Source organism: Typha latifolia, chromosome 3, assembly GCF_019914945.1.
Source record: "Typha latifolia isolate L0001 chromosome 3, TyphaL0001v2, whole genome shotgun sequence".
NCBI lineage: Eukaryota > Viridiplantae > Streptophyta > Magnoliopsida > Poales > Typhaceae > Typha > Typha latifolia.
Window position 1 is genome coordinate 12,635,145 of NC_133088.1, and position 60,948 is coordinate 12,696,092.

General features: G+C 36.6%; 3 protein-coding genes and 1 long non-coding RNA gene across 13 annotated transcripts; all 4 read right to left on the reverse strand.

Annotated features, from left to right (window-relative positions):
- Positions 1-6,232: 6,232 nt before the first annotated feature.
- On the reverse strand, positions 6,233-12,557 carry LOC140785207 (uncharacterized). Its single transcript, XM_073132982.1, has 4 exons — positions 11,959-12,557; positions 11,690-11,879; positions 8,411-11,327; positions 6,233-6,710 (listed from the first exon to the last, which is right to left on the reverse strand). Exons 2-4 carry the CDS (start codon positions 11,714-11,716, stop codon positions 6,331-6,333), a joined length of 3,324 nt encoding a protein of 1,107 aa, XP_072989083.1. The 5' UTR covers positions 11,717-11,879; positions 11,959-12,557; the 3' UTR covers positions 6,233-6,330.
- Positions 12,558-37,238: 24,681 nt separating this feature from the next.
- LOC140783357 (uncharacterized) lies at positions 37,239-39,182 on the reverse strand. The gene is made up of 2 exons (XR_012108134.1): positions 37,815-39,182; positions 37,239-37,559 (listed from the first exon to the last, which is right to left on the reverse strand). It is a non-coding gene; the product is annotated as an uncharacterized lncRNA (long non-coding RNA).
- Positions 39,183-39,321: 139 nt separating this feature from the next.
- LOC140783447 (uncharacterized) lies at positions 39,322-42,922 on the reverse strand. The gene is made up of 2 exons (XM_073130337.1): positions 40,093-42,922; positions 39,322-39,873 (listed from the first exon to the last, which is right to left on the reverse strand). Exons 1-2 carry the CDS (start codon positions 42,905-42,907, stop codon positions 39,560-39,562), a joined length of 3,129 nt encoding a protein of 1,042 aa, XP_072986438.1. The 5' UTR covers positions 42,908-42,922; the 3' UTR covers positions 39,322-39,559.
- Positions 42,923-51,394: 8,472 nt separating this feature from the next.
- LOC140784799 (uncharacterized) lies at positions 51,395-56,882 on the reverse strand. 10 transcript variants are annotated; one of them, XM_073132363.1, is made up of 7 exons: positions 56,670-56,882; positions 55,737-55,807; positions 55,492-55,569; positions 54,907-54,983; positions 52,971-54,821; positions 52,376-52,556; positions 51,395-52,294 (listed from the first exon to the last, which is right to left on the reverse strand). In XM_073132363.1, exons 3-7 carry the CDS (start codon positions 55,562-55,564, stop codon positions 51,615-51,617), a joined length of 2,862 nt encoding a protein of 953 aa, XP_072988464.1. In that variant the 5' UTR covers positions 55,565-55,569; positions 55,737-55,807; positions 56,670-56,882; the 3' UTR covers positions 51,395-51,614. The 10 variants fall into 10 exon arrangements, with proteins under 10 accessions (XP_072988464.1, XP_072988458.1, XP_072988462.1 ...); XM_073132357.1 differs by having other exon boundaries at positions 55,492-55,638; XM_073132361.1 differs by having other exon boundaries at positions 56,555-56,882.
- Between the last annotated feature and the right edge of the window lie 4,066 nt (positions 56,883-60,948).

The window sequence follows — 60,948 nt, forward strand, 5'->3', positions numbered from 1 at the left end:
GCCGGTCATTTTTCCTCTGCAAAACGTCGGACGAAATCGATGACGTGTCGATTGTCTGGATGCTGATGTGGAATCTCATACAGCTCACCGGAAGGCTGGCTTTTTTTTATTTATTCTTTAATTTACTCAAAATATTATACCTTTTTCTTATATTATTATTATTATTATTATTTATACCCTACTATCTATATCTATTATTTAACCCTGCATTTTGCCTAATGTATCTCAGAGTCATTAGCTTTGTTAACTGTCAGATAAGTTAATAATTATAAATATAAAATGACTGTAGTACTATTAAATAAATTTTTTAGGTTATAAAGTAAAAATAAATAGAGAACTAAATTTTAAGCTCAATTAAGGAATATTTTAAGTATTTTTATTTTTATTTTTAAAATAAGAATATTCTTTATTTCATTATCAGTTGTTAAGATAAAAATTAATCTAAGGTGATTAAAAGAAAAACTCTCCATAAGGTAGAGCTTAAACTATAATAATAATAATAATAAGCATAGTATTTTTGACAATTTTTTTTCTTTTTTAAAGAAAATGGCCAAGTAGTTAGAGCCCATCTAAGTATGGTGTTTAAAAACTCTAGGTTTTCCCTCTGACTGCTGTGAAGGAAGCTAATCTTCTCTGGAATGGGTTCTATAAGCTTAAAGTCCCCAGTTTCGAGCTCTTTTTTCTTCGTGAGGGGGGCATGGCAACACTATAGATTTCAACTCCAGTTTCGGGACGACCACGTACGTATCCTTCTGCTTCTAATCTCGTGGCTTGGGTTAGATGTCTTTGTTAAAGCTTCGGTTCAGAGAATCCATATGGTTTATTTATCTTTGCAGTCAACTGTAAGAATACATTTCATGGTGAGGCTTTTGGCTCTACTGCATGGTGGCCTCAAGGAGCTCATCAATATTACAAGCACTAGTCAAGCTTAGCTCCTTCTTTAGCAATTCGCTAACTCTTATGAAGTCGGTTGATGGGTTGATAGACTCGATGAAGTGGTCGATCTATTCTATCCCTAATCCAAGAGACAACTGACTTGTTATCACTCAACTCCCATATTCATGTTTGTTTCACCAGTAGAGACAGCAACTTGGCAGCTCACAATCTTGCTAAGTTTGCTCTCCGAAATTAAGTCAAACGAACAGTTGGTTTGGATCTCTTTTCGACAAAAAAAAAAAAAAAATTATATCTATGTAGCTAACTCTTCGATAAACGAACAAAAAAAATATATCCAATGATGCCAAATGCTCCATTCGTGATCACGTTCTACGCATCTTATACTTCCTACAAGTTCTGTATTTGAGTGTGTTTTGTTTACTATTCTAGTCAAAATATAATGTCGCTCTATATAGTTATCAAATTTAATTATTAAAGTGTTATAGTTTGTGCCAAATCATGTAGGTTTTCTTTAAGTAAATTACAGTCAGAGAGAAAGTGATTCACTCTCATTTAAGCTATATTAGTACGTAAATTATTGTCTCATTTGCTGGCAAGGTGCCTAATATGCCAGCAACTATAGTATTTAGATAATTACTTTCAATACTATAGTAAAATTAATAATAGTTTTTATTTAGGAGAGTAGACTGCTCAAAAACTTTAAAACGGCTGCTGAATTCGAGCATATATATCTCGAGATCAGCACATCCAAATTTTTTCTTTTCTAGGTTTTAATTTGAGTAGGGGGTCTAAGAAAAACATCAATGCTATTATGAGTTCTTATGACTCATAATTAACTAAGTTATCCTACGTACAAACTATCGTAATACAAAACTATGGCCATCAATGAAAATTATAATATATAGAAAGAGAGCAGGGATCAGTTTAAGTTATGTCTATAACTTTAATCTTACAAAGAACAAGCATTTCCTCCTTAATCTTATGAAAAATATTAACTTGGATCTCAAGCTTGTCCCTTGCTGCATCCCATATCGGTGATTTGGGTTAATCCTTAATTATTATGGCTAAGTCAAAAGTCAATATATAGAGACGCATGATGGTGTATGGGTGGGTGGATGGATGGAGGATTTGCGGCACTTGTTATGGTATGTATGGCTCCAATGAAGTTAGACTCATAGACGAAGAATTATTAGTAGTTTGGTGAGGAATACGATGATTAAAATGTCTTTTGCCTACAAGCCCAGTTGCATAAAATACCTGCCAAATTTGATAAATATTATGTCTTTTCCTTCATATATATTGTGGTTGGTTTAGTTTCTTAAACCAGAGGTGGGTATATGTTTGATAAATATCACTTTTACATGATGGTTAAATATCATAATAGTAGATATATTTTCTAAAATATCATAAATTTCATTGAAATCTTGTCTCTTTCAGAGAATTTATGTAAAATATTGTTCGTTCTTATTAGAGTTTTGGTGTAAAATAATTGTCACCTGTATTTTTCTTGTATAAAAAGATATTTTCATTCCTTATATATATATATTATATGGGGTAACATTAGATAGCTTTTGCACCAAAAAATGTATAGAATAATCTTAGTTCAATTTTAACTGCGATTAATTAGATTAAAATGACAGTCATATATTTAGAAAAGCTCAATAATATTGATGGTAATTATGATATTTTAAAAGTTTTTAGTGGAAATAAAACCATCTTGTGAGTGACTTAGTTGGTGGCAACAATCTATTCTTGTCTATAAATTTGTAGCAAAGGCCTGAAAAGTTATAGATCGTGGCATTTACAAATAAGATAATCACAAATTGAAATGTATATTTTGATGAGTGGCTCTGCTAACAAAAGAGATTAGAAAGAAGAGTAATAATTAAGAAGAATATAATGAATCTTAAGACTTTGAAGCTCACTAAGAATTATTTCTTTCAAGTGAATTATTTTTTTATCACACTCATGTAGATATTAGTAGGTACGATGAGGAAAATGACAATCAAGCAAATGATGATGAGAATAAAGGATCTAGCCAATCTACTCCACTTGTACGATATTTTTAAAATAAAAGCTCATGCTTCATAGTGGCATCAAGACTATATTGATTCTATTACTTTGCGTAATTTAGTTGTAAGAAATGAAAATCTAATATTACATATTGAAGCCACAAAGAGAGATTATTTAGTCATTAGAAAAAGTTTATAGAGAAGGAAATATTAGCACTTCATAATAGCAAGACTTTGGATTAGTTGAGTTGCCAAAAGGTAGAAAAATAATTAATTGTAAGTGGGGTTTCTCCATTCCAGTGTCTCCAACTAATTGCTTGGTATCCTGGTAGCCATTGCCCTTGTATCTGGTATCAAAGTCCTTTGCTACATTCACAAAGTATGAAGAATTACAGCCTTCACAAGACCTCTCTACACCTTCTTGAAGCCGTGACAGGAAGAACACGGAAGCATTGAAGATCGAACGTAACAGCATGGAAAATATTAAAGATCCATTGGCAATATCGCCGACTACTGAAGCAAGGAAAAAGAGGAAAGAGAAGAAGAAGTCGAAGAATGGAAGGAATCAGAAGCAGTAGAGCTCTTGTAGTCATATCCTTACTATGATTCTGGAACATCTGAACGTCATACATTCTTATGTCATTAAACTATGAAACACTAGCAATGCCATTGGATTAAGTATGACAGGAAATATTTGTAGCCATGTTGATACTTGCAAATTTGTTTGAACATTCTTCTAACTCGAAAGTCGATTAGTTTCTAATGCTTTTGTCTACTATTAATTATCATTGAAAGACAAGCTTTCATCTCTTTTTAACCAACATATAGGAAGATGTATGTGATTCATAATAATAATAGATGGATTTGAGTGCTTACTTCTCTCCCAACTTTTATTTCATTATCTACTTTCTACAAGGAACTTTAATAGAGAACTTTATTGTTCTAATGTAGGGTAAATATAATTAAGGTTTTATTAGAGAAGTGAAAGAGCATATATGCCTACAATTTCAAGATAACCATCTCCTTGCAATTAAAAATATAATTAAGATTTTATTAGAGAAACCCCAAATTGTTTTTAATTGTTTATAGTATTGTTATTTTGGATAAATTGCCCTGCACCTATCAAATATTACTCCTTTTAATATCAAAATCCATTTAGATTAGATAGTCAATATTATCTCAATTCTTGGTAGTTAGTTGACGAGGCTTGGAAGCGAGATTCAATTGAAGCCCCATCTACATAAATTATGTTGTGTTTTTAGTAACATGAGTAAATAAAATTGTCATTTTAATAGGACGTAATTGACCCCCTCAACTATCACCTGTATCCCTTACCTCCTAAAAAATGGACATATACTAATATACTCCCTTTGGGAATTATCTAATTGTATCGCAAAGCCTTCTACATTACAAAATTCTATTTAGAAACATATTATAAAATTGATTTAGATGGACAAAATTGCTCTTATGTTTTCTTTCCCTCTCATATTAAAAGTAAATTTTTAAATAAATTAGAGAAACTTAGAGAAGTTGCAAACCATCAATAAATGATGTAAGGATACATAAAGAAGATAGGCACATTTTTATCTATCTATTGAGTTGGTCAAATTTTTTAAGTTATTTTTATCAAAATTTCTAATGAAATATTAACAGAGGAGACAGTGTGATATATTTAGATAGTTTAAGAGGTGTATTTGTCTTCTTTTTTTTCTCGAGGGAATCTAAAAGGTACATACCATAAAAAAAATTTAGGATAATTTCATACACACCTCTTTAATGTAAATTATATATATCTATAACTTTACTCACATATTGTTGTTTGATCATAAAATATAATAATTACTTTAAATAAGTTTATACAAAAATTTATATTTGGTTACTAACTATGAATAAGTATATTAATTACACTAAAAATCTTGCTTAAAAAATGTACATATAACTTTATCGCACTTTTTATTTATAATAAAATTCCGTACATAACTTGTCACGCAACTTACCGTATATAAGATTTAAATAAATATTTCTTATGCACGAAACAAAGATCACCTAATATTAAGGACCAATTCAAATGTAGTCACAACATAGGAACACGAAGGTCTAATGCTTCAACCGCCATCACACAAAGAAACTCTATGCACCGTTCCATACTATAATGCAGAAGTTCTCATGAAGAAGGAATCAGATAGCATCACTCTTACTTTAGGAACTATCTCCTACATATTGTAACTGATCTCAGTGGACTTGTCTTCATTTGGAACTAAAATTCAAAACCATACACTTTCTTTCTTTCTGCCTATAAATATCTCACCAATTTAACCAACCAAAAGAAGCAGGCATTCTATGTAATTGCATTTGGCATTCTAATTCGAAATGAACATTGATTCAATTGAAAAACACAACAGAAGCCATGAAAAGAGAGTGCCTTCTTCACAAGGGAATTCCTCATGCTAACACAACAGCCAAATTATATCCCAAACTTCTAGTCCTCAGTATTAAGAAATTAATAATAGATCAACCTACGCATAGCCACAAGCGATTTGAACTGAAGATCAAACTTTATGCAAATCAAATCCTAACTGTAACGCGGTTAAATTTATCAGGTTGAGAAGGTTAAGAAAAAGGTCAGCAACCTATGTTCATAGAGAATATCAAACATAAAAACAATAGGTTGACGTATACACAATGAACTAGCAAATAAGGCATCACTAGTATAAAGTAAACCTACATATTCATATAGAGATTATTGCAATAAGAACATACAGGAACCATATACATGTGTATTCAGCTTGGTCAGCCTGGTATTAAGTTGAAGCAAAGTTAACGGTCGATTCGAGGACAGAATGAGTTTGTACTCACAACTCAACTAACCTTAGGTTAAGTTTGAGATTTCTCAACCTATGCTTCCTTGTCCAACCAAATCTGAAAAGTAAATACAACTGGACTAAAAATTGGAGTTGGTCATATTTGGATTTAGCCCAACCCCAAGCAGTAGTCCTACTGGATTGAACAACCGTGTACTGTACCAAGAATTCCAGAAAAGGAATAAAGGAAGATGAAACCACCAGGCAGAAAGTACATTACGACACTAAATGATTTATCAAGAAAAATTCATAGTGACACAATGTAGTATTTACAATATCAGACTTGCATTCTTTTGAACATCAAAACCAATGACATCTAGCAAAAAACAGGAAACCCCATCTGACAATTCTGTTTGTAAAATTGACTAAGTTCTTTCCTTGTTCTTATGCTTTTTGGAAAGATACTCATGATTCTTATAAAAAGTACCATAGAAGATGTTGAGATATATGTAACATCAAATATTATATAAAGAATGGGTATTATTAGAAACTATATCAAATTACAACGAAAAAAATCAGCAAAAGCAGAGGCTTCAGATCAAAACAAAAATATAAGTACATTATGAGTCATCCTCCTTTGGAGAAAGATCAGAAGCTGGTGAGGAAGCAAAGCTCCCAGCTCTCTCTTTAGACTCAACTAGCATAACTACAACTTGTCGCATCGGTGGCCTATCAAATGGAGACATATTTGTACATAGCAAAGCAATTTTTAATACTGTGATCATGTGATCAATAGCAACTTTCTCTTCTAGATCCAATCTACTATCAAGAATTCCCGGTGCCAAAGAATTATTCTTGATGTAAGTTCTTACCCATGTAACAAGGTCACCTCCCTGGTCCAATGGTTGCACAGGTGTTCTTCCAGTCAACAACTCCAATAGTACAACTCCATAACTATAGATATCACATTTTTCTGTGACCTTCATGGTATATGCATATTCTGAAGAAAAAGGACAAGGTCAGCAACAAAACATATACCACCTAAGTACAAGTACAAATTTCCAGGTTGATTGTGATATACTCTAGAAGAGGTATTCTACTGCAATTTAGTAGTAAAAGAAAACAGAAACAATAGTGATCCAGAGACTGTACCACTTGGATAGGAATATCCAAGCTAATAAAAGTAAGCATAGGTGTTGGACTATAAAAGAATAAAATTATTATTCTCTAAAAGTTTTAAGTTTTTAGAGTAATGGATAAGTTAACATAGTATTAGAACAAAAGGTTCTAAGTTCGAATCTCACCGGCCCTATCTATCAATTAATATATAAAACCCCCAACAATTTAATTCAAATCTACTTCTTGAGCCTCCTAAAATGGGAAAGAAGTAGCATACAATATGAACTTTTGAGTATCAAGTATGTGGACTTTGAAATCAAAATTAAACGATCCAATTAATGGCAGTTTGCTAGATGCAAGTTAAAATAAAAAAGGCAAGTAATGATCATCAAAACAAGAATTTATTCAAGATGAAAAGGGAACAGAGAAACCTTCTCTAGTACTTCTTTTGTCATAGATATGACCAAGCCATTTAAAAGGATAATCCTATCATGAGATTAATGATATATATTTTATGATCAGTTAAACAGCTTCTACTATTGGGTAGGTATTCCATTTAAATTCTTCAATGAATAATAAGGATATCAAAAAATTTAGTACACTAATGCTTAAGTATGGTAGCAAAAGCATAACAATAACAATTAACAGGAAAGAACAGTCTGCAACTAGCTGAGCACCAAATTATGACAATCTCCCAGGGCTAATAATATATAGCCAGCATAGGCACATGCGAAATACAACTAATATAGTCATCCAGTGAACAATTACACGTGAACTGTGTTTAAATTTTCACCAGAAACCAAAAAATTTTACTGAATCGTTTCACGTTTGGATCCTATTTTTCCCTGAGAATACCCTGGAAACCAGCATCCAACTGAGACAGCCATCATAACAATTTTTTCACATATCTTTCAGATTTCCAGATGGATTTGGTTGGAATCCAGCTTGTAGCTCGCCCAGTATCAACCAGTTGCCCACATGCTATGCAATCTAGCAACAATTTGAAAATAAGAGAAAAACAAGAAAATTTACACATTTTTGGCTGGATTTCGTATGAATTTTATTTATTCAATTCACTCCTCTTTTGTCTGAAAGGAAACATTCACACTTAAAGCCTTACAGGCTGGGAATAGGACCCACTGTCCTGTTTTCAACAAAAACTCAAATCACACAACTCTCTTTCCATCTTCACATTGTGATGATCAATAACATGTTCAAAAGTTTCATAATGTTATGTGAATCATTATATTCTTACTTCTACTATATTGATTTATAAATTCTACATTTCCTTCTATTGTGTAGATTTTCTTTTGAACTTTTATCTATTTAAAAAAAGGCTGAAAATGACTAATATTAGAGGAAAAATGGATGAAACTGACTAAAACATTAGTTTTTCAAGGAACTGAAACCAAAACAGCAATGAAGATGAAAACAATATTAGATAGTTCAGTATCAGAGCTAAACAATAGTACTGCAACATTAGCTGTTTTTGTAATTCTTCAAAACATGCAATTATGATAAAATCCTTACAAGGCACAGAAAACAAATAGTGTAATAAGAAAGTGTTATTTCAGGGCTCACCAGGTGCTATATACCCATAGGATCCAGCAACTGCAGACATCGACTTTGACTGTGGCATGTCAATAACTTTTGCCAATCCAAAGTCTCCAACATGAGCTTCAAAATTTTCATCCAGTAAAATGTTGTTGGATTTGATATCTCGGTGAATAATACGAGGCTTGCAATCATGATGCAAATATGAAAGCCCCTCAGCAGCTCCAAGGGCAATCATAAAGCGCGTCTCCCAATCAAGACAAGAAGAAGATTGACCATGGAGTAGCTCACCCAGACTGCCCCTTGACATGTATTCATAGAGAAGAAGGTTAGAACCTTGGTGATGACAGAAGCCATAGAGCTTCACAATATTCCGATGTCTTATTTTTCCAAGAGTCAAAATCTCTGCGCGAAAGCTGTTATCTGTATTGCTGCCCTCTCTATTTGATGCTAGCTTCTTTACAGCAATTGTCTGTCCAGATCCCATATTAGCCTTGTAAACTGTCCCACAAGCACCCCTTCCGATTACAAAACTCTCCTCGAAATTATTTGTAGCAGCAACCAGATCTTGGAATGTAAACCCTTCCTTTGGGGAAACATACATGCCCGACGCTGCAGAACAAAGTTGTTTATCTTGCAAAGGAGCAACAGTTTCAAGTGGTCTTCTCATATGATATACAATCACAACAATAAGAACAAGTGAAACTCCTCCAATAGCAGCAGCAATAATAGCAACAATCTTACCCAAGGGTTTCGAGCTTCTAAATGATGAGGGAGGGGCTAGAGATGAAGACCCACTACACTCACCAACAAGTCCACCACAGAGCCCTTTATTTCCTATAAAACTGCTAGCAGCCATGTTTTCAAACAGTGCTATAGGTGGAAGAGGACCAGTGAGATCATTGTATGAGACATTGAGCCCAAGTAAACTGGACAGATTTGCAAATGTCGCTGGGATTTCACCAGTTAAGTTATTGTTGTTGAGTAACAAATATTCCAATAAAGCAAGATTCCCAAGCTCATCTGGTATATTCCCAGAAAGTTTATTATGGCTAAGATTCATTGCAATCTGTAAGCTTGAGAGGCCACCCAATTCCTTTGGTATTCCACCTGAAAATTGATTACCACCCATCTGCAACTCTGTCAAATGAGTAAGCTCACCTAAGATGGTAGGTATCGCCCCTAATAACATATTATCAGAAAGAATAAGCAGTTCCAACTGCAGAAGAGCTCCAATTTCATTAGGTATTCCACCCTCAAAAAAGTTGAGGCTCAGATCTAGTCGTTGCAGCTTCGTACAATTGAAAATCTCCAATGGTATACTTCCACTCAGTCTATTAGATGAAATATTGAATACAACCAGCCGTGACAGATTACCAATCTCCCCTGGCAATTGCGACGTAAAATAATTGTTGGGAAGATTAAGCCTTTGCAAAGCTTTGCATTTTCCTATCTCTGGTGGAATAGGTCCACTGAACTTATTCTGGTCTATCTCAATGGTTGTCAAATTCACCAGATTGCAGAGATCAGAAGGAAAGCTGCCTGTCAGGCTATTCTCACCAAGGCGAAGCTGCACTAAAGACTTGCAGTTTGTCATCCCTCTTGGAATATTTCCATTCAACTTATTCGTCCATAGATTCAACAGAATGAGATTAGAATGTCTGCAAAGATGGGTTGGTATTTGCCCAGTAAGATTGTTGTTTGAGAAATCAACCACCCACAGTGGACTATAGACCCCAAGCCTCTGAGGAATGTCACCTGAAAGCATATTATTAAAAAGTTGTAATTGGATAAGCCCACTCAGATACTGCAACCCTACTGGGATGGTGCCAGTAAGGTAGTTGATTGAGAGATCAAGCTTTGTCAAGTTCTTCAATCCACAAAGTTCAATCGGAATAAAACCTGTAAGCTGATTCTGGAAGAGATAGAGCAGACGCAAGCCCTTCACATTGCCTAACTCCTTTGGTATTCCTCCTGTCAACATATTTTCTGAGAAGTCTATTTCGGTTGCTAAAGTCAGATTTCCAATTTCACTTGGAATTGTACCATTTAATCCATTTCTGTACAGGTATAGGTTTTGCAGATGCTTCAGGTTCCCCAATGTCACAGGTATATAACCCACTAGATTATTCTGGTAAAGGGCAATAATTTTGAGGTGCGTACAGTTACCAAGCTCTTTTGGGATGACTCCGGACAGTTGGTTACCCCAAAGAATTAATTCTCTCAGATAACTCAGCTTCCCGAGCTCTTTAGGGATCTCACCTCCCAGTTGGTTTTGGGCAAGACCAAGCACTTCCAAGTTCTGGCATTCACCTATCTCCGCAGGAATGCTTCCAGATATGAGGTTCTGTCCTGCTCGAAAAGTTACCAGGCTCTTGAGTTTACCGATAGAATGAGGTAATGAACCTGAGAGGTTATTTGTGTATGCCACTAACTCTGTGAGTGATGACATGCCCCCAATCTCCTCCGGTAGAGACCCAGAAAGCTTGTTATTACACACATTGCAAGTAATCAAGAAGGATAGTTTTCCCAGCTCAGGGGGGATTTCACCTTCAAAGTTATTGTCATGGAGGTAAAGGGCCTCTAACTTCGAACAGTTCCCAATTTCCCCAGGAATTTTGCCAGAGAACCCATTGAAGGAAAGATCAAGATAAGTCAAGTGAACCAATCCACCAATGCTCGATGAGATTGTTCCGGAAAGATTCATGGACTTAAGATCGAGAGAGAAAACTACTGGATCATAGTCCAATGTGCAATTCACACCCTTCCATCCACAAGGTGTTAGATCATCTGCGTTCCAATTACCAAGGTGGTGGAGATCATCACTGAAATTACTCTTAAGTTCCAAAAGATATTGACCTTCAAGGTTTACTCCCTCTGAACTATGAAAAAACAGAAAGGCTACCAGCACAGCTAACTGAATAACTCCAAAAGCAAAAGTCCCCTGCATTTCCAAAATAGCATGCATGTTCACCATCAGAGAAAATACAATTATAAGGTGATTCACAAATCCAAATCCAAATCGCATCCATTGTCTAAGTAATTATTGGCAAGAGGAGGAGCCCTAAAACCCTGATTCTAATCAATCAAGAATGAATTCCTCAGCTTATTGGTTTCCCAAATTGAATTGAAAAAAAAAAAAAATACAAAACATGCAGTTTAAAAAGTGGCATTTCAGTTCGGATATAATTGAAGAAAGAAACAAGAGGAAGTAACATAGCAATCAAAGAACATACATACATAGAGAAAACAACTTGTATGGCTAGAAAATACCGTAACAACAAAAGAAGGAAGAATTCAACAGACCTTTGACTCCATGATTCGTATCCCCATTTCAATGGCCTCAGCAACATAATACGTGAAGCTCCATGACTTTATGTAAACTCACAAATATAACCAAAAATTTCCACCACTTGGTAGCTGCTCCCGCTCCAAATTCAAAACCATTCGAGAATTTCCAGCACCTAACTTTGAAATCGCCTTCTTTTCACACTGCCTGGCTACCAAACACGTTCTATATTCTCACACAGACAAACCAATCATAGAAGTCTATACACAGAATCAAGAGAACCCACCTCAAACCAACTTCCACCTTTCTTTATCTCCTTCGAGTAAACTAGAAATCGAGCTCTACCCACTTCATCTCTTCCAGTTTCCGTCGCCTCGCCGGCATCAAAATCTTAACTTTCTTCTCATGGATCTCACCATTCACCAATAGAGAAGAAACCTAACAGGATCTTTCTCAAATCCACTCACAACGATCAAGAGCCCCAGAAACCACGAATCTTTGGAACCAGTAGGGAATACCAAGTTCGCTTTTTCCAGTCTAGATCTTAGGGAGAAAAAAAAAAGCGAGCTTTGCAGATTTTCCCGAGTGTGCGCAAAGCGACCACCTTTTCCTTTTCTCTCCTGGCCTTCTTGGAAGCAATGATTCACGGAATCTACCTCGTCTTCTCTCCTTTTTATTTTTTCCCCCCTTCCCTAGATTTCCCACCGACTCCTTACACTGGATTTAGCCTTCTTTGGCCTCATCCCAACCTCACCATAAATCGACAAAAAATTAAAAATAAATCATCAAGAAAGAGAAGAGAGAGAAGCTGTAATGGCCGGCAAGCACGCTTTCAAGTTTCAACTTTCCATCTCTTTCCCTCTGCCTGTCGTAATCCAAGGGACTCCCTTCCCACAACCCAACCTTTTTCCTTTATTTTCTCTAGAGACTTTTATTTGTTAATTTTATCATTGGTATTAATAAACTAGTGTGCTAAATCTAATATTAGTTATGGGTTTGAGAGCTTGAGCAGTAGAGAGGCTTTTGGGCTTTGTGCTAACTTTGAGGTGATTTGGTCAGACTAAAGATTTTGTGCTTCTATATGCGTGCAAGTCATTGAAATGAGAATTGCCCTTCCAATTAGGTCATCTTATTATCTGTCACATATATATATATATATATATATATATATAATATACACACCACTCTTATTTAAAATTGGATGATATAATTTTCTTTTGACATGCTACTCTAATTTTTTTTTTCTTTTTTATTTTCTAAGATAAGTGGGTAGAGCTTGCTCATTTAAAAAAAAAAAAAAAACTAGAAACTTATGACATAAAAATATAAACTATTAATTATAATTCCGGTGAAGAATATGATGTCTCCGGCCAATTAATGTGCTAGTGATGAGATTATTTTTTCCCTCTATTTCTCGATAAGTAAATATTTGTGGTGTCCCAAGGAAATCATAAGTTATCCTAAATCAAACCTCAAATATGAACGGAATGTTATAATCACTGTGTTGTTTGTTAGTGGGCATATTAATTATATTTATCTTTGGAATCACAAACCTAAGTTAGGTTCTTATTCCATGTGTGAGGTTCTTATTCCATATTAATTGTGTTCAGTGATGTAGGTTTTAGTCAAAATGATTTGGGAACCATCCACTTGGTTTGGTCAACAACTTTGTTTTCAAACCCTAAGCTTTGGCGTAGCTTCATTGGATAGAGCTTTTAAATTGTTTTGTACGAAACGCTATTCAAGTATCAAATCAATGCTTTGTCTTGCAAGGACACAAAATCTCAAGATTTTAATAGTGAAGAAGGAAAACTATTGATGCTTTCATTAAAGAATCTTTTGACTTTAATTTGTAGATCATTTCAAGCATGGGAAACTTATTACTTTATTCAAGTTAGGTAAAATGGCAAGATAAACAATAAACTTCGTTTACTTTGTATTAGAAATGAAGCATTTCTAAGGAACAAAAAATTTCTAAACCCAATCTTTTACAAAGGATCGAGAGTAATTTTTTTAACTAAGCAGCCAGAGTTCACAGTTATCCACCTTGAAATATTAATCCTTTAGATGGTCAATTATAAAGGAGAATAATGATAACTACGAAATTCTCGCAACAAATAAAGTTCTATATATTTATCTGTTAAAAATAAGGACAAGTACTACAACAAACAAATTTTAACAACTTTGATTGCTATTTAAGTGATAGCTAGAGTAACTCTCCAAAAAATAGTTCATCGAGAAGAACCTAAGGTTATTATACTATTATCCATTATTTTCACAAGGAAAAAAATGTAATGCCAATAGTGAGAAAATTAATATCCCACAAGTAGCAATATCATTACCTAATATTACAAGTTTTTAATAGTTTTTGGGTCCCTTAGGAGCAAATTCTTGTCCAGCATTGCTTGGAATCATGTTTTAGAACACGACAGAGAACTATGAACAGCACATACATAACAAAATCTACCATCAAATCATGTCACTCTCAGATAGGATACGATGTACAATGGGCACCAACGGCATACTGCTTTTTTAACCAAATTTGTTTGATCGTGTCCATTCCTTCTTTTCTCTCTGTTCTTGATCACGTTACAGTCACGAGAGAAATTTTTGCTCCTAAGTTTTTTGTACGAGTCTAGTGATTCTGCTTCTCCCATTAATCAAAAGATCATGTGAGAACAAAACAGTACGATGATTAAGTCATAAGAAAACAGTGTAAAACTCTGAATCTTTGAATTAAAAGTACTTATAAGATATAATGGAGTAGTAAAGCTTTCTTCTTCTTCTTCTTCCTTTTCTTTTTCTTTTTGTGGACTTTCAAGCCCTCAGTCAAGTTAATAAAGTTTATAAAGCAAGAAATTTATTACTTTCCCAATTGCTAAACCACAGTAGATTTTTCTATTTGTATAGTATTATTAGCATAGTAAGGTTATTGCGTCTTGTGACTTCATGTTTACCTCTCACCATATAACAATTAGCTAGCAATTTAAATCTAGAGTCGTCTTAAGAAAAGAATCACAGATCTTGACATTAAATAGATATTTTTTCTTTATATTGTTCATCCTCTTTCCTCCTCTAGATAACAGAGATTGTTTATTTAAGAGATAATATTGAGAAACTGTCGCAAATCGACACACGCGATTTCTCTTAATTTGTTAAAAGTACATAACATGTCCTGAACTACTGACACATAGTATAACGATTTCTTTAATTAAAGGCATTTTAAATTGGGAGTTTTCAATCTTCCTGAGTGGTTAGGGATATATTTTTCTAGAGTTCGATTACAATTATAGTGTGAGGTCATTGTCTGTTTTCTCTCGGCTAAACTTTAAAAGGTCCATCTTTATATTACTTTTAATTATATTCATGCAAATGTTAGAATGATCTGTACGTTAGTTCTATTTTAAAACTGCGTATAAGTATATGGTATATATAGTGTTTATAATTTATATATATGTATTGCTTATATAAATGTACACATTACATATGAACTGTGTGCGCTAGCTATAAAGCAGTAGCTCTTATTTATAAATAATATATATTTGGTCCATATCTGCTAATGTGATTTTTAAGCAGAATATATATCTTGCAAATCATTCACAAATGTTACTCAATATTATATTCAATACTCCCATCAAAATTTCTCAAAATTCTGAATTCCACCACTTCCTAGTTGACTATAATCCATAAGAAACCCCATTGAAAAATTGTGAATCTAAAGTATCAAGTCTGATGTCAATTGAAATTTCGTGAATCAAATATACTATACTTTGATATCAATTAAAATTATGGGGTTGGGAGGGAAAGAAAACATAGGTCCAAAAGATATAAAAAGTATACAAAAATATGACCACTGAGTTTAGTGTGGAAATTTTTTATTACACAAAGAGGAAATATCATAGATCTAATCACGCACAAACCAATTTATTTCACTTAAACCACAGAAACAATATTCATTTATAAGCCCTTGTAACACACCAATATCTAAGTGTTGAAGTTCGTCTCTTACTTGCAGTCCATTCTAATGAATTATTCTGTGAAATTTATCACCTTCATTTGATTGTTGCTCAACGTGAATCACTTATGTCTTTGTCCTGTGACATTGAAGATAATGCATAGTTTTAGATGGCTTAGCTCTTTCAAAATGCTTCTAGACATATGTAGAAGTAGGCAAGCACTCATCAATTAAATCCTCTCGTGGATTAGATAGATCAACTGGATGCCTTATGAATACCTTTGAATCTCTTATATAGATGTAAGGAACATCTTTGATTCCTATTAGGTAAACCTCCTAGAAAAATTTATATCTAAATCTGAAATCTTATTTCAAATTCTGTGTGCACAGTTCCAACACCATTAGTCAGTTCAAACCTTATTTATATTCCTTAAGTATTTCCTGCATGTTGGGAATCGAATCAATCAGGTCAGGTTCGAACTTGGTGTGAAATTGCATGCTGAATTTTACTTAATTTTCTTCGTTTTAAACTTTGATCTCTTTGCATATTTGGATCTTCCACATGATGTGTGTGTTAATCATATATATATATATATATATATATATAATTCTACAGATATATATATGTGTTTGTCTATGAATTTGATATTACAAAACACTAATTCTAAACAAATCGCTAAGCTTTACAAAATTCCTAGAGTCACAACAGCACACTTATTAATGAAAAATATAAGTTCCTATAAATGCTCAAACACTAGATACCTGCCAAAAACAAGTGAGGAAAGCAAACTATCAATTTGACCAATAATTTTTAAATCTAAACCCTAATTATATTTAGCATATTAAATTCAGTAACCATTAATTCATAATGCTTTCACAAAAAAAAAAATTCAATGGCCATCAGGTAAATATATGTTGAGATTTTTTTTTTCGAAATACTCAAGATATATTCAACTTCATAATTTGCAATAAACTCCAAGAATAATTTTAAAACCTCTCAAGCAACTCCAGAAGTCAAGTATCAACTCGTGATTTCCAATAAGTTCCGAAAACCGAAACATATGATCAAGTCAAGTCAAATAAGTAAGTCAAGCAAGTTAAGTTTAAAAAAATTTCAATAAAGTCTAACTTGACTTTATGCATTAAACAATATGTGAACATGTCAAATAACATGGTCAAGTCAAAACTCGCCCATACATCCTATGCATTCTATTTGCCAAGTTATATGCAATTCAAACCTATTGATTCATAAGTGATTCATAGCATGTAATTTCAGAATTGAATTCCAATTCCAAGTGCTTATAACATATATGCATGTAATCTCCTAGCACAACCATGTACGTCTAACCAATCAACCATTAAGTATGAAAGCACATATCACAAACAGAGAAATATTTAAATAGTCAATCAAAACCTATTCTCCCCCTAACGCTAATTCTTTCTCTTTTTGTCACAAATAAACAAGGTCAAGAAAAGATAATCATGAAACACTAAGACGAAGGGAGGAAATCTCACAAAAGAATAGAAACAAGATCATTTGAATAATTTTCAAATAGTTCAAAAGTTCATATTTAAAATAAATGATTCACCATAAAACTCTAAAAATGGTGCAACTCTTTTGAAGTCCTTCAAAACATATGAAAGTAGATAAATACACAATCAACTCCTCACACTTTTAAAGAGTGAGTTCCTTGATTGGATGGATCTATTGTATTCATTGTAAATAACTCTGGATTCTTTATATAGAAATGAAAATTGTCTGTGGTTTACATTAGCTAGGAGAATCTCCTAAGAAGAACTCCTGTCCAAATCTAAGAAAAAAAAAACTTTCTTGTTTCAATTTTGTGCATGCATTTAGAATCCTATAAGTCAGTTTCAAACTTTACTTACATTTCTTAAGTGTTCCTCGCACAAATTGTGCTATGTTTGAATCAGGTCTGAAATTGCATGCTGAATTTATTTTTTCTTCGTTTTGAATTTCAATCTCTTTGCCTATTTGAGTCTTCTATAAGATGTGAATCTTGACCATTTACATAACACTAATTAATACAACTCAAGTACGAGCGTTGTTGTCCATAAATTTATTATTTTAAAATAATTACACCAACCCTACCACCACAAACGAAAGAAAAAATAAAAAAGAAAGAAAAAAAGAAAGAAAAGCTACTGCCCGTGTCTACAATCCTTTCACAAATTTTAGGTCCCAAACATATAATCTCGTCTTCGTTTTCTATAGGTGCAATTATATCTCATTGGCCCCATGAATCCCACCAACTAAATGCTCCAAACCGAGCTGGCAAGCGGACCCACGGACCACAAATTTCGGGACAACCTTATCCAACAAAAAACAACTTCTTGGATATGCCGGCAGATTAATCGAAGAATAATCAGAGACAACGATAGAATAACAATAATAGGTGAATGCTGATCTATTCATACTCCATGGCATTGAATCGATCATATGTAATAAGAAAAAATTTATTCTAATATAAGTTTTGTTATACTAGTAGCATAACAAGTAAATAACTATTTCTCTTAATACTAACGTATTTTCTCGTCTATATAGAATACTTTAATTATTTATATAACAAGTAAATAACTAATTTTCTCAATACTAATATAATAAGTAAATAATTATTTATCTCAATACTAGTATTGTAATACTTACTTCTCTCCTTTTATTTTATATTATAATATTTTTATATTTATCAATTACTATTTTACCTTTAAAATATATCATTTTAATTACTATCTCTCTCTTTCTTCTTTCTCTTCTCCCGTATCTCCTCGTCCGCCGTTATATAGAGTATTTTAGTCGTATCTCCTTGTCCGCCGTTATATAGAGTATTTTAATCATTTGTAAAATTATGATTTTAACTTTATACACGTTTACAAAGAAACATGAGAATGATTATACTAAGATAAACTCTCAGATACTAACAGTAAAAATACTCGTGTAATTGTAAAAAATGTTATGATATAAAGAACTAAAACTACTGTTGTACTTACAATAGTTGATGAGCTAATACAATATTACATAATTATTATCTAGTATTGAGTTCTGATCTCGTCATTCCGCTTTTATTCAATCTATTTTTTTTATTCTCAAATCTCCGAAGCTAAAATGTTGCAGACGATACCGTCCGTATGCGACAGTCAGGTCTGTAAGCCGCGCGAACTTTAAAGCTTCCGCTGGAGGCGGGCTCTCTGAGAACGCGCCACGGCGTCAGCCTGCCACGTCGCGACACCGTCCCGTGAATTCCGCACGCCCTGCGATCCCCGCCGTCCAATTTTCCCGCTTGCCGTCTCCGTGACGCAAAATAGATCGGAATCTACTGAGAGATCCGCTTGCCCCCCCTCCCCCCCCATCTGGCGGGCCCCACTGAACCCTACGACAGACAGCTACACGGCGCGCACGCGCCTCCCAGCTACGAGTGGGGGTGAGGAGTGAAACGAAAAGAAAAAAATAATTAAAAAAAAAAAGGTTAAATAGCAGCCCACGAAAAAGGAAAAAAAAAGAAACAAAAAAAGACAAAAAAAAATTCGCCTCGCATGCCAGCAGCCAACTTGGCCACCATAATCCCACCTCTCGCTTTCTCCCTCCCCACTTTTTATCCATCTATCTAATCCCATTTCTTCACTACTTTAAGGAACTTTATCCCGAGTGCTCTCCCAATTGGCACGTGACATTAGATGGATAGGCGGGAGTTCGGTGGTGGTCCACGTGGCACCTAGGGTTGGAACCTCATGTGCTTTAGGTGATGACAAACTTGCTCGTGCTTTGAGGATCTGTTGCTTAATTAACCAAGATAACACTCGTTTAGGATATTATTACAACTTTATCGCGACTTGCCGTCCATGATGCTTTCCTCCTGACCCTCCGATGTGGATTAAGTTTAATTATATTTTAGAAACATTGATTAAAAATACTATGTGTTTTATTTTTATTATCATTATCGTTTACATCCTATCTTACCTAAATTATATTAAATATTAAGAATTAAGAATTAAAAAATTAAATATCTAAATTATTCATCTATCTCTCTTGGATATCTCTCATCTTTCAATCCTTTTCCTCCCTCATTGTGTTCTCTCTTCTCCGTCCCTCTCTCTTTCCTCACAGATCTCTCACCCCTTCTCTCCTCTTTCTTTTTTTATTCTTCTTCTCATTCTCTTTTTACCTCTTTTTTTTCCTTTCTCCTTGCCTCCTCTTCTTTCCTTCGCCGGAGGAGGAGGGAATCTCCCTCTCATTTTTGGTGATGGTGCAGCACCACCGAAGCCACCCCCTCCCTCCTCTTTTCTTTCTTCTTCTCTCTCATTTCCAGTCGACAATAGAAGAGCTTGAGTGCAACTTAGAGAGAGAACGAGAGAGGTAGAAGAGATAGCAAGGGCATTTTTATCATTTTATACCTATAGTTACTAAAGTTAACTAATGAATATAGTTATCTACATTTGTTAAAAAAAAAAAAACTAATATTAGGGTGTTGTTGAGGATTAAACCTAAAATGTAGAGTTAAATGATAAATACTCATAAGGTGAGGCGTAAACAATACTAGAAACAAAATGTAGGGTATTTTTAATCAATTTTCTTAAATTTTAATTAAGACTTGAGTGGCAGAGAAGAATATAGTTATCACATCAAAGGGAAATAAGGAGAACATGGTCTATTTTTATTGGCCTGGGTATATGGATCTGGATCTAATATTTTATTGGCCTGGGTATATCAGAAAAATGGCAAATCGAAGTATCGTGTAAGACTTAGTAATCTTGTACACTGTACTCGATGTCACCAACTATGAGTACCCTTGATAATACTAATAACCAGTACGGGAACTGCGTCGTTTTACTACTCAAGTGGTTAGGTTTTGAATATTAGCCGACTTTTCTTCCTTTGATTGGCTGTATGAAGATATATAACTTGCAATGATAAAAGATATTAGATCTAGGAGGACTTGATGACTTTCTTAGCATTTTCCTTGGGATCAAGAGGCCAAGACAACCTTGCTTGGAGTAGAGGCAACTGGTTGGATTATGCTAATTAGTTAATCCCTTTGGATTCTAAAAAGAACTAGTAATTATTGGATTTGGATGGAGACCCGAGTTCAAGAAACAATAAATTTTGTCGATCCAAAATTGGATCAATATCTTCAGCTCTAATTTAGACAGGCAAAGTTAGTATATCTAACTCATGGTTAATGGACTCAAAATTAACCTGGAAAGGTATAGTATTCATATGTTTGGTGTATTTCTATCCATTGCATAATAAGACCATGTCCGGTATCTCAATGTTATTTAACCAACTGGGCATTATCCCATTGGTCAAATTGAAGTAAATCATTGTAAATTATTATTTATGGTGATGAAATTAAAGGATCAAATAAATTATTGACAAAACAATTTTATTAAATGATAATCTACCCCTATAAGGGGAGTTCGGCTCCCTTTATTGCTTCTCTAATTATTTTCTTTATATGTACCAATTCCCAAAAATGTATAAATGGAATATGTTGCATTTGTTTTTTGTAATTAAATTACGTTGATACAATGTTATAGCATAAGAACCGCATGGCCTAGAACAAAAAAAAAAAATAGTACGTACAAGTTCCCTTTTCTTATGAAAATTTTCTGGATTGAATAAACTTGATTCACAAACAAATAATCCTAGTAGTCAATCAAATATGAAGATGGTAACCTCTGGCTGCATGCTAGAAGTTTGACAGACAGCTTTGATTACCTACACTCCTACAGCAGTTTGCAAGCTACTAGATGACAGTATGCATGTGACCAACTTGAGCTTAAAAGAGTACTAGAAAACATTGCCAATTCTGAGAGTTAAAACTTGGATTATAAGAGATTTACTTCTCTTGGATATACTAAAGAATCACATATGCATGTTACTATGAGTTATCATTTCTTCTATCCAGATTAAGCTGATGCTTATTGGCCTTAGAAGCATGCAATTAATTTATTTCCACTCCTGTTCATGAACTGTCAAGTAGAATCATAATATGGAAAAGTTGTCGAATTAGTAGGCTCAGCCCATGTACTAATTGGCCCATGGCTTTTGATGGCCCTTGTAACTCCATGCAACATATAGCCTCATTATAAACATGAGATGCAATATATGAGCTACTATACATTTGTGAGCCCTTAACTGTAAGATTTCTTTCTACATAATACGAAACTTAAATAATCCCAAAATAATCAATTAGAGATTAAGTCAACTTATTTTTTGAAGTTATATTAAATTATATTGCTTGCATTTTTTGTCTCTTCCACTAGATTTTTGAAGTGAGTAATATTCTAATCTGAATGTCGTCTTGCCTTTCTTCTGAAGTTAATATGGTCGATCAAAAGAAGTTGAATATTGATGAAGAGGAGAGAAGAAGAAAACTTCTGTATTAAGCAAATTGAATAATTACAAGAGGAAGAAGCTATATAAATAGCTTATCTAAAACAATTAGCTAACAAACCAACAAATTAGGACCAATAGCTATATGACAGCTGTACAAGCTTAACAATAAGCTAACTAATTTTATCTTCACTAATTCTATTACTCCCCCTCAAGGTGGAATCATGATCAGGAATGTCATAGATGGACATCTTGCCTATTAAAGGAAAAGGAAAAGCAGCTATCAGAGCATATATAAAAACATCAGCAAGCTGATGATTAATCCTAACAGGTAAAAGCTTCAAAAATCCTTCGGAAAGTTTGTCTCAAACAAAGCGATATTCGATCTCGATGTGTTTAGTTCGCTCATGAAAAAATAGGATTGGAAGTTATGTGAATAAAAGCTTGATTATCACAAAAGAAGACAGTAGGAGCTAAAGACACAATCTCAAGGTCTTTGAGAAGTAGGGGTGGCAATCAGGTCGGATTAGTCGGGTTTGAGTCGGGTTAGATAGGGTCGGGTTAAGATAGTACAAACACGAAAACAACCCATTTAATAAATATATTATATTTTTTATACAACACATTTAACTCATTTACACGACACGCACGACACGATTAACCCATTTATACGACACATATGACATGATTAACCTGTTTACACACATAATTAACCACAAGTTTACAATCATCCATTAACACCAATACCATTCACCCATTTACAAGATTACTAACCAAACTAACAAAAAGATATATCACACAAATCCAAATCCAGCAGAATTAGACAATATTTAGTAAATGAATTCAACTTGCTCGGCATTCGATGGTGGAGGCATCATCAGAGTTGGTGAAGTGGAGGTAGAGATCGAGGTATTGATGGGGATGACGAGGTGGGAGAGGTGTGCAATGCAGTTGGAGATAGGGAAGCAAGGAGGGCGGGGATGACAAATAAGAGGATGTTGCTCCTCTAGTGTCCCTAGATTTTTGAATCTGCTGAGGAAGGTGAGGCTGGAGAGGGAGGGAAGGACCCGATAGGTGTAGCTAGAGAGGTGGTCAAAGGAGAGAGAAGGTAGCAAAGGGAGGAGGCAAGGGCGGGGATGTCACCAGAGAGGATATTTTTAGACGAGGGGAGGGCGGGGATGTCGCTGGAAAGAAGATTTTATTTTATGAACCGTCGAAGAGAAGAGTGAGGTAGTGGAGGGGAGGGAGGCAGGGAGTGAGAGGTAGTAGAAGGAGGAGGGGAATGCAAGGATGTCGCCAAAGAGGAGAGTGAGAGGTAGATTACAAGCGGCAGGTGAAAGGCAATAGGCGACAACACTCCGGCACCACGGTAGGTAGTAGGTTGGGCTGAATTTTTTCCTCATTTTGGCTTTTGATGAGGCAACTGGAGCCGTGAGGTGCAGTGGTGAATCAAGGCGTGCATAAGGGGTGAGCTTGGTTTAGGGTGTTTAGTTTACATATAATGGGTTGAAGGTTGGAAGTTGACTCGACCCATCTGACCCGTATACTTAAACGAGTCAAGCGGGTCAGTAGTATAAACGTGAACACAACTCTATTATTAAATGGGTTAGGCGGGTTAACTCGTTTACGACCCGAACTCAACTAGACTAAACCCAAGTCCGATGCCTATTTTAATCCATAGATGAATTTATATAATCGATATACAAGTCTCTCCCCCTTAACAATAGAATGAGATTGAGAATAACCAAGAGGTAAGTCCATGTACACTTCCTCAAACAAGTCACCATGCAAAAATACATTGTTGACATCAAATTAGACCAATGTCCAATTGTTATTTGAAGCAATTGCCAAGAGATTGTTTTATGTTATTCAATTCTCCCATCTAAATGATAATTGATTTTATAGATCCAGTTACATCCTATAGAATGCTTGCCTTTAGGTAAAATAGTGATTGCCCTAGTGTTGTTTGTTTCCGTAGCAACTAACTCAGCATTCATAGCTTCTCTCCACTTAGCTTGCTTAACAGCTTGATGGTAAAATTGTGGTTCAACATGAGGAGAAATGTTGATAATGATAGAGCCATGAGAAGAGGACATATAAGCAGCATATGAGATATACTAAGAGATAAGATATGGTGTGGATGGAGGAAGAGGGGTATTGGTTAAGAGATTACAACAAAAATCTCTTAGGAAAGTGGGGGAAGCATTAAGGTTATGGAGGATTTTCTAGGAGGAGGATTAACATGAGGAGAAGGCTTAGGAACATACATGTTAGAATCCTCAGGTAAAGGCATGTTGATTCAGTAGCAGCATGATAACAAAAACTAGGCAAAGTTGAATTAAGAGACTTATTTGAAGAAGCAAAATCTGAGAAAATATGAGGCAAAACTAGATCTGGAAATGGATCAATAAGATTTGTAGCAGAAGAGATATTATGAAAAGGAAATAAATATTCATAGAAGACAACATCTTGGGATACAAAGAAAACTTTAGAAGCAATGCCATAAAGTTTATATCCTTTACCTAGTGGATATCCAACAAAAATACAAGCAGTAGCCCTCGGTTAAAACTTAGTCCTGTGAGAAGATAAAGTTGAAGCAAAACACAAGCTGCCAAACATTTTGAGGGAGTTGTAATCAATCGGAACTTGCTAAAGAAGAGAGTATGATGTCTAATGTTGTAGAAGAGGAGGAGTACAATTGATCGGGAATGTAGCAGTCATAACACATTCACTCCAGACCTAAATAGGTACCTTGGATTGGAAAAAAAAGCTCGAGCAACATTGAGCAGATGTTGGTGTTTCCTTTTGACCACTAAGTTTTGCTCAGGTCTCTCGACATAGGAAAACTGATGAAGAACACCTTTGGATTGAAAGAACTTAGTGAGCTGTAATTCAGAGATATTGACACTTCTAAACTATTTGATAGTTTTGCCAAATTGAGTCCCAACTAGTTGGAAGAATCTTGGCACAATAGAACAAGCATTAGACTTATTTTTCATGAGAAAATTCCAAGTGAACTGTGTGCTATCATCAACCAAAGTCAAAAAAAAAAAGTGTGTATCATGAGATTTAACATTATATAGACCCAAGTATCATAATGAATGAGATCAAAAGCATTTTTGAATAAACTGTTATGAGAAATAAAAGATAATCCGTGCTGCTTAGCCAATAGGCAAATAAAACAATGATGATGCAAGTTATTCTTATTAAAAGAAAATTGTAACTATTCTTTTAACAAATCTAATCTCTTAAAAGCCAAATTGCCTAGTCTTTGGTGTCCAAGTTCAGAAGAAGCAGCATAAGCAGTAGAAAAGATGAAATACAACCATGAGAAACTAAATCAGTCTTATTAGAATAAAAAAAGCTTTAAAGACATAAAGATCTGCAAGCCTTCTACCCTTACTAATCATCTTCTGCTTGTACAGATCCTAAATCACACAAGAACCATCAAAGAAATTGACATAAACGGAGGTACTCTAGAGTAAATAATAGATAGATAGAAGATTGAATTTTAACTAAGACACATAAGGACCATCCTTAAGCAGCAAAATAGAATTGAGTTTCACAGTGCCAATGTAAGAGACAGGTATCCTATTGTGATTTGGTAGAGTAACACAATCATTCTGAACAGGTTAAAGAAAGTTAATTTGGTGAAGCATATATGACTAGTTGCACTGGAATTTAAAATCCAAATATTAGGAGATTGAGGAATAATGTTGAGAGAGACTGAAAAATAAGTACCTAAAGGAGCAGAAGTACTAGCTTTAGATGCACTCAAGTGGTTAGATAGCGCTTACATCAAATCCTGATATTGAATTGGATTGAGCATTTGAACAAAACAACCCATATTGCCAGGATTACCATTAGCTATGGAATCAGAAATAGTCTGAGAGTTAGATTTTTGCCTTGGTTTACATCCAGGTGGATAACCATGACGTTTGTAGCATTTATCAATGGTATGACCTTGATATCCATAGTGAGTGCAAAGAGGTCTTTTTTTTTCTGATTGTTATTGGTTTATTAATCCAGTGGAAACAACAGACTTAGAAAACTCATTCTTCACAACGCCATAGAATCTTGCCCATTAGAACCATTAGTAAGGACATAAAAATTCCTTTGTTGCTCTTCTTGAGAAATGCGAGTAAACACCTTGTTAATAGATTAAATAGATTCATTAAGTCCCATCAAGAAGGACATAACATATTCCATTTGGTAATGATCTGCAATGGACCTAACTCCCCCACAACAACAGCGAGCACAAGTATAAACAAGTTTATAATTACTAAGCACTTCCCAAATAGTCTTTAGCGTAGTAAAACAGGTACTAACATTCATCTGTCCTCGAGAAAGATTCATCATATCACGCCTAAGTTGCAAAATTCTAAGGCCGGTTTTTGGAAAATATCTTTTCTTGAGATCTATCCAAATTTCTCTAGCTAAATTGAAAAATATCACACTAGCAAATATGTCCTTACAAATAGAATTTAAAATCTAGAATTTATAGGATCAGTACCTGCTAGGTGAGGTACAGTTCCATCAATGAAACACACCTTGTTCTTGATGGAGAGTGCTACGAGCATAGTTTGGCTCAAAGAAGCATAGTTTTCTCCTATTAGTGGCTGAGAGACCAAGATGAGACCTGGATTATTGGAATTACGAAGATAATAAAGAATCGAGACATCATCAATGACACTCATTGATGATTTAGATGAAGAAGATGATCCAAAAGCAGACGTACTTCCAGAAGCCATCAAATGCGAAAATGAAAGATCAAATTCAAAATTCTGAGAGAAAATAGAACATCGATAGAGATCGATGAACAAAATTGATGAAGAAAACGTACATAGAAAGAAAGCACACTAGTACTCTGATACCATATTGAAGAAGAGGAGAGAAGAAGAAAACTTCTGTATTAAACAAATTGAATCGTTACAAGAGGAAGAAGCTATATAAAAATCTTAACTCAAACAATTAGCTAGTTAACAAACTGACAAACTAGGACCAATAGGTATAGGACAGCTATACAAGCTTAACAATAAGCAAACTAATTTTATCTCACTAATTCTGCTATTGAATACTAGTGTGACATATTCTTATGTCATTGAGGCGTCAAAGTTGTTTGGTCTTCTTAGCACAACACAAGCATTCGTTTTTGTTTTTATACTACGTACAATAAAGCGATCTATCGATGATGAACGAAGCTTAAATATCACAAATGAAATACCTAGTCATTGTTGAGTACTGTTTTATAGTTCCATCTTTCGAGAATATTATACTCTCGGTTTTTACTAGAGTGGAAAGTGGAATAAGTGATCAATGGTATTGCAAATATCAAAAATAATATATATGAACACACAGAAATGCTTCACCATTAAAAATTGATACACGAAATAAAAGATTACACACTAGTTGATTACTATATGAGAAATAATTTGACAATATTACATTCTCAAAGTAAGAAGATATTCTCTAAAAGCATGCATATATTACATACAACATCAAGTTAAGTAGTTACCTCAATCCTGTCGAGAACCCATGAAGGTTATACACTTTTGATGATGAAAGCAATCAGGGTATATACGGTATATTGAGTTTAGACAACTCTTGAGATATATATTGCATTGTTGGACGGCCTAGTGGATTGACATCCAAGCATGGCTGCATGATCTTGATCACTGCTAATATTTCAGTTAAAACTTCAATTGTTGGGTGTGGTAGTCGATGGTCCAAAATTTTCTCCAGTAGAGCATTGTCCATGATACGAGTAGATGATAAAGTAGTAATATAATCTCCCGGATGTATTCCCACAAGTACTTCAAATGCTACTACTCCAAAACTATATACATCACACAACTCGGTTACTCGCATTGTAAAAGCAAGCTCTGCAATTAATGAGATTGAAAATAAAATTTGTTAGAATTTATTTTCTCACGCAATGAAATAAGCATTGCAAAAAAGTTGATTAGTTTTTATGCTTAATTTGCATATGCTTTTCAAATTGAACTAAGAACAATGCATCATTTAGGGAATTGAAGCAATGATGTTACAGAAGCAATTCCAAGCATTCAAACTTGTAAGGTTAATAGACCACGATGCAATTTACCTGGTGCAACATATCCGTGAGTTCCTGCTAGCGTCGTCCAATTAGATGAGTCGTGCTTCAATAGTTTAGCTATTCCAAAATCTGAGACACAAGCCCTAAATTCTAAATCAAGTAGAATATTGCTGCTAGTGATATCCCGATGAACTATCGGTGGAGAGCAATCGTGATGCATGTAAGATAAAGCATAAGCTATCTCTTTGATAACATTTAGTCTCTCGATCCAGTTCAACTCAATGGCATGCTCTTCAATATTGAGAATACTAAGCAAGCTTCCTTTCTCCATGTATTCATAGACAAGAAACCTGTGTTGAGAAGTGGAGCAATAACCATAAAGCTTCACTATATTTCGATGGCGAGTTCTTGTCAATGCTTCTATTTCATGTCGAAAAAGTTGCTCATCAATATTGGATCCTTCATCTTCCGGTGCCTGAATTTTCTTCACAGCAAATGTCTTTCCTTTTGGTAGTGTGACTTTGTAAACGCTCCCATATCCACCTGTGCCAATGCAATACCTGCTGCTAAAATTCTCTGTTGCTTCAAGAATTTCCTTGTATGCATCTCGTCTGTCGTAGTTCCATAAGAAGAATGCATCATTGTGAGAAACATTTGCTTCCTTTTGTTTGCTTCTCTTCCTCCTCCACAAGATTATAGGAACCCCTATGGAAACAAGTAAGGCAGCCAAAACTGGAAGAACAACTGATAGAATTATTTTACTTTTGCCACCTTTACCACCTCCATTTAAAGGACCTGGGCTGCATGAAGGCAAACCTTTTATCTCTCCGCATAGACCTCTGTTATGGATAAACCACTCCGCTGAAGCATTCCTGAAAAAATGGCTATTAGGAAGACAGGAAGAGACCTCTCCAGCTCATTATACGATAAGTCTATGGCTAATAAGCTGTTCATATCTTGGAAGGAGGACGGAATAGAACCTGTCAATTCATTATATGAGAGATTCAAGACTTGTAACATAACTAATGCACTTAGCTGGGCTGGAATGTTTCCAGCAAATGAGTTGTGACTGAGATCTAGTAATTCTTTTAGGGACACTAGATTTCCAAGTTGAAAAGGGATGCTGCCATTAAAAAGGTTATTGCTCAAATTTAGAGAGAGAAGATTGTGATAACCCCCAAGTTGTCCTATTGATCAACTCAGTCTATTTGCTGATAGATCCAAAATCTCTAAGTTGGACATAATTCCTTGCTCTTGAGGTATCTCTCCATTGAGTAAGTTGTTGCTCAGACTCAAACTAAACAATTTAGACAACTTAAATATTTCCCCTAGAATCTCTCCTTCTAGGTTATTAAACGAAAGATCAAGCATACATACTTGAGATAAGTGTCCAAAGCTGGGTGGTATCATTCCAGTTATATTGTTGTTAGAGATGCTTAGGCGTGTCAAATTGTAGCATCCACTCCAATTTGTTGAGAGCTTGCCGAACAGCCTGTTGGAACTCAAATCCATATATATATTGGGATACAATCCCAAGTCAGAAATTTCTCCCATGAGTTGATTTCTTTCAAGTCGAACTCGAGATAAACTTGGGCAATTTATCAAGCTTCTTGGTATGGGCCCTTCAAAGTTGTTGTCGTGAGCAGTAAAATACTGAAGTAGACCTCCTTTGCATACATCCGGTGGTAAGGTACCAGATAAATTATTTCCATCTAATTCAAAAGAAATTAAGTTTGTGATATTATTCATTTCCTTTGGTAAAGGATCACTCAATCGATTGTCAAATAGTCGCAGGTCATAAAGGTTTGCCAAATTGCCCAATGATGGAGGGATGGGACCTGTTAAAAAGTTATCAGCGATGTCTAACATCTTCAGGTTCAGTAGATTCCCTATATCAAGAAAAATAGAGCTCGAGAGCTGATTACTCCAAAGGTATAAACTAGTGAGCTTGGTCAAATTCCCTAACGATGGAGGGATAGGACCTATTAAAAAGTTATCAGGGATGTCTAACTCCTTCAGGTTTAGTAGATTCCCTATTTCAAGAAAAATGGAGCCCGAGAGCTGATTATCCCGAAGGTATAAAAGAGTGAGCTTAGTTAAATTCCCAAATGATGGAGGAATGGGACCTGCTAGACTGTTGTTTGAGATTTCCAAGGCAACCATATTTGCTAGCTTTCCCATTTCATGAGGGATGACACCAGTGAACTTGTTACTATCTAGGAGCATATTTTCAAGCATGGTCAAGTTTCCTAAACTTCTCGGGATGAGACCTGTTAGTTGGTTTTTTGTGAGATCTAACGTTTTCAAGTTTGCAAGATTCCCTATTTCATGAGGAATGGATCCGAAGAGCTGATTACTCAAAATGTATAAAATAGTGAGCTTAGTCAAGTTATCGAGAGAAGGCGGTATGGAGCCACTTATCCGATTTATAGACATAATCAAGTTGTTGAGCATTGCAAGTGAGCCAATATTTGGAGGAATACTTCCGCTAAATTGGTTGGCAAACAGATCAAGAGAGGCAAGCTTGGAAAAATCAGCAGTGGTAGTTGGAATGGATCCATGCAGTTGGTTGAAAGTGATGCTGAGGCTTGTTAATGTCGCCAATATCGAAAAATCGAGGATGTCGAGCATCCCTACAAGACCCATCTCCTTTAGAGATATTGCGGAGATCACCCTCTGCCCTCCATGATGCATGGCACTACTGCATGTGATGCCAGTCCAGTTGCATGGATTAGTCTTAAGATTCCATGAGTCTATGGCTTCATCGTTTCTCGTAAGGTTGGTTTTCCACCGGAGGAGAGCTCTCCCTTGTGAATCAAGTGATGCCAACTTTGCAACACTTGAGAGAACCAAGGAGAGGAAGTTTAGGATAGACAACAAATAATTCATAGCTAAATCTAAGTGAATGCTAAGAATAGTCTTATAAAGAGTTCAGGGACTTACATATATATATATATATATATATGGAAGCGTTTGCGACGACTCACTCAGTCATCTTTCTGATGGTAATATATAATGATACCTTTTAGTGTGATACTTTAATAAGAAAAGCTCTTGTGGGATCCTGCTTTAATTTTCTGGAGAGAATCCCACTCAAGTGGAAAACCCAGTCACTACTGCCGTATCCAACTCCAAGTCTCTAACTAAATTCTTGCTTTGATACGTGATGTGCGTGTCGAGTCCGACTTTAATTTCCACTCAGATGAAAAATGAAGGGTTTCAGAAACCCTTCATCGATCCAGAAAAGTGACCATTGAAACAGTAATAAAAAGGAATCACAAGGGCTAATTCTAATGAACTTGTTGGCTAAAAAGTTCTATATGATAAAGATAAACCAAGTGGAGTATTTTTTTTTCTTTCTTTTAAAAAAAAGTATATACATGGATAAATGGTGGAGCCAAGCTCAAAACTTACTACGTATTCGTGTTTGAGTTATACAATATTGTACAAGAGACAAGACTTAAATGAAAACTAGCGTTATACTTTCTAGAGGAATTTGCATCTAACACCATATATTATTATCTGTTTGTGGTTTACACTCTATATATTTTTAATATTTTCAAGTCATATCTTATATTCTAGTAAATATTTACCTAAAAATATCTTGCTCTTAGGCATTTAGATTTATCAAATAAACTTAACCAGTTGCCTTAATTATAAAAGAGACAGATTCCCTCCTACAAGAAAACTTGCACAATCCTATTCCAAAAATATTATGACCGATTATATTTCCTATTCAGTTTATTCATTCCTTATCTTCATTCTAACATGATTACAAATCTTTTCTTACTTCGCAGTAAAAATAAAATTCTCTACAACCTAAAATATAGTAATCATCAATTACTAAAATGGAACCCAAGACTAAAAATTGACACATGAATTTTATTTTAATTAATTTAATTTTAAAAACTAAAATATAATTTTTTAAGAATTTTAACATAAAATATAACTTTCTAATAAATAATAGATGAGAAGAGAGAACGAAGAAAAAAAAAAAGGTGGAGTCCTTTAAGCTAACTGTACCGCCAAGTATCAACTAAGTCGAGTCATTGAGCTAAATCACTCACTATCGCACAATTTATGTTTATGGTTTATAAATAGAATATTGCTCTTTTAAGTAGCCCAACCAGCAATAAAGTTGAATAGTCTACCTATTGCCATGAATCCATTCTGTGAAAAAAAGATAAGAAAAGTATGAAAGGTCCTCCTTCCACTAAAACGTAAAAGAGGAGAAAAAGAAAAGCTATCAATTCATAACAATTTCAGTTCCTTTAGTGAGATGTTTTGATAGTGAAGTGATATGCAGATCAATTTTATGGTTTTGCCAACATAATTCTAGTGGCTACGTAAAGAGAAGACTTGCCGTATGGAGAAGACTGAGAGTCGTCTTTCTACTCCAAACCTTGCATTTCACTTCTTTAGACAAAATAAATAAAAGGTGCTGACTGGCAGTAGTGTTCAATAGTTCGAACAACCTAACCCAAGACCCGGCCCGAGAAAATGTTTCCTAAAACCATCTCTGGGTGGAAAATCCCTATACTCTATCATCTATCAGTGGTTAACAACATCAATTCAAAGATCAGGTTCACATTGGTAGTTAACTCTGGGCTCATGACTTCTGGTCTTGTTGGAGAAATTCTGTATCCTCTCCATCCCTCCATAAATTTTAGGTGTTCCTTATCTTTATCGTCGATGAAAACTTTAGATAAAGCGCAACCATAGAATATTCAACTTTAAAGCTCTCGCCCCAAGTTGGATTCTACCTAGAATTCACTTACCTATGGGAGAAATGGGGATGTCATATTATCCCATTTTTTTTGTTCCATTAATTTCTTTTTCGTCCTCCTCCCACGCTAATTTATAACTTTGTAAATATTTCTATCTTAATTCTGTAACTGGGCCACACCCATTATTTCTCAAAACCCATCTGTTAGATATCAAAGGAACATGCCTTTCAATTTTGATTTTGTGAGAATTGACTATGACACAAAGTAGAAGGAAAAGAAAACGAAGAGATCCCAAATAATCTTATTTCTAGTTTTCATATATTTCTCATAGTTGTGGGTATTTTTAATCTTTTCTTACCAAATTAATAAGACAACTTTGTATTGGCTGAAAGTAACCGAGAAACTATTTGTGTAAAAAATATAAATTTAATAACGTTTTGCATCTCTAAACTTTAACTACCCTCTAGTTCATATTCTTCTTTTACTAACCTAAATAGCCTTTCATCCCCATCATTTTCCGCTTTCCACTTCTCCATTTCACCTATTCACCTCTCCAGCCCACCTTGTAGCAAATTCTCCTTCTCTAATTCACTACTTTTTTATTTTTCTTCTCAATAAATCTTCATCTTGAGATGCATGCATAGCAAAGTCATACTCGTACGTAGTGCCCTCATCATTATAACCTCACTATTGGTATCTTCCTGTTCAGACATTGATCTAAATGGGAGATTAATCATAACATATTTGTGCACCCACATCATTGAATCTTATAGAAATTCCATAACATACAAAGTAGAGATATCATACAATTTTGGGTGAGAAAAGGAACAAACTTCAAGAAATCTCTAGTGTCTATGTTGGGTGATTTCCTTTTTTTTTATGAAGAAAGACAGAGCCGGAGAAGATGGCTAGAGAAGAATGGAAGGAGAGGGAGAAGAAGATTGTAAAATTCTCATTCCCTTATACAAGGGTAGTTTTTGGAAGTTGACCTTCCTAAGTCCCAAGTATTCAATGATAAATAAATAGGGTGGCAAAAGTTGACCCGATCAAACAATTTGGTATAGTAACTCAACTTTTAAATGGGTTTGAATTTAGTCTAATCAGATTTAGGTCATAAATGGATCAACTTGTCTAAGCTGATTATTAAGCGGGTCGTGTTCGTGTTTATTTTTTCAACCTGATTAACCCATTTATGACCCGACCCACCAACACGTTTGTGACACAATAATCTATTTATGACCAAACTAACTAGTATATGACTCGATTATGTTATGATCCGACCATGTGGACCGAGTCAGTCGAGTTGAGTGTAAAAACCTATCCTTAAAAAAAATTATCATGGGCATGATGTGGTCAATGATAGTGTGGACAGCCTCATGCCCATGCAAATGGGTGTGGCATGGGGGTGCCATGCACCCGCTAACGCTGCCGCATCTGTCGCCAACCCCCTGCCCCCCCCCCCCCCACCGCCTCTCTCTCTTTTATATCTCTCCCCTCTCTCTTACGGCTTAGCCTCTCTCTCTCTCAAACTCTCTCTCTCTCTCTCTCTCTCTCTCTCTCTCTCACACACACACACACACACTATTACTGCCCCCGAACTGTCGTTGCTGCCGCCATCGCCATGGTGGCCAAGATCCCGAACCCCTTATGTGAGGCCCTGTGGACCCAGTTAGGATGAGTTGTCCCTCGGTTGTCGGATGTGAGGGATACATGAGTTGTGTCTTCTGATTAGATGTGAATAGTCTTATCCCCTAGACGTCTTTCTCAAATTAGAATTTATTATATAATTATGTATGTGAATATTTTGGCCTCTAATATAATTATATGACATTATCTAGAGATGATTTCAGTTGAGTATATTTTATCATACATTTGATTAGACTGATCTGTGATATAAGTATTGATGATATATAGAGATAATTGGAGATGATTATATTGTTATGACTTTATGTCGAGATGATTCCTAGCATGAGTATGTATGTGATAGACTAGTAGGAATATGCATATGTTAGATATATGGTTGGAGACTACATTGCATTATTTTTTTTTAACTTTCTTACCACCTAAATTCCTGATATGCGTGACTTTTTATTTGATGATGTCATGATTATATGTGCATAGGAGTGTATCTATGTGTGATGGGCCCCGCCTAACCTGTCGCGTGCGTCGCGCATGTCGTGTGGGCGCGTGAGTGTGCACGTGCCCGTGCCGGGTGAGGACGTTACATTGAGTTTAGTTAGTTCATTTTGCTTATTGCTTTTAATTTTAAATCAAAGCTGATGCAAGCCTAATATGGTGAATTGGATACGACCCGTTATAACACTATTCCCATAAATAGAAGTGGTAATAGATTAATTATCATATAGAAGAATATTATTTTAAGTCAATTTATTATTTTGTCTTTATCTTTTATTAGAGCCGTTAAATCTTCTTTACTTCCAAGGAGTAGATCTTAACCTTACGACACACCTCCACTATTCCTCAATCACCCTCCACTCTCCGACGATCGCAGCAACATCGAATAATCTGTTTTAGCCTTGTTTTGACTTTCCCTCACCCTTTTGGTCATAACTTCTTGCATCAATCTCCAAATCCACTTAAACTAGAGCTACAAGAACCCTAACTTATACACTTCTTAAAATCTCATAATTTTATACTAGCAGATTGTTTTAGATCTAACTTATAATAGTGATATCATAGCTACTATTCCTCGACCGACATGAACAAGTGATCCAAAGCCAACCCAAGGGAGATCACAACCATGGAGGACCAAGAACTTGTCTCCATCCCTGTGAAGGTTTTATTAGTGCTACCAACCACCGCTGTCGATGAACAACTCATGTGGGCGACGACAATACTTAAAAATACGTAGAAGAATCCACAAGATCCACTAAGAAGAATATTGAGAGGCTCAAAAATACAATCTAAGCTTTGACAATAGTTCTCCTAACACAACACCACCCCCTTGAGCTGCCAGCCATAGTAGAACTGGCCACCCATGGCGAGAAAAATCAAACCCAAGAGAGAGGGGAGGTGTTGGAAGGGATGAAGTGTACATATACAACCTAAATTTTCTCGAACCGGTTTGACCACCTCTTGCCACTCGGTTTTGGACTCTGACCATGACTTTGGGCCCGAGTGCAACTCGAGGATGACTGGTGGAACAATCGGGTGGACCCACAATAGCTGATTGAGCCAGACCTTTCATTTTCTTTTTTTTCTTTTTTGTAAAAATTGACTATGAGACAAAGAAGAAAAAAAACCGAAGATATTCCAAATAATTCAAGTGTCACATTGTTAATAGGCCAGTGTAACCCATTAACAGTATAACGATACAACAGTCAGTCTCTCTAAATCCTAGCCCTTCTCTATCAAAAGGATAAGAAAGTATCAAAGGTCCTCCCTTTACTGAAACCTGAAAGGGGGGAAAGAACATAATCCCGGGTTTCAAGAACCTTCTAGGAACTGATCATTGATACACAAACAAATTCCTTTTAACATTTCTTCTTCTTCTTTTCCTTTTAACAGTGTAATGAGTAATAACCACTTTCAGATGCAAATCTGTGGTCAACGAGAGGTTACATTTAACCCAAAAAGAAAAGTTACCAATCCAATAACCTCTTCAGTTCCCTTAGTGCGATGTTTTGATAGTGAAGTGAAGTGCAGAATTCTATGGATTTTGCCATTATAATTCTAGTGGCTATGTAAGAGAGGACTTGTCGTGTATAGAAGATTGAGAGTCACTCTTTCTATCCAGACCTTGCATTTCACTTCTTGGGAGAAAATAAACAAGAGTTGCCTACCAACGATAATGTTTAATAGTTACGGCAAAAAGTTTCTCCAAACCCTATCGGGATCAAATCAGTGGAGCATAACAACATTAATTCAAAGATTAGGTTCACGCAAGTAGTCAACTTGGGTCACTGACTTCTGGTCTGGCTAAAGGGATCATCCTCATTGTAAATATAAAAATCCCTGCTTTCTAATAACTTAAGCTTTTAAAATACTTGATAAGTTAATGTGGTATTAAAACCAGAGATCAGGGATTCAAATTCTATAATACACATCTTTACTTTAAAAAAAATATTCTACCCTTATAAATTAAATCACTTCTTGAGCTGAGGAGGAATGTTGGAAGATAAAAGTTAACATTGACACTTTTTTAGTCTTTTTGCTCCGGCAAAATATTTCTAGTGTTCAAACTTCAAACTGTTAATGGACCAGCCTACCACATTAACAGTATAATTATGCGACAGTCAATCTCTCTAATCAAAATATGATCATCACTTGATGCAATCGTAAACAACTGCAAACCGGAGGATCTTCACAATAAAGAAAGAAATCACAAGAGTTATTCTAATAAACTTGTGAGCTAAAAAATTCTATCCGATGAAAGATAAACCAAGTGGAGTAAAAAAAATTTCAAATGTAGACACGGATAAAGAGTGGAGCCAGGTTCAAATTTTAAGGGTGGGGGAGTAAACGAGCAGCTTAGGCTCGATTAATTTAATAAAAGGCCATATTTTTTTTTATTTAGACTTAGCTTAGCTCAAATCAAACTGAACCTGTGCTCAAGCTTGTCTTGAACTCAAGCCTACTTGATTACTTTGACAATCCTAATTATAAAGCGGTCAGTAGCAATTAATAATTTAACTCCACAAACCGACAAAGCTTTTATTCCAAGGAACGTCGACAATCTTTAAAGATTACCTTTTTCTTTCTTATACTCAACTTTGTCAGCTTACTACTTCAACCTTGTTAGGCCCATTAAGTATGCTTATTAAGAATGCAGTTGTTCCTGTCAGATTATGAAAATAAAAAGAGAGTAAGCCAACAAAGCACAGAGAAACTTAAATCTTTAATAGATGCATTGGACTACTCCTAATCATCTATCTATCCAAGAGAGTAACCACATGCTCCTCTAATTATTTTAAAGGAAACCACATCTAAGAATATGCCCAGCCTGCAGTTTTAATCTTCTAAACCATTGATGAGATCATAGTATAACATGGCTACTTATGTTCCTTGATTGAGAAGGTATGATTAATCCCACCTGTTCACTGTACACACCATAATTAATAGGTTGTTGTGATGATTTCTGTAGCTCAAGCATTTCATGAGTACATAGATTTGAGTCCGATTTTGTCCACAAATTTAGAATATTTTTGTTTGACAGGTACAACAGTGCCTCCCTCATTCCCATAGCTTCTACATAGAGAGCCGAGCTGAAATAACCACATCGGACACCTGCAAGAACAGATACACAATTAGCCTGTCGGAGAACGAAGCCAGCTCTCCCCAACTCAGTGGAGCCCTGAAAGGTGTCGTCCGTGTTAACCTTTAGCCACCCACGGGGTGGAGGTTCCCACTGGATCAAAGCAAGAGGAAGAGTTGGTTTCGATACTCCGACAGAGTAGTTCTCAAAGTATTCCGAATTTAAATTTTGAGCTCGGGTCCAAACCTTTTCCAGATCTTCTCTTTGATTGTTATAGCAGACATTGTTTCTAAACTTTCAGATTTGCTAAAAGATAATAGCAATTAGAGATCACAGCCAGCACTTACCCTCTTCAGACAGTCCAGTGCCCTCTCGAGCCAGAGCCCATCCTCCCACGAGTCAAAAAAAAAGGCCACCTTAGAGGATGGAATTTTCTTTAAAATATTTCCAGGGAATGTCCATCAGGTAAACTCAAATCGAGGCTAATGTGAGCTCTTCCTAGGAGGCCCTAAAGTCCAACTTCCCGAAATGAGAGCTAGAGCTTCACCGCAAATCATCTAGGGCTCACCCGCTAGGACAGAGTATGCTATCCGGGTAAGTGAATCTAAAGGCATAGAATCGCACGACCTTGCTTATAACCGTCCTACCTCCCTAATCTTTGAAAGCTTTGACACTATCTACTTAACAGACTCCAAGGAGAAGGGGCACCCGATGAACTTACCAAACTAAGCATATTGCCATTCTACTCTGCTCTTTTCTACAAGTTCAAGGTCAAAGATAATCCAATCAGATGTGCTTTGCTTGATGCAAAGCAACTGGTCTTAGAGATGTAACCAAAGCGAGAGAAGATCCCCAAAACCCCTCCAGTGACATGGGCCCAAGTGGGTATTTCAGAGATAAGAGAGGGTGCAATACATTGGAAGGAAGGAGAGAAACAGCCGACTCCGAGTAGAGGGAGGGTACAAGAGGGACCGTCTCCGCCATCCCAGTCGAAGGCACAAAGAAGGGAAGGGGCAGAGTAGGGTAGGGAGAGGGTCAAATGGGGAGGGGGGTACTCGAGGAGGGCCTCCTCCTCTGCCATAGAAAGGAAAGGCACTGAGGAGTAAGAAGTCTGTGACTAGGTATTTCATATGTGATGTTGAAGCTGAGTTCATCATCGATTGAATTATTGTAGTATGAAAACAAAAACAAAAACAAAAAAAGGATGGTTTTGTTGTGCCAAATGGGCCCAATGGCTTTGATGGTTCAATGGCATGAGTGTGTCGAAGCTTTAAGCGAAGGTGCGTCCTATATTGGAACACGTGTGTGTTCTAACTTAAATGCAAATGCATCAGAGGAGGGAAAGTGGAATAAGTGATCTCTGTGTATTGAAAATATCACATAATAATACGTATATGAACATACAGAAATGCTTTAGGATTGAAAAAATGACACACAAAATAGAAGATTTACACACTAGTTGATTAATATATGAGAAATAATCTCCAAAAGCATGAAGATATTACGTACAACATCATATTAAATAATTACTTCAATCATGTCGAGAACCTAGGAAGGTAATACACTTTTGACCTTGAAAGCAATCAGGGTACATGTGGTATCTTGAGTTTAGACAACTCTTGAGATATACGTTGCATTGTTGGACGGCCTAGTGGATTGACATCCAAGCATGGCTGTATAATCTTGATCACTGCTAATATTTCAGTTGAAATTTCAATTGTTGGAACCGGTAGTCGAGGGTCCAAAATCTTCTCCAGTAGAGCATTGTCCGTGATACGAGTAGATGATAAAGTAGTAATATAATCTCCCGGATGCATTCCCACAAGTACTTCAAATGATACTACTCCAAAACTATATACATCACACAACTCGGTTACTCTCATTGTATAAGAAAGCTCTGCAATTTATGAGATCGAAAATAAATTTGGTCAGAATTTAATTTTCTTTCAGGTAATGAAATGCACATTGCAAATGATTAGTTTTTATGCTTAATTCACATATGCATTTCAAATTGAACTAATAACAATGCATCATTTAGGGAATTGAAGCAATGATGTAATACAAGCAATTCTAAGCATTCTAACTTTTAAGATTAATAGAACATGATTCAATTTACCTGGTGCAACATATCCGTAAGTTCCTGCTAGCATTGTCCAATTAGATGAGTCAGGCTTCAATAGTCTAGCTATTCCAAAATCTGAGACACAAGCCCTAAATTCTAAATCAAGTAGAATATTGCTGCTAGTGATATCCCGATGAACTATCGATGGAGAACAATCGTGATGCATGTAAGATAAAGCGTAAGCTATCTCTTTGATTACATTCAGTCTCTTGATCCAGTCCAACTCAATGGCATGTTCTTCAGTATTGAGAATACTAAGCAAGCTTCCTTTCTCCATGTATTCATAGACAAGAAACCTGTGTTGAGAAGTGGAGCAATAGCCATAAAGCTTCACTATATTTCGATGGCGAGTTCTTGCCAATGCTTCTATTTCATGTCGAAAAAGTTGCTCATCTATATTGGATCCTTCATCTTCCGGTGCATGAATTTTCTTCACAGCAAATGTCTTTCCTTTTGGTAGTGTGACTTTGTAGACACTCCCATATCCTCCTGTGCCAATGCAATACATATCCCTAAAATTCTCTGTTGCTTCAATAATTTTCTTGTATGCATCTCGTCTGTCGTAGTTCCATAAGAAGAATGCATCATTGTGAGAAACATTTGTTGCCTTTCGTTTGCTTCTATTCCTCTTCCACAAGATTATAGGAACCCCAATAGAAATAAGTAAGGCAGCCAAAACTGGAAGAACAACTGATAGAATTATTTTACTTTTGCCATATTTATCACCTCCATTTGAAGGATTTGGGCTGCATGTAGGCAAATCTTTTATCTCGCCGCACAGACCTCTGTTATGGATAAACCACTCCGCTGAAGCATTCTTGAAAAAATGGCTGTTAGGGAGAGGCCCCTTCAGTTCATTATATGATAAGTCTATGGCTAATAAACTCTTCATATCTTGAAAGGAGGACGGGATAGAACCTGTCAATCCATTATGTGAGAGATTCAAGACTTGTAGCATAACTAATGCACTTAGGTGAGATGGAATGTTTCCAACAAATGAGTTGTGACTTAGATCTAATAATTCTTGTAGGAAAACAAGATTTCCGAGTTGAAAAGGGATGCTGCCATTCAAAAGGTTATTGCTTAAATTTAGAGAGATAAGATTAGGATAACCCCCAAATTGTCCTTCTATTGCTCCACTCAATCTGTTAGCTGATAGATCCAGAATTTGTAGATAAGGTAAAACTCCAAGTTCTTTGGGTATCTCTCCATAGAAAAAGTTGTTACTCAGACTCAAATTAGTCAATCGAGTCAACTTGCCCAATTCCCTCGGTATCTCTCCTTCTAGGTTATTTGAGGACAAATCGAGTAACCCGAGTTGGGATAAGTTGCCAAAGCTGGGGGGTATCAGTCCAGTTATATTGTTGTTAGAGATGCTTAAGAGTGTCAAATTGTAGCATCCACTCCAATTTGCTGAGAGCTGGCCGAAGAGTCTATTGGAACTCAAATCCATATATTTCATATTGGGATACACTCCCAAGTCAGATATATCTCCCGTTAGTCGATTTCTTTCAAGTGTAACTCGCAATAAACTTGTGCAATTTATCAAGCTTCTTGGTATGGGTCCTTCAAAGTTGTTGTCTGAAGCAGAAAAGTACTGAAGTAGACCTCCTTTGCAGACATCCGGTGGTAAGACACCATAAAAATTATTTCCAGCTAATTGGAAAACTATTAAATTTGTGATACTATTCATTTCTTTTGGTAAAGGACCACTAAATTGATTGTCGAATAGTCGCAGATCTTGAAGGCCGGTCAAATTGCCAAATAATGGAGGGATGGGACCTGTTAAAAGGTTCATAGAGAAGCCTAACTCCTTCAATTTCACCAGATTCCCTATTTCATGGGGAATGAAACCAGAGAGCTTATTATCCCAAAAGTATAAGATAGTGAGCTTGGTCAAGTTCCCAAGGGTCGAAGGTACTGGACCTACTAGATTGTTGCTGGAGATACTTAATGTAACCAAATTTGTTAGTTTTCCTATTTCCTGTGGAAATGAAGAGAGTTGATTACTTGAAAGGTATAACATAGTAAGCTTTGTCAGGTTTCCTATAGTCGAAGGTATTGGACCTTCTATACTATTGTTGGATAAAGATAAGAAATTTAGGTTGGAGAGATATCCTATTTCATGTGGTATGTGGCCACTCAAGAAATTAGAAGTCAAGGACAAACTTAATAGACTCTGTAGGCCTCCTAGTTCCTTTGGGATAGGACTTGAAAGATTATTTTGATACAGGTCTAATGATCTAAGTTTTGTCAAGTTACCGAGAGACGAGGGTATAGAGCCACTTATCTGGTTATCATAGAGAGACAAGGTGTTGAGCACTGGAAGAGAGCCAAGCTCTGAAGGAATAATTCCGCTGAGTTGGTTGGCAGAGAGATCAAGAGATGTGAGCTTAGATAGAGCAACGATGGCAGTTGGAATGGATCCATGTAGGTGGTTGAGGGATAAGTTGAGACTTGTTAACATAACCAATGCCGAGAAATCGAAGACATCGAGCGTCCCTACAAGACCCATCTCCTGCAGAGATAACGCAGTGATCACCCTCCGCCTTCCATGATGCATGGCACTACGGCATGTGATGCCAATCCAGTTGCATGAACTAATCGTAAGATTCCACGAGTCAATCGTTGTATGGCTTTGGAGGCTGTCTCTCCATCGGAGGAGGGCTCTCCCTTGTGAATCCTGTGATGCTAATTTTACAGCACCTGAGGTATTTGGGAGTAGCAGTAGAACCAGCGAGAGGAGCTTAAGGATAGACAACATGGAATCAATAGCTAAACTTTTCTTACCATACAGCCATAGACTCATGGAAAAGTCAATTCGGACATGCACTTATCCGACCCCAATCGAACATTTATATTTCCGCAAGCAAAAGTCTATCATCTCTCTACTTGAGACCTTGCACTTCATGTACACACTTCTCCGTCAGACAATAAATTCAGAGAAGATAACAGATTAAATATTAATAGTAATGCTCTGGAAACTGGATTTTTCAAAGCCCATGAGTTGATTTCAAAGGATTATACCCTTCATTTTGTATTTTGTAGAAAATGGCTATGCACTTATAACGACCCCAGTTGAACATTTATATCTCCGCAAGACTTTGGGATATAGAGAAGACTCAAAGTCATCAACTAGAGACTTGAGACCTTGCACTTCACCACAGACTTCTCTGTTAGACAATAAATTCAGAGAAGATAACAGATTCTATATTGATAGTAAAGCTCTGGATTTTTCAAGCCCATGAGTTAATATCAAAGGAACATACCTTTCATTGACTATGATACAAAGAAGAAGAAAAAAACGAATAGATTCCAAATAATTCAAGTGTCACATTGTTAATAGGCTAGTGTAGCCCATTAACAGTATAATGATACAGCAGTCAGTCTCTCTAAATCCTTAGCCCTTGAATTCCACTTTGTCAAAATGATAAGAAAAGTATGAAAGGTTCTCCCTCCACTAAAACCTGAAAGGGGGGAAAAACATAATCCCGAGTTTCAGGAACCTTCTTCTAGGAACTGATCATTGATACACAGACAAATTCCTCTAGCATTTCTTCTTCTTCTTTTCCTTTTAACAGTGTAATGAGTAATAACCATAACCTTCAGCTGCAAAATCTGTGGTTAACGAGAGGTTATATTTAACCAAAAAAGAAAAGTTACCAATTCAATAACCTCTTCAGTTCCCTTAGTGCGATGTTTTGATAGTGAAGTGAAGTGCAGAATTCTATAGATTTTGCCATTGTAACTCTAATGGCTATGTAAGAGAGGACTTGTGTGTAGAAGATTGAGAGTCAGTCTTTCTACTCCAGACCTTGCATTTCACTTCTTGGGAGAAAATAAACAAGAGATGCCTATCAGCGATAATGTTTAATAGTTATGCCAAAAAGTTTCTCCGACCCCTATCAGGATTAAATCGGTGGAGCACATTTTCTTCCATTGTCCCTATACTCTATTGATGGTTAACAGCGTGATAGGTTCTCGGTACCAAAGATAGGCTACGCAACGATTCCTTCAAGATCTGGATGTATTACAGGAATCAGTCCACAATATCGTAGAAAAATATTCATCAAATATTCTTCTGTACTCTGAAAATTACAAAAATAAGTGGATTAGATTCGTAACTTCTTGATTTACAACTTTCATATTTACGCCCTGCGTAGATTCGAATTACAACTGAGACGAAAATACGGAATAACGTGGGAGATAGTGGTGGCGACGGGTGGAGTGGATATTAGGGTTATAGATGGGTATGGAGATGAAGATGGATCGTGGGCGTGATTAAGAGATATAGACGAAGAAAACAAAGTGGCCAAGATCCCAAAGACAAAGGGTGGCTCGACAGTCGATTCCGAATCTCAAAGATTAAGCTTTCATTTTCTCATAGATAGATTCCGAATCTAAAGAAGTTATGAATACCAAAGTAGTAGATCTAGAGGTTGTCGACCATATTCAACTTTTTTTTATATTATTTGGATATGTATAGAATATTATATGAATATTTTTCCGAAACTGCGCAGAGTTGGATTTAGCTAATTAAATAAAATTATAACCTACTAAGACTTTAACTAAACCAAATAACTAAATAAGATAATTAGACTCAATCCATTGAGCCTAATCTCCCTTTGATAATCCGATCTTACCCGGTTCGCATCATAGCGTCAATTCAAAGATTGGGTTCACGGAGGTAGTCAACTTGGGTCACGACTTTTGGTCTGGCCAAAGGGATCCTTCTCACTGTAAATATAAAAATCACTTCTCTAATAACTTAATCTTTTGGAGTACTTGATAAATTAACGTGGTATAAAATCTTCTAACCCCTAGCGCCGCCTAGGTTTTCCCCTAGCCGAAACCAGTCTTCCGTCGGCGTTTCCACCGCCAGCCTCCTCGCATTCTCCCTCGCCCTCCTATGACCCTCACACTCTTTTGTTCCCGCTCCCTACCCTACAGATATCTCCTCGTTTCCCCCCCCCTTTTTCCATGTTTCCCTTGCCTGCCTATTGATGTCTTGTCGCCATCAAGCCATTACCTATTTCCTCATCAATTTTCCCTCTCTCATTCCCTACTTTTTTTTCCACCGCCCCTTGTTTTCTCCACATCATATGTAATCTATCTCTCCTATTTTGCATGCCTTGGATTGCATGATGTGAAACTATTTCTTCTCTTCCTAGGGTTTTTTTTTCTATGTTCTTTTTCTCTTTTCCATAGAAGAATCTGAAGAAGTTTTCAAGATGTTTGCGGCTTTGCTTTGCTCCCAAATGCTCCTCCTGAGATCTTCCCTCTGGCTGAATGCATTGTTCCTGATAGAAGGCTGAAAAACCTGTTTGGTGGGCAAACTCATTTTGGTTAAATCCGCCAACCCTCAAGGTTTGAAGCTGGCATTATCCAAGGCCTAAAGTCTAGAGGAAAGAGTTTCCTTTGAGGAGATGAACTCTAATGTCTTCCTTGTCACCTTTCCAACGGAAAATGACAAATGATAGGTTTGGGTCGGCGGTCCTTGGTGCTTCTCCCACGATCTCTTTGTGTTAGTGCCCTTCCTCCCTCAATCGAAAGTAGAGTCGTGGGATTTCTCCACTTGCACTTTCTGGGTCCAAATTCATGGGCTACCTCTATATTATATGTTGATCTCCTCGGCCAAACTCATTGCTGCCCAAATAAGCTTTTGGAGTGAGGATAATCCAAATGATGTTTCTTCCTAGACGAAGTTTATCAGGGTTTGCATTGTTAGTTGATATTACCAAACCTTTTGTTGGATCTATGCTAACTTAGCTAGTTAATGGTGTCAACACCACTATTTCTCTAAGGTACAAGCAGCTACCATGTTTATGTACTTTCTATGGACATATTGGATATGCTTTTGCTGATTGTAGCTCTAGGTTATCTCTTGCGGCCGATTACTATCCATGCTGCAACCCAAATACTATGACCTCTCGGCCACACCGTAGTCAAGCAACTCTTTCCATTTCACTGGCTCGGACAAGGGAGGATCCTTTTCTCGAAGGCGAGATCTAGAAAGCCCTGCAACCTCTTGTTCATCCATGGGCTCCCCTTCCATTGTCCTTCCATTCAAGCATCAAGTCCTATTAAGGCGATGGGATCATTACCTGAGCTCTTTCCTCATCTCATCTCGATTCCAGTAGATTTTGTGGCTTCTCACATCTTGTCAGCCCCGAAGTTCATCGCTTCTTCACGAGACAAGATGGGAAATACATCTCTACTTTTATAGAAGGCACATGTCTCTAATCTCGGAGTATCTCAGATTGTTGTCAAGGAAGTTACGGTGGATTCCTTGCTAGTATTGCCTTTGCCAGTTCCTCCACTGACAGATATGGACCTTTCAAGCCTGATATGAGTTAAGCCGAGCATATCTGCTAACCCTAAGGGTAAACATAAAGCTCCCTCCCGACATGATAGGTGCTCTTCATCTCCTATCAAGCCTTTAAAAATCATTACGAAGCGTAATTGTGTTAGAAGTGCAGCAAGGTGATGCCTGCCGCACAATCAAAGATGAAAGCTATTGCATGGAATTGTAGGGGTTACGGCGAAGCCCCTACAATCCATAATTTGCGTCAAATCCTTCATAGTACTCATTCTTTCCTTACTTTCATCTTAGAGACTCGTGATGACTCAAGGTCCTCTTCTATCATCTCTTCACTTCCTCCTCACTGTTTAGTTGTCCCGGCTACCAACGGGGCTGGCCGCTTATGGATGCTATGGAATGACTCTATTGCTATCACTGTAAAAGGCTCTTCTCAACACTTTATTGATGTGGAGGTGTTAGCCCCAGGTGCTACTCTTCTGTGGCTTTTCATATGTGTATATGGAGATCCAACACACCAGTGCACGGCATATATTTGGTCTCTTATAACAGATATCATTCAAGCTTCTCTCACTTTGTCGATCTTGGTTTTGATGGTCCAGGTTATACCTAGTCAAACCGCTAGGAAGCTCCTAGATTAATCAATGAGAGGTTGGATTGATGCCTTGCAAATCCTGCTTGGTGTACCCTCTTTCTTACAACGAAAGTCCTTCACAACCCCCTCCTTCTAGATACATCTCCTGTGAACCCTCCTAGGCACCCGTTTCAGGTTGAAAACTGGTGGCACAGAATTCTGGGATTATCATAAACTTGCTCTACCTTCTAGCACTCTTCTATTCAGTCTACTTGTAGTATTTCAACAAGTATACAACGATTTACTTCTAAGTTGAAGACTTCAGCTCGTGAACATTCTCCTAATCCTTCTTCTAAACTTAAGAAGATAGAATAGTAAATCACTACTTTGCAAGCTATTCCTTATCCGCCTGCTATTGACTTAGCCCACGAGAATGCTCTTCAATCAGTGCATGAAGAGCTTATTAGCCGAAAGGAGCTATATTGGCATCAAAGAGCTCGTCAGTTGTGGCTTGCTGCTGGGGACAAAAATACGGTGTTCCTTCATACCTCAGCTTTGGTCAAAACACGTCGCAGCCTTATTTCTTCCCTCACTTTGGCTTCAGGTGATCTTATCAGTTGTCCGTGGCATATTCAGGAGACTTTTCTTTAGCATTTTTTATCTATGCATCTTAGCCTCCATCTACCCAAGGCTTGCCGCAAACCATTAGAGATCGGCTTTCTAAAGTGAGTGAGGAGCTCACTACCGATCTATGCAGTCCTCCAACAGATGATGAAATCACTAAGCTTCTCATGCTTTTTGGCCCTGATAAAGCTCTAGGTTATGATGGAGCTAATGCGCGCTTAGACTCATTGCGCGACATTTAATTAAATCTGATATTTGCCAAGAGATTCGGAGGTTTTTTTACATCGGGCTCCATGGATAAAAACCTGAACAATATTGTTATCATTCTCATACCTAAGAAGCTTACTCCTATGTCAATTAGAGACTACAGACCGATTAGTCTTTGCTCTACTCTCTACAAATTTATTTCAAAGATTTTGGCTAATAAGTCCTCTTCTCAATGACATTATCTCTAAATCCCAAAATGCATTCATCCTGGGTTGCCAGATTATTGACAACCATATATTGGTATAAGAAATTATGACTTATATGAGATATTCAACCAGCATCTCTAATCTTTTCTTTTGAAAGCAGATCTCTCTAAAGCCTTCGATCGCATGAAATGGTCCTATACTCTGCGATATCCTAGCTCTTCATGGTTTCCCAGCTGATTTTATTAATCTAATCAACCAGTGCATCTCCACCACCTCATTCATAGTGGATATCAACTGTAGCAAGGGTGGTTTCTTCACTCCTTCACGAGAACTTTGTTAGGGATGTCCCCTCTTGCCATATATATTTATCTTAGGTGCTAATCTTCTTTCACTACTGCTTGATAAGGGATTAGCATCTAAGAAAATTATTGGACTGAAGCTGGCTCACCCGGACCCTACCATTACTCATTTACTATTTGCATATGATCTGGTTCTAGTGGGTAAAGCGTCTACCAAGGAGCACTACACCTTAAATCCTTCTTGATAATTACTACTTATTCTCAGGTCAGGCACTCAATTTTGATAAGTTCGCTATTCACTTTAATAAGAGATCTCCAAATACTTCTCATTCCGCCATTTTGAACATTCTTGGTGTAAAGTAGATGGAGCAAAGTGATCGGTATTTGGGCTCTCTTCTTATTTGCCCGCGGTCAAAACTAGAAGCATATCAATTTGTTTTAGATAAACTCAAAGATAAACTTGCCATATGAAAATCCAAACTTCTCAGTCATGCAGGTAGACTTGTTCTTATCAAATTAGTTCTATCCTCAATTCCAATATTTTATATGTCTATGGTATGCTTTCCACGCTAGTTACTGAAGAAATTAGATAATGTGCTTCAAAATTTTTGGTGGGGACCCAGCAAAGACTAGCCCATCTGCCTTCGAAGTTGGGAGGTGTTTTATCATTCTAAAGATAATGGTGGTCTTGGTATCCATTCTTCTGAAGCTGTAAACAAATCTCTTATTTTCAAGTTGGTTTGGAGACTCTTAACATCAAATGGTGCTTGTGGACTGAGCTTCTTAAAGCTCGTTACTTCCCTGATTCTTCTTTTTGGGATGCTGCACCTAAACAACTTTCTTCTTGGTCCTGGCTTGTAATGTTCCATGTCAGAGAAATTGTTAAATCTCATGTAGTGTGGGAAGTCAGCTCGAGTGCCAATATTTCTATTACTCAAGACACACGGCTACGAGGCATGGATTTATCTCATCGTGTGCTCCCTTCTAGCGTCTCTCATGTCATTCACCTAATCTCTCCAACAGGATTATGGAATCAGCAGTTAATCTTCTCAAGTTTTTCGTTGACCATTGCTACTCGCATTATTAGCCTACCACCGCCCTCCCCTTCTAAAGAGGACTGCTTACTTTGGAAGTTAACTCCCACCGGTCGCTTCTCTACTCAGTCGGCTTTCCAACTCATGGCTCTGGGTACTTGGTCTACTTCCACTTCCTCACTTCCTCTCAAAGCTCTTTGGCGAGCTATTTGGAAGACTAATTATATTCTTCCAAGGACCTTTATTTTCATCTGGTGTTGCCTCTCCCAAGCGCTACAAACTAAGAAAGCTCTTCATGTTCACTAGTCTGCTATAGACAAGTTTTGTCATAGCTGTCCTAGCTCCAAGGAATCTATCATTCATGTGCTTTTTGATTGTTCCTTTGCAAAGACAGTTTGGTTTGTAATGGGATTCCGTTGGCCTCGCATTTCCTCTCTTTTAGATTGGTTGATTGATCTTCACTCCAAACAAAGTGTAGGAAAGAGCAAAATTATTGTCTATTTCGGTAGTTTACTTCTAGCCCAGAAATTATAGTCTGCTCCATCAAACATATTATCTCTTCATGGTTGGATGACTTTTCTTTGTCTCAGACCACCATGTTGACGTCCTTAGTTTCGACTAAGACCACCTCATTGAACTCCTACATTTTTGTTGGGTCGACACTAGTTGGCACCAAGGATTGGATGCTGGAATCGGCATTTATTTTCAATCAGCATCGATCCTCTAGTTTATTTCGACAGGCTATTTAATTTTCAGACTATCCTTCGACTATAGAAGGAGAAGCTCAAGTTCTACTAGCAGGACTCAAATCGATTCAAGCTCACATACCTATGGAGTGAGTGCTTCTTTTTTCTGATTACAAAACAATATTCGATGCTTTCTCCTCTAATTCACCCGATGATATTCCTTAGGTCATTAGGTCTTGGATTAGAGCATGTCGAAGCTTGCATGCTGCTCACTTATCTACTACTATTCTGCATACTACCAGAGTCAATAATTCTTATGCTCATAATCTTGCTTGTTCGGCCCTATCCACCCAAACTTCTTTATCCGAATTGGGTGCATCATATAATTCTTCTTGATTGAATGAATCTTATGACTACGGTCTCTCTCTAAAAAAAAATTAACATAGTATTAAAGCCAGAGATCAGGAACTCGAATTCTGTTGTGTGCATTTTTGTTTAAAAAAATATAAAATTCTACCCATTTAAATTAAATCACTTTGTGGGCAGAGGAGGAATGTTAGAATATAAAAGTTAACATCGACGCCTTTGTAGTCTTTTTGCTCCGGCAAAATAATTCAAGCGTTCGAACTTCATAATAAAGAAAGAAATCACAAGAGTTATTCTAATAAATTTATAAGCTAAAAAATTCTATCCGATGAAAGATAAACCAAGTGGAGTAAAAAAAATTTCAAAAGTAGACACGGATAAAGAGTGGAGCCAGGCTCAAATTTTAAGGGTGGGGGAGTAAACGAGCAATATTTTTTATTTAGACTTAGCTTAGCTCAAATCAACCTGAACATGTTCTCAAGGAACTCAAGCCTACTTGATTACTTTGGCAACCCTAATTATAAAGCGGTCAGTAGCAATTAATAATTTAACTCCACAAACCAACAAAGCTTTTATTCCAAGGAACGTCGACAATCTTTAAAGATTACCTTTTTCTTTCTTATACTCAACTTTGTCAGCTTACTACTTCAACCTTGTTAGGCTCATTAAGTATGCTTATTAAGAATGCAGTTGTTCCTGTCAGATTATGAAAATAAAAAGAGAGTAAGCCAACAAAGCACAGAGAAACTTAAATCTTTAATAGATGCATTGGACTACTCCTAATCATCTATCTATCCAAGAAAGTAACCACATGCTCCTCTAATTATTTTAAAGGAAACCACATCTAAGAATATGCCCAGCCTGCAGTTTTAATCTTCTAAACCATTGATGAGATCATAGTATAACATGGCTACTTATGTTCCTTGATTGAGAAGGTATGATTAATCCCACCTCTTTACTGTACACACCATAATTAATAGGTTGTTGTGATGATTTCTGTAGCTCAAGCATTTCATGAGTATAAATATATAGTAACAAAGTCGGTAGATTTTACAAGCAGAGGGAGGTGAAATTGGGGAAAGAAATTTATCACATAGCAGTTGTAAATAGTCCTTAAAAATGATAGATACTACACGTAGATCACCACTTAGGATAAACGTAAATATAACAAAGAAAAGAACAAGATGGCAAAAATAGCTCATCAGAAATATCCACCAGCAAAATCTGCTAAAGCTTCTCCGACCAACTCATCGAGTACTACCTCCCCAATCTCTCTGGTAGTCTCATCTATTTCTGACCTCATTGATTCAGCCCATCCTCTTCCTTCTACCTCCTTCGTGATGACTCTTTCCACGACTATACCGGCATTATCATTCTCACCTTGTACCAACTTCCCCTCACCGGAGAACCAGTTCCTCAGAAAACCCCACACTTCAGTTTCTACCACAGCACCATATGGAGCACCACCTGGGAAAACATGGCGTGCATTTGTCCATGGGTATGTGCTCTTTAAAGTGGTCTGCGCAACTTCCAGTAGGGCTGCATTGACACAGTCGAACAGGAGCCTCTGATTAGACCTTCTCTCCCGGCACCTAGCAGCTTCCTCTTTACGATCCAAGAACTTATCAAGCAAAACTGGATTCAAAGGGCACTCAAGCGAATGCCACCCTACAAACACAGTACTAGACTTCTCATAGTACAATCCAGAGGATGATAGCAACTTCTGGACAAAGTTAGTGCGCGATTGCTCATCGTCATCATCTGTTCTGGACAATGCTCTTGACAATTTTGGGGGATCAGCGGATGGTGTTTCCAAGTGTGCATCCTCCCATGATAAGGAACGGGCGACTGACTCAATTGGCGAAGATCGAGACAGTGGTTCTGTGAAGAAGATGATAGGAGTTAGCATGACAGGGAAAAGAACAGAAAAAACAAGAGAAAATTGGAGCAGGTAAGACTTACGTTGATTGCTAAGTTTGGCAGATGACTGAGGCTCACTATCATTGACATCTTCAAATGGAGCATCAAGAACAGAGGTGGGGCTGGGCTGATCGCGGTTGATACAGGGAGTTTCAGACCTGATTCTGTCATGATCCTCACTCAAATAATCAGATGGTGCAGGTTTCCTGAGAGAAAGATTAGCCTGCCAAAAATTTCTTCAAAAATTAGCATCTTGGAGGGGAAAAGTTGGTCATATAAATAGGGAAGAACATTCTATAGACATCAAAGTATAATGAACCTTAGGTACTTGTACAGTAGAAATTATCAATTGTCAAGAACAAAGTGTAAGAGAGATCTAATGACATAACTTGTCTTCTTTCTACTTGATGAATATTAAACAACAAAAATCAAGTTAAAACAAATCAAACAAACCTAAGGACCACAAACTTACTGAAGAGAGCTAATAAGGGATAAATTAAGAAAAATGAAGCATCATATCCATTGTATTATAAGATCCGCCAGAAACTACACCAGTCACTAACTCATCAAAGATATGGATAAACAACTGTTTCATGTAGACAGAGCAAACATGAAAAAGAAAAAGGATATAACATACCTTAGGAGAGAAAGCTCCCTGCTTTGATCCATTCTCAATTTCTTCCTTTAAATTTACTTCTGAACTTTCATTGGCGAAACTATTAGGATCAGACTTTGACAAGTCAGTGTTACCACGTGCCTCAGCACTGGAAGACTGGAGTTTATCATCAGAACCGACTGGGGAAGGATTAGATTTCTCTTTAACCAGCTTCTTATTTCTAGAGAAGAAAAAATTTGAAACCTTTCCCTTGAAAAATGATTTCCCTTTGTTAGACTTTGCAACATCCCTGGATACAGTAGATTTGCTATTCTGAGAATTGGAAGCTTGGAGATTCAAACCAATGTTATCATAAGCTGATGAGGAGACTGGGACAGATTTTGATCTCGATAAATTCTTGGGAGAGCTTTCCCCATCTTCATCCCTTTTCTTACCAATAGATACACAAGAGGTTTCTTCCCTTAATTCATCATCTGCATCACATGACCTGCTGCTTGAAACATTAGGCCTTTTATCACCACCCTCTTCTTTCTTTACATCGTGAACTGCAAGCATCTCACCCAAAGTGCTTGAGCTCCTTGGGATTTCCACTTGTTCTTGATTGATCTCATTAGATGCCACAAGAGCCCATCTCTCTGAAAGCCGTTTCTTTGCTTCCCTAATAACTGATGACTCTGGAGAGTAGGAAGCCCTGCTGAAAGATGATGCTGAACAAGGACTGCGGTATCTGTTGACAAAATCCCAAGAATGACGTGAAGTCGGAGTTACTATCTCCGAGTCACTAAAGCCGCCACCCTCTTCTTCCATATATTCATTTTCCGATCTATTAAATGAGCTCTCATCTCCGCCATATCCATTTGAGTACACAGAAGATAGCAAAGATTCATCTCGCCGATGGCAACTCTCTGATATATGCTGAGTGATCACCTTGGTTACCTCTTTTGACTCGATGGTGGCTTCAGTGTCTTCAAGACCACCGAAGAAGTCCTTCTGGCCAATTATATCTGGTGAAGTGACTGGCGGAGTTAACTTGGTCATGATGTCATGGGGCTTTCGAGGGCTAGGCTTTAAGACAACTATCCTGGTTGGCTGAGAAAAGCTTTCTGCCTTTGAACGACTGATACTAGATTTTGAATGAGGTTTGCTCATCTCCCATCCACTTTCACCAATTGTAGGATGTTGTTGCCTTTTAATATGTTTTTTACCTTCTGTTACAACTGATTTTGATGGCTTCAACACAGTTATCCGCTTCGTCTGAGATGATGGGGGAATTGTTTGAAGTTCATTTATTTGTGCTGAGAAGAGGGAATTAGGCTCTTCAAGAAATTTTATGAATAGATCTCTGTTTGAACTCAGAACCTCAAGAGCATCTTGGAACTCCTTCGACTGAAGAAGCTTCTCATCTGTAGCAAGGCGCTTTGCTTCCATAAATTTTTGACGGACAAGGTCCATTCTTTTCTCATTCTGGTTTCCATAACATCTTCCTTTTTGTATAGGTCGACCCTGAAAATGATTGCCTCTTGATGGTTGTTGCCAAACTTCATATACATCCTTGTATTCAACCCTATCATTGGAAGATGGGTGAATCTTACATGGCATTGCCTTGGTGAAGAATTCTTCTTGCCGCCTGTTGCCTCGGATAGCTCCTGCCAATGTGGTATGTGAATGACCCTCTTGCAAATTTGTTTTACTAACAGAAAAAACAGGTGGTTGAGCAGGTAGCTCATCATCAAGACCCATCAATCTAGCGACTACATTACGCGGCTTCTGTTTCTGTTCTATATCTTTTGACATCTCCTGTGCTATTAGCATCTTCATTGGTGTTCCGCCTGATTTCTTTCTTGAAGAACTCCTCCTCATATCACTACCTACCTGCAATATGATCCATATCAGGATGTAAGAGAACCTTCAAAACAGGTAAAATATCATTGCAATTATATTTCTCAGTGGTGCTTACTAGTTTGTCATCTACATGAACTCCATCTTGATCAACAGGTCTCCTTACATCTGACCTGTTTCTTCGAATTGGAGAACCTACAACATAGTCCATTCCATCAAAATACGCTGAGAAACAAATGGGAATATAAGGTGTACAATGATGAAGCAACATATTTCAATTCCATGAAGCAAGCATAAGCTATCTTTGATTTGATATTTCTACAAGGGAATGGAATAACTGTGAAGGTGCTTAAATGTTAAAGTAGAGAAGAAAAGGAAACTTCTACAAATCAAGATGTGGGAACAAAACTATGTAAAATGTAAAGAACTGCTATCTACACAATCTGAAGCAGAAAGTTTTCCAGAAAGAATCGTTAAAAAGAAAAAGCCAAACTCACAAGGTGACCAGCCATCCATCAAGCAGTATAATCAATATGAGAAAGTTGGGAAAGCAGAAGAATACAAGATCAATGAAAAGAACAAAATGGACCATCACACATAAAGAGAAAAAGTACATGAATATTTCAAAGTATTCAACTATCCAAAGCAAATCTTTTAGGAAGCTAAGCAAATGCATCATTACAACCAGGGCTGTGAAAGATACCATCTCGATGAGCTCTATCCATAAGCAGCTTATTTCCGGCCATTCCAGCACTCAAGTCAAATAAGTTAATCATCGTCTCTGTACAACAAGGAAACGGCTTCTGTAAATCCTGGGACTTCCTGTACTGAAAACCACTCATCTAGGTGCCTAATAAATAGAATGGCGACAAAAAAGAAGAGAACCACATCAGGTTTAGACTTTTTCCCTCAACCACAACCGAAGAACTGTGTTTCAAGAATACCCACCAAGTTCAATAAGGAGAACATCTTTAGCTGTATGAAATAAACTAATAAAGAGTTCCCTCTCAGGCTTCAAGCTACAAGAGCACATGCAAAGGAAATTAGGAAGTATGAATTAATTGCATCACAAAACTGGAGAGATCTTATACTTATAAGTTAAGACCAAATATTCATTTTGTAGATTTCATTTCCTAAACAGAGTACTTAAAGAGCCTAATGTTGTTGCATTAACGTTATCCACCATTCAACAGACACATTAAGAAGATGGACCTGTGAACATATTAATAGCTAAGTTGGCAGAGAACAAAAGTGAATTACTAGTACAATTGGTGTAAAAAGGAGAGGAAAAAAATAGCTTGGGAACTCAAAAGATTCGATGGGTCGGGAAGACAAAAATGATGAAAGAGCAACCTAGATTCAAAAGAATAGAACAACGAAAGGGATTAAAAGCGACACAGCGAACGTAAAAGAAAATTTTGAGACAAATACAAGAAACATGATCCAAGAGAATAACTATATCGTACCCTCTGAAGGAATCTACTATTCAAAAGGCTGCAATTTTCTCAGAAAGAGAGAGAAAAGCTCACATTTTGATATCAAATCTGGCCCAGAATTGCACTGTAAGCAATAAATCATCCTAAAACTTCAAAATCTCAACAAAAACAACAATTAGACGACGAAACCCTCCGATTCCTAGACAATGGAAACAGAAACGCACTACGAACAGGCAGGAGGCACAGAGAATTCACTAAAAAACATCGATTTGCGAACATAAAGGTAATACCCAACTCCAAAAAGGAACCAAAGTGATCTACATTACGCACAGAGAAAGCGATCAAGCGAGCTCTCCACGAGTCGAGATCCAGACAAATGAGATTAGACCTTGAAGGTATAACGACTCATCGATCCACTCCACCATGTGGAAAGAAAAAGACCCACCCTTCAGTTTCCCCAAATGAGCTCCGAATCAGTTTCTTTCACCACCTCCTCCCCCGCCGGATATCGGAGCCCGCCATCTCCGGCTGTCTCCGCGGTCCCCAAAATCGGATTGGAATGCAGAGAGAGAGAGAGAGAGATGGAATCTTTGCTTCCGATAGCACTGACGTGAAGAGAAATTTTAGCAGTTGTTTTGTACCGACAGTGTGTAAGCGAGAATGGTGAATGAAATGGAAACAGGAAAGTGATAAAATCACGCCCAGTTTGAAGAAAATTGTACGCTTTTGTAGTAAAGTGTACAAAATTATTTGCAAGGGAAATTTCCAAAAAGAACCTTACATTTAAGCGAATTATTCTTTCAGCACTTAGTAACTAACCTACAGCAAATCACTGCAGTTAGTATCTAAATCGTTATCATAAAATTATCGTGCAAATTAAAATAATGCGACAGGAGATTTGGTGAAAAAAATTAAAATTAGGAAAGAAAGATGGCGAGTCTCAATTTCCAAACTCTATTTATCAAATCATTTTTACTTATTTTATTTTAATCTAGACCGTCGACTATTTGATCGACGATTCAAGTTTAATAATTATACTTCGTTAACTTAATTTAGGATCACAATTAAACTTTATTTCAAATAAAAAAAAACCCCCCAATGCATGATTGAAACCAAAACTTCTCTTCAATTGTGGGTTCTTTTTTTTTCACAAATTTTCTTAAAATAGTGAAATATTACTCTCTTTTTTTAGAGGTAGTAATTAGCCTTGTGAATCCATTTGTCTCTTTCCTGGACTATCTTAGTCAGGTACAGACATTCATGTTCCATTTGTCTCTCGGATATTGATGTTTTAAATGGTGAAGGATTGGAAGGTTATGGGAAGTGGAAGGTTAGTGATACTATAAACTGCACTAGAAGTTAGGGATAGAGAAATATTAATGTATCAAATGGTGTGGAGGTTGATATGAGAGTTGATGATTCAAAATATAAAATTATATTATCGTTAAATCTCTTTAAATGTCCAGAACGAAGTTTTCCTCCCCCTAGAATTCGCACGTCGTGCTATGATTCATGTTAACATTTATACTTCTTTTGTCATTGCATTCATAATTTAATTGAGAAATTTTTTATTAGAAGTGTTAGGACCAGAAAAAAAAAAAAAATTTGGGTTGAGAGAGGAGGGTGCACGTGCTCTGCACGTGCAGCCCCTCCCCTCTCCCTCTCCGGTGCGCAGCGGAAAAGAAGGGATTTCATCTAATCCGAATCGGATTAGATTTGATCCTCATCTAAACTATAAATTAAACCCTAATCTCTTTTTCTCTCTCTCTGCTTAATACTGATAACCCCCCAGCCCTCTTCTCTCTTTCCTTCCTCCCTTCTGTCGCTTTTTCCTTACCGTCGGAGTCGTCGTCGTGGAATCGGCCAACCGGAGCGTCGCCGGAGGAAATTGGACCCACCACACTCCTCCCCGATGGTGATTTTTAGTTCGTGGGCTAGAGATTTGAGATTTTGGTTGTCTTGCCTAGACTCAGGTGAGTGGATTCACTCACATATTTATTTTATTGTATTTCGTATTTTTGTCGGACCATGTAAATTTTCTGTGTGCAAATTATTTATTTCACCCTTATATGTAAAAATTAAATTGTTACAATTTCTGTGTGCAAATCTATTTATTTCATCTCGTACGTGCGAAAATTTAATTGTTTTATTTCTGTGTGCATTTAATTATTATATTCGGTGCATCACCATACTTCGTGCAAATATTGAAAAATTGTGAAAAGAAAAATAAGACTAGTATTGATACGACTTAGAGAACGATTCCGGTATAAATCGTTTGCGATTTTTCCGTGGTGACTCAAGTCTATCTAGAAGTCCAGGGGAAAGTCCTAAATTAGATCATTGCGGTGACTTTCTTAGGTGACTCTGGCGGGGTTAGGGAACAGTCCTAGGAAGTATGAGAAAATTTCCTAGGTGACTCTAACTTCTCTCAACGGTTAGAGGAAAAGACAGAGTGTGTTGATCACAGGGTGATACCCTCTGATGACCCTAACCGGATCAGCTATGAAGAAAAGTCCCGAGCGTCATCTCGAGGTGACTTCTAGTTGATGTGGATCCACAGGGTTTAGACCCATTGAGACATATGACAGTATAAATATCAAAAAAATGTTAATATGTTGAAAACGTGCAAGGTTACAAGTTGTGACATTTCTCTATTGTTATCATTGTTACTATGTAGAGAGCATGCCTATTGCATATTATGATGGATATTGTTGCTTTTAGTTTAATTTATTCAGCATTAATATGTTTTAAAATTTATTTGGTTCAAGTGGATTCCACTCACTGAGCTATAGTTGTTGGCTCACGATTTCTATTGCTTTTTTTGTATTTGTTTATTTATTTCAGGTAATAGACAGCGGGGCGACTGAGCGTGATATACCCGGATTCCACCTCCACTTAGGATTCACCTATTCACCCTTCCGCTCTTTTAGATTTTGTGCTTTAGATTAGAATATTTTATTTTACTTTATTTTATTTTAGAGACTAAAAAACATTAACATTGTTTTTATTTTAATTGCATTTAGTAATAAAATTTTAATAAAGCACATTCTTATTTTATTTATTTATCTTGTCATCTATACGTATGCCGGTCATGATTCCTATTTTGGGTCGTAACAAGAAATATTTGATTCTTTAGATTGAGAACAACTAAGATTATTAGAGTTTAAATGATAGGAGTTATTGTTTCCTAGTAGCGTAAGTTTCTTTTTATATATAAAAAATTAAAAGATTTTATAGATTAGCTACTATACTTACAAAAAACTCTATTAGAGTCCGAGTCCAAAATAAGGAGTAGCTTAAGTTTTAAGTAGTTAAAATAGAAGCAATCTAAGAATTTCTTTTCTTGGCGTCGGCCCTAGTTCTACTAGAGTTCGGTCACTTCTTTCTTCTCTTTTTATAGAGGGTCTTCCTCACTGCAAGCGTAATGCTCTTCTATCTTAATCTAGTGCTACAGGAGAGAAGGGATTTTTCCTCCACCGTAGTTTTCTTCACAATTCTCCTCCCCGCCTTTCTCTCGTCATTTTTTTCTTTCTTCGACTCTTTTTCTTTCTCAAGGTAAGTTGTGTTCCCCGGTAGAACTCGATCTATCTCCAATCTCTCACTATTCTCTTATCCCTCTACTTGTTTCTTCACTAGTCTCCTAATAACTCTCTACTCTGATGGCTCCAACCTTCTCCCTCTTCCCCGGCCTAAATTGCCACCTTAATTACGTTTGACTTATCTATATGTCGTAGGTTAGATATCTTAGCTCTTCCTATCTTTTGATAATTCATGTGGTTGTATTTTTCATATTTTATTTGTGTTGTGGGCATAATATTTTATTTAATTTATAATATTATCTAATATAGATAAGTAGAGGGTTTGTGTTAAAAATTCGTTAGCTCTAATACCTTAATGTTCTACTAAAAAGTTAATCATGAATCGTTCTACTGCTTAAATTTTTTTCTTTCAACTTGAAGTTTTGTGTGCATGCGTTTGTTCTTGGAAACAACGTAAAACTAAGTCACTGGCTATCATAAATTATCAACCGATGCATTGATTTAATATCTTGGTCATGCCAATATTATAAGGAAGCCAAACTATACACGAAAGTGAAATTATCGAGACTTATCTATGCGTAACTCTCACAACACATTCGATATTGACCCTGAAGTCAAAGTCAAGATCCAATAAATTGATATATGAACTTAAGTAAAGATGCATGACTCTCTATGTTGTTACGAAATTAAATGTACCCCTAAATCAAAATAACTTTTGACTTCCGTCATATATTTTAAAGAAAGAGATACGTAAGAGGCTTTACATAGTGGTTAAAAAGGATCAAAACAAACAAGAGGAGGTTTCTACGTGAAAACAAACAATAATTACTCTAAACATAATTAACTCTAAAAAAAGAGAGAGAAAGAATTGTAGTTTACTCCAAGGGCACCTTTAGGTGGTTTGCCATTTGTACCATTTGGGAATTAGAACCTATAGTTGGGAGGCTTGGGGGTCCATCTGAAGAGGAAGAAGGGGAAGAAGAATCCAATGGAAAAGAAAGAGAGAAACCCACAAGGCCATGAAAAGGGACCAGGAGGAACCTCCAAATGGGGAAGGGGGGGGTCAGAGAATCACACTGCTTGGGATTTGTCGGTAGGCATATCCAGCGAAGGGATTCAAACAAGAGCTCAAGTGTATATCCTGCAAGCTGTACAAAACAAACGTGTTCTCATTATTATTTGTCT

Coding starts and splice junctions, on each gene's coding strand:
- LOC140785207 (XM_073132982.1), bottom strand. CDS start 11,716: ATGGGGATACGAATCATGGAGTCAAAG. Junction 11,328..11,689: donor TACGAATCATGGAGTCAAAG/GTCTGTTGAATT, acceptor TTGGAAATGCAG/GGGACTTTTGCTTTTGGAGT. Junction 6,711..8,410: donor CTATGGGTATATAGCACCTG/GTGAGCCCTGAA, acceptor CTTTTTCTTCAG/AATATGCATATACCATGAAG.
- LOC140783447 (XM_073130337.1), bottom strand. CDS start 42,907: ATGAGTCTATGGCTGTATGGTAAGAAAAGTTTAGCTATTGATTCCATG. Junction 39,874..40,092: donor TTACGGATATGTTGCACCAG/GTAAATTGAATC, acceptor CATAAATTGCAG/AGCTTTCTTATACAATGAGA.
- LOC140784799 (XM_073132354.1), bottom strand. CDS start 55,821: ATGTGCTCTTGTAGCTTGAAGCCTGAGAGGGAACTCTTTATTAGTTTA. Junction 55,570..55,736: donor TGTTCTCCTTATTGAACTTG/GTGGGTATTCTT, acceptor CTTGTTGTACAG/AGACGATGATTAACTTATTT. Junction 54,822..54,906: donor TTCATGTAGATGACAAACTA/GTAAGCACCACT, acceptor ATCATATTGCAG/GTAGGTAGTGATATGAGGAG.